At 41.1% G+C, this 71,262-nt stretch overlaps 4 protein-coding genes across 6 annotated transcripts in view; 1 reads left to right on the forward strand and 3 right to left on the reverse strand.

The window, feature by feature from the left end:
- The window catches only part of HSD17B3 (hydroxysteroid 17-beta dehydrogenase 3), a 25,881-nt gene extending 18,642 nt beyond the window's left edge, over positions 1–7,239 (reverse strand). Inside the window, exons 1-2 of the mRNA XM_064176526.1 lie at positions 7,065–7,239; positions 4,981–5,027 (exon numbers count right to left, since the gene is read on the reverse strand). Of these exons, the coding sequence (XP_064032596.1) occupies positions 4,981–5,027; positions 7,065–7,218 (201 nt within the window). The 5' untranslated portion in view covers positions 7,219–7,239. The remainder of the gene's footprint in view (positions 1–4,980; positions 5,028–7,064) is intronic.
- A 1,699-nt stretch (positions 7,240–8,938) lies between these two features.
- Positions 8,939–31,936, reverse strand: SLC35D2 (solute carrier family 35 member D2). 3 transcript variants are annotated; one of them, XM_064176440.1, is made up of 12 exons: positions 31,783–31,936; positions 29,782–29,815; positions 28,107–28,193; positions 25,611–25,678; positions 23,540–23,611; positions 21,655–21,723; positions 20,502–20,604; positions 18,801–18,893; positions 16,527–16,594; positions 15,748–15,826; positions 14,129–14,211; positions 8,939–9,074 (listed from the first exon to the last, which is right to left on the reverse strand). In XM_064176440.1, exons 1-12 carry the CDS (start codon positions 31,920–31,922, stop codon positions 8,972–8,974), a joined length of 999 nt encoding a protein of 332 aa, XP_064032510.1. In that variant the 5' UTR covers positions 31,923–31,936; the 3' UTR covers positions 8,939–8,971. The 3 variants fall into 3 exon arrangements, with proteins under 3 accessions (XP_064032510.1, XP_064032509.1, XP_064032511.1); XM_064176439.1 differs by lacking the exon at positions 8,939–9,074 and adding an exon at positions 11,459–13,544; XM_064176441.1 differs by lacking the exons at positions 8,939–9,074; positions 23,540–23,611 and adding an exon at positions 11,459–13,544.
- A 665-nt stretch (positions 31,937–32,601) lies between these two features.
- Positions 32,602–39,423, reverse strand: ZNF367 (zinc finger protein 367). The gene is made up of 5 exons (XM_064140490.1): positions 38,652–39,423; positions 37,939–38,089; positions 36,291–36,410; positions 35,760–35,898; positions 32,602–35,203 (listed from the first exon to the last, which is right to left on the reverse strand). Exons 1-5 carry the CDS (start codon positions 38,991–38,993, stop codon positions 34,966–34,968), a joined length of 990 nt encoding a protein of 329 aa, XP_063996560.1. The 5' UTR covers positions 38,994–39,423; the 3' UTR covers positions 32,602–34,965.
- A 9,937-nt stretch (positions 39,424–49,360) lies between these two features.
- The window catches only part of HABP4 (hyaluronan binding protein 4), a 40,259-nt gene continuing 18,357 nt past the window's right edge, over positions 49,361–71,262 (forward strand). The window contains exons 1-4 of the mRNA XM_064140417.1: positions 49,361–49,911; positions 65,393–65,540; positions 68,800–68,958; positions 70,838–70,921. Of these exons, the coding sequence (XP_063996487.1) occupies positions 49,584–49,911; positions 65,393–65,540; positions 68,800–68,958; positions 70,838–70,921 (719 nt within the window). The 5' untranslated portion in view covers positions 49,361–49,583. The remainder of the gene's footprint in view (positions 49,912–65,392; positions 65,541–68,799; positions 68,959–70,837; positions 70,922–71,262) is intronic.

Consider the following 71,262-nt stretch of genomic DNA (forward strand, 5'->3'; position numbering starts at 1 on the left):
ACATATTGAGCTGAAGGATCAAGAGTTTGAAAGGATTTGGACTTCACAGAAATAAAATCTGGTTCATGTCAAATGGATAAATTTTAACTGTTTTATTGTAGAATTGGGGTTTGGGTGGTGGTGGTTTTGTTTTGTTGTTGTTGTTTTCCATCACATGCAGACAGAAAATAAAATAGAAACCAGGGGGGAAAGGTTAAGTCTTCCATAAAAACTCAACATACAGCCATACAAATAGTCAGAGTTTACAGCTGTGTATACAGTCTGTTTGGTATCACCATATGAAGACCAAAATCAGAACAAACAGAGATCAGCTTTTTCCTCTTTTCCTGAAGCCTCCCGTTCCCATCAGCTAAAGAGTTTTAAGTAAAGCCTGAGAGAGTTACATGGGCCCAGCTTTCAAAACTAAGTTATCAATGAGTGGAGGCTGAAGAGAGTTGTATGCATAAAGAAAGGAAAGATGAAGATGAAACTAGAAAAATGCCCCTCAGAACAAGCAGAAGGAAGGCTAAACTACTCAGTATAAAAGATAAAGCCAATGTCATCTGAATGTCATTCTGAGGCCTGCTCTGAAGAGGAAATTAACTGGTGCAGGCCACACACTGAAGACTCATTCATTTCCAAAGTTGTCTCCTGCAATGCATTCTCCTTAAACCTGTTTGAAGGAAACAGTTTGTCCTGTTGGACACTTCTGACACAATGAAGAGAATTCTAAGGAATGAGGGCTTTTGTTCAAAATTTGCTACATTGAAAGAACAAGTGGCAGGCTCTCTATTAAATGCATCAGCAACAACCACTTTCATTTTCAGCACAAAGGCTGTGCTCACACTCCTGTGCTCTTGGAGACCACATAACATAATTGACTGGTGCTCCAGAGAGACCAGCACAGACTCACTTAGCAGTTTTGAAAACTTCTTTAAAGAGTTCCATTTAAGTTTTCAAGAAGAGAACAGTAGCAGATTTTCCTTTGCCCACAATGAACTTGGCTCAAGCCATTTCCAATCAGACACATGGTCTCTGTTTCCATGGTCACTTGCACATTACTCCCACTTGTGGATATTTGGATGGTGATGATTTTAATTTTTGTGCCTTCAGATCCAATACTAAATACTAACTCTACAAAAAATGAGCAAAGTTCTGGTTCACTGGGGTTCTCAGTATAATCTTGTTTCTGTCTCCATATTTCATTTGGTAGAAAAATCCCTTCTAAAAGTCAAATAAAAAGTTGTTCCTGTTTCTGAGATTGCACTGTGTTTCAGATAAAAGCACATGTTTGTGGAAGTCTTAGGTAATTTTTAACTGTCAGGGAAGAGCCTTTCCCTTGCTGATGTCTTACAGACAAACCAGAAGTATAAGACTGTAGCAGCCACTTCTCAGGGCAAAACAGGATACAGACCTGACTACTCTTTTTTGCTTCCTCATCCACATAGAAAATGTACAGCCTTTTCAGAAATTAGGTTATGTATGACATTGTTACTACCATGCAATTCCAGGGCACTCTCAAGCAAACAAAAGGAACCGTGCATAGGAAGGAAAAGTTAAATCAGATTTTAACACTACCACGTTTGAAACTAATGTAACTCTTTATGTATATTTCTTCATCAGAAAGCATTTTTCTGAACATACAAAGCCTTTGGACTTAGAGGATGGTATTTCCCCAGGCAAGTAAGAGTAAGCACTGTCTTCCAGCAATACACAACTTGAAGCTGGTTGGGTTAGGAAATACTGACTCCCAGTGGCAAAGGACTAAAATGCTCCTGAAACCCAGTCTGCCCAAATGCAAAATCACTGACTCCAGCCACAATGAATTATGATAATTGAGTATTTAGAAACGGGGCTGATAATGTAGGGAGATCAAGCAGAATCTGCAGGAAAACTTGTATTATACTGCTAGTAATACTGAGTACAATTTCATTAAATGAAACAAAGCTTTATAATTTGAGAAACTGTTGTATTAATAAATTAATGCAGTGCCCTTCTCAAAATGGTTTGCTAAGCACTAGCCTAACCTTTGAGAGAGTTATAAACTACTAACTGCAACAAAAATGATGACCATGCGAGCTGCCAACATCTTGGTTTCACCTTAACATCGGAGGAGAAGCACACAGGGGTTAAACTATAAATCTTGGAGTACAGCCTGGTCTCATCCATAAATGCATTATGTTTGAGATGCTAAGTCATCAACAGATACCAAAGTGCAGCTATAGTTATTAAACCAGAAAAACAGAATAAATAAGACTGCACCCATACCTGAAATGCTAACAGCTGAGATGTGACAGCCTAGCAGCACGCTCCACTCACAGTGGATTTGATTTTGTTCCTTGTCGTAAGTGTGGTGAGTGTAAAACTCATCAGCCCAAGAATTAACAGACCAAATCTAACAGAAACCTGGCTTTTGGAAAAAAAAGTATAGCTAACTAGATCCAAAATCCCAGTACTCTGACATCACAGCAGTCAGCTAACAGGTCAGGGTCTTTATGCTCAAGGTCAGTCCTGCAAAATCATCCTGATAGAAATACTGACAGAGCCTTCCTAGAGGATAAGCTCAAGTTTTTGCACACCTGCCTCTCTATGCAAAACTGGGAGAATGAATTGACAATAACTTGTTCTGGAAACTCTGTGTCCTAGCACCAACAAAGTAGAGTTCTGAGATAACACAGTTGCCAGGCCCTCCACAAGACAGGTCTTGAGCTTAACAGACTTTGCAGAGCCCTGTATCTAGCTGAAAAGCTTGGATACAAAGGTACTGAATCAATAAATACTGTAGTCTTTGTCTGGTCCTCAGTCTGCTGGATTTTACACAATGAACCACCTACTGGGATTTCCACATAAGATGCCAAACCAAGAAAGCCATGTTACACTCACCTTCCAAAACACAAGAATTGCTATCCTTAGTCTCCTGTACCATATGCTATCAAAAAGTGTGGAGCGTTTACTTTAGTAGTGAATTTTTATCAGCCTATGCCTGAAGTCAAGACTTCAGAAAGGAATGAATCATTTTGTGAGCTCAAACTCTAGAAGACCAAACACCATGGCCATCAAACAAGTGTTGCCTTCACATCAGCCCACAACAACAGTAAAATGTACGCCTGAAGAACATCAGAGAATTTTGTACTCTGACATCAGACGAGCCAGGCAGCAGTGCTGAGCCAGGAACTCCCAAGGCACACAGCCATTAAAACAGCAGGGTCAGGATTATTTATCCACAAGCCACGCACAAGTGTATGCTTTGACCTCAGCCATCAAGATGACATGCCAAACTATGAGCTCATGTGGTGTGGGCCTGGGATCTGCCCCACGGAGAAGTAGCTGAGCACAGCTTCTATCAAAGGGATCACCTGGGGAGGAAGGTACATCTCAGCATGGATAAAGATGGCTCAGTCATGCCACAAAAGCCAAAAATAATGAACAAATGCTCTGCAAAATCTAGCCAGTTCCAGGAAAATGGGTTGTTTAAAAATATAACACAGTAGCTTTATTTTTTCCCCATGGTATAAAGCAGCAATTTCCATGCTATAGCTGGCCTTTAAAATGGCATTTACTCTAGCATAACCCACACAGCACAAAGAAAGCAGAACAATGGCAGAGACTCTGATTTAGACATTCAGAGGTTCCTGCAGACTTCACGTGGATAAAATATCTTCAGGTGCTCATGTATAAAGTTAGTTCAGCAAGCTGCATGTACAGGTGACTACAACCAGAGGTGTGGCGTTAAATAAATGTTCAAGCTTTTCTGATTATTCTTCTCCCTGTCTCAGTGCTGTCCCTTTCCTCTCTGACCTGTATATTTGCTGGGCCCTTACCATTTTCTTACCGCTACAACAACTCAGTATGTAGACAGAAGTCAACATTTTCCCTTCTTTTCCATGGGACAGCTGGTAGTATTTGTTACAACTATGCCAAATCTTACACTATAATACCTGGTATGTGGTTTTGTGCTTTCTACTTTCAAAAGTAGTTATCATATTCCCTTTCCCAATAATGAAAAAAATATATAGCTTTATATACAGTATATAAAAATACATATTGTATATATAAAATATATATACAACATATTAAAAAATACATATAGCTTTAAAAATTAGCTTTTAAATCCTGTAAATTAATTAAAAATCCAACTCTTTTTCCTTTCCTGTGAGATACATTGTATAATTTATGGCAGAAATCATCACATTTAAACTCTTGCATATTACAGTCTGCTAATTTTCACCTGGTTACCTCATCTTTGAGGACAACAACTCATGTTTCCTTGCTGTTTATCTTCTGGAAAGGGAGCCAGCTTTGAAAGAAAACATCAAAGAGAAAATCTACTGTTCAGCCACTATCAGTAATAGCAAGGCTGGTACAAGACAGTACAAGGCCACCCTGCCTTCAGTGTTGATTAGCATGGATGAATAGAAAGGGGCTGATGTTGTAACTGCACAGCAGCAGCTACAGGGACACCACAGAGCTCCTCTCTCCTCCTGCAGCCTCCTAGAACTACAGATTCTTAGTTAAACCATTAGGTTTCCTTATAATTTCCATAAATTGTAGTTTACAGTAATTTACACAGGTTTCTCACTTGTTTGTTGCTTCAAACAGATATTTCAAACATATTTGCAAGTGTAAAGGCTAGACATCTACATTTTGTATGTTAATGCTAGACCACCCCACTGAAAGTAAAAAAAAAAAAGAAAGAAAAAAAGAAAAAGGCAGATTAGCTGCTTTACTCCAGGGTATAGGACAGTTCAGGAGACTTCCTACCCTCAAGAAAGTTAAATCTTTTGGATTACTCATTCTATTTCCATGGTCTGACAAGATCGATGAGGCATGAATGACTTTCCCCTGAAATGCAGTACTGGTTTCATTTCAGAACTTCATTAATGCTATTCTGCACACAGAGAGGAGGAGAATAAACAAATTTTACCAATTTACAGAGGCTGATGGAGGGGTTGCAATTGCCATTGTGTTAAAACAAACTTAAGGGTACATAATCTACCATACCTCAAAGGAGTATGCTTTTCCAAGTCCATCTCCTGCTCCTGTGACCACTAGAGAAAGTACAAAAAATAAAGACTAAATTTTGTGTCTCTGCTTTAGCTTGTTCTTCCTTGAATTCTTTGATCTTCATCATCGACATTTTTTGAACATTGCAACCTAAATTCTTCTACTGATGCACACAGAATCAAACTTTTTCAAAACTAATGACCTTACGACCTTGTAATGTTTTACTTAATTTAGCACTTTCTGTCCTCCAACAGTAAACAATCTGATACAGTACATAGATATTACTTTCATCTTCAATGGAGTCAGCAACAGACTACAAGTGCCTAAGCACTGGTAGAATTTTCTCCCATATACATATTTTCACAGGTTCTGCTTTGCAAGTGTATATTGGTGGCAGAATGGTAGGCCAAAGGACTAACTACTGACTGAGGCTGACAGACACTTTCTCATGTAAGAAACCTGTAAGGAAACACAACAAACTTAACCATTATCTACAAAATGTTCTTCCTTCAGAGCTGTCCTACTCAGGACTTTGGATTTAGTGTTAGTGGGAAAGCAAACAAGGTCTGGCATTTGTAAAGCACCCTGGACTTTAAATGTTCTGCAAACAAATACCTAAAAGGAACTATAGTAAGAAATTTTTTATCACCTTAGAAATAAAGAGGGAAAGTAGCACAGCAATTCCAATGTAAACCTGGAAAATGTTCAGAGCAAAATGGAAAATAAGTCAGTATGAAAAAAATAAGAACTTCTAAATTGCAAGATATGTGGGGGAAGGAAAGTGAGTTTGAACAGTTGTTTGTTGTGAACAGAAGAGCAGTTATTCTCTCATTTCACAGAGACCCCTCAGTGAAGCAGCAGTGGATTCTGAGTTTTCTAACAGACTTGCAAACGAAAAGCAAGAGCCTGTAGTGAAACAAGCTTCCGCCTGCCTACTTTAATTTTCATAATTCTCATCAAAATGGTAAACAGAAAAGCTTTATGAATTTGACTGGACCCTGAAGATTTTATGTTTGTAAAGAGGATAGAGCAAAAAATGACCACTAAGGAAATAAATCTCTTATCCTTCAGCAGAAACAACGATTTTGCACAGAAATTTCTACACTCTGCTCTTCACCTCATGAACGGAACAGGAGTCCTTGCCTCACTTAAATCAAAACTAGACCTACTTGTATCCAGGTAGGTCTTCTGCACAGGGGTGGATTTAATTTCTTACTAATCAGCTGTGAGATCTGCTTACTGAACTTAATCAGTCCAGTCACATCAAGTTTCTAATGCAAGGCAAAGGAATTAACCACAAGTATATGGTTCAGGTCACTTCTCAGTAAGATGTCATCACCAGTAACATCTGTAGCCCTGACACTCAGAAACTGTAGTATCTGTTCATTTTTCATTCATACTGATAATCTAATGAGTTGAAGAAAAATAGCAATGATCAACAGGAAGATTAGTAATGTTTATTAATCACTTATTTTATTTTATGACAATGAATAGTATCTTTTAAAAAGTACTGCCAAGTTACAGCCTACTAAGTTTCTAGGCTAGAACAAATTTGACACATTATTGGTACTATTAAGGACAGCTCACCAGTCTGGTGGGGAAAAAAAAACCCAACAAACAACAAACAAACAACCAAAAAAAGCCCACAATGGAGAAATGTCACTGGGAACAAAGAAAAGTTGCTTTGAAATGTGGAGATCATATGCCACATATGAAGTATTTGTTTCACATATTAGGAACCTGGGGATATGGGCAATGTTACTAAAACCAAAGCATTTGCAATAGATAGAAGCTTGACAAGTAGGAACTGAAGGAGAATTCACATCTACACACCAGGTGTGCAAGATGTTATCAGCTTGATTATTTTTCTATTCTCTCCAAGCATGCAAAACCTTCAGGCTTATAAATTCTGCAGTTACCACCAGACAACAAAACTAAATTAAGCAAACCACATCTAGTGAAAACTGTATTTTGTTTTGAAGGGACAGGGCAAGTAAAACAAAGGACAACTGCTCCTGATTAGTAATGAAACATTTCACTGCTCAGTTACAAGAAAAAGAAGGTGAAGAAGTTTCCTTTACCTGCCCATTCTCCCAGCGACCGAAAAAAAGTCTGAGGTAAAGCACTCCAGATATGTCGGAAGACATATTTCATAAATCTGATGCATTTTACCAGAGTACAGAAAGAGATAAGGCCCCCAGTAAGAGTGAGTAGCTGATGCTGGAACGCTTCCATAGTGAGCGCAGGCAGTGAGCTACTATGACTCCGTCGCTCACACTCAGGGAAATGCCTCTTTCCAGCACACTGGAAAGACTCTGAGCACTGGCAGAGAAGGGAGACGTCTGATCAGATCACGTGGTTTTCTTCCTCTGAGTAATGTTAAGAGTTTAGATTAGAAAAACATCTCTACATTACACCCAGATTTGTAAACTGCTGAAGAAAACTAAACAATGATTTCTGGTGCTTGCTTCAGAGGAAAGATTTCACTCTTTGGAAACTACCCAAGATCTAAAAGGGAGGGAAACGTATTTTCATTGTTATTGTTTAGGATTCACAAAGACTAAAGAGGGCTCTAATTCCTGAATAGGAATACTGCAAACCTTGGGGATAATATACATTGGCACTATTCCTTACAGCAAAGGGTTAAACTCTCGTCCAAACAGTTCCCACACAAGTTTACACTGAAACCAGAAAAATAGATTTATCTGCCAATTCTGAGACAAAATAATAAAAGGTTACTAAAGTCATCCCATTCTTTCTATCAGTATTTTGTAACTTCTCACAGACCTTTCTGAAAAGAGATAAATACCATCACACCCATTTTACAAGTGGTGCAATTATAAGATGAACAAATGACGAACAATTAATGAGGGAACAGAACTTTCAGCTTTTCTAAACAAGGTATGTTTGAACTAGCATTGAAGTTCAGGGTATGTACCAAAACCTTAAGGGGAAAAATGTTTACAAGAACGGTATCTCACTGCAAGGCAGAGACAAAATCAACTAAATTCAGACTCCATTTTTTTTGAAGTTAACATATGGAGATTTCAGGGAAGGCAGAGAAACAATCTTTAGTCTTTGCCTTTGCAGTAGCAATTTGAAACATTGTCTATTTTTCAAAGATCAGTTTAAACTGCAGAAAAGAAACACTGATGCTTACACATTCTGTTAGTATAAGGTAAAATAAAATTTGTCTATGTAGTTTTGAGTATATTCTTCAACATCTGAGTTGTCTCTAAAACTCTGACACCTAGAAATCTCCAAATGAAGAACAGCAATCTATGTTGTGTCATGCTACTGACACCTTCAGACAGAAAACCACAGTATTCAGATGCTCTACAGACTAAAGACAATGTCTGAATCACAAGAAATGCAACACTAATTTATCAGTAGCAAGAAGGTATAAAAATCACTACTGTCTTAGCTTAGCAACCACACAGTCTGCAAACACATAAGCTCTCTGAAAATTTTAGCTCTTGGTTTACCCCCTAAGTAAGGTCAGTCAAAAAAAAAAAAAAAAAAAAAAAACCACCTGTAAATATTACATTTCCAAAACTATTTACCACCACAAATTCTCAGGAAAAAAAAAATCTTTCATTATTCAATTAATAGTTTAAGTTTGAAGAAATTGCACTGTGTTTTGCATATACCACACTGAATACAAATGAAAAAAAAAAAAAAGACTGTATTTTTAATGAATTTGTTTTTGTTTGCTTGTTTGATGATGGAGTCAAAGTGCAAACTTCCACAGCAGCTAGTCTTTGTTTTTGCACTTCCACTTCTGTCCATGCTCTCTTGCTATTTTCTTTTCCTGAGGCTGGTAACAACCCTGAGACATACCTACAGTACTTCGTGGGCCAAATATTTGAAAATCAGTCCAAGATATTGAGAGAAAAAAAATAAACTCTTACTAATGTGAAGAATTGTTCATCCAGACCAGTTTCATTTACTTATTCCTGAAGTACTGTTTCTCTGACTTTTGCAGGAATCACAACAAGACCTTTGCACAGGTAGAAAGTGTCTTTGGGTGACCATAGCATTTTTCCTTCTCAATCTCATCCCATTGCAGCTCGTCCACTAGTAAGCAATCCCTATGGGATTAAGAACATGAATAATCAATGTACGGAGCAATATTCCTTTACAGTTGGTACCCTTTATGTTTCTTTGCATAGTCCCTTGTAAGTACACCTTGCCACCTATAAAAAACTTCACAATATTGGACTGACTTCTGAAAATCAAGTTTTGTGTCTAGCAGCACATAACCACAAGATACTTCTGTGAGGGAATGTAAATTTCAGAAGTCAGTTCAGTATTTCTTAAAACTACCTCACATACTAATTCCTTTAAATGTTTATCCTGAATGCTAATGTTTTCTCTAACCCGTTTTTACCATTTTGCCAAAAAAAAAGAAAACGAAGCTTCATTCAGCAAATAAATAATCAAGTTTTAGTACTGTCTTAATATTTCATTAAGCTAACATGACATCTGCAGAAAACTAAGGCCAGGACTAACTACAAATGTATTCTAAGAGAAAACAGTTTTAAATTACTAACTTATTAACTGAAAGACACAGTTGCTGAGGTTCTGAATGAAATGGCTATTTTTGTAATTGCCTACATTCTAATGCGAAAGTTGTTTCAATCAGCAGATTTTACCAGAATCAATATGTTCTCTGCAGCTACAGAATGCTACAGAGAGCATGTAAGTGACTGAAACTGAGCTCCTCTGTGGAAGGATGCAAGCGCTTGCAAGTTCTTCTAGGTAGCAGCTACTTTTTGTTATTGATAAATTTAAATTATTCTGAGTAATACTATTATAAAGACTGAGACCATCAGGTCTGTATTTTAGCTGAGAAGTGTTAAGTTCGAAGCACTTCAAAAACATGGCATAAGCAATTAATTAAATCACTTCCACTATATTACAGAAACAATTAGTAGATAACGAAGGAGGTCCCAGGTGATTGGAGACTGGGAAATGTGATGACAACCTACAAAAAGTGTCAGAAGAAGGACCTGAAGAACTACAGACCTGTCAGTGAGACCTTCACGCTGGGCAAGTTCATGGAGCAGATCATCTTGAGTGCCATTGTGCAGCATGTGGACAGCAAACAGGTCACCAGGCCCAGTTAGCAGGAGTTCATGAAAGGCAAGTCCTCCTTGATTAACCCAATTTCCCTCAATGCCAAGGTGCCCATGTTTAGTGGGTGAAAGGCCATGGATGTTGTTTACCTGGACTTTAGTAAAGCTTTTGACACTGCCTCATACAGCATTCTCCTGCCTTGGACGAGTGGACACTTTGTTGGATTAAAAATTGTCTGGACGGCTGGGCCCAAAGAAAGAGTAGCTGTGAATGGAATTAAATTTGCTTGGTGGTCAGTCACTAGTGGTGTTTCCCAGGGCTTGATTTTGAAGACAGTTCTCTTCAGTATCTTAATCAATGATTTGGACAAGGGAATTGAGTGCCTCCTCATTAAGTTGGCAGATGATACTAAGCTGGAAGCATTGACTTGCTTGAAGGTAGAAAGTTTCTACAGATGGACCTGGGCAACCACAGTCTGTGGACTGAGGCCAGTTGTATGAGGTTCAACAAGGCCAAGTGCTGGGTCCTGCATTTTGGTTACAACAGACCCGTGCAATGCTATGGCCTTAGGGCAGAGTGGCTGGAAAGATACCCATCAGAAAAGGATATGTGATGCTGATGGACAGACAGCTGAACATGGTCCAGCAATGTGCTCAGGTGGCCAAGGTGACCAACTGCATCCTGGCCAGTATCAGAAATAGCATGACAAGCAGGGCCAGGGAAGTGATCATGCCCCCTGTACTCAGTACTGGCGAGGGGACACACCTTGAGTACTGTGTACAGTGTTTGGGCTCTTGCTACAAAAAAGACATTGAGGTGCTGAAGCATGTCCAGAGAAGGGCAACAAAGCTGGTGAAGGGTCTGCAGAACAGCTCTTTTGAGAAGCACAGAGGGAACTGGAGTTGTTTATTCTGGAGAAAAGTCTGCTGCTCAAGACCTTACTGCTCTCTTACAGCTCCCTGAAAGGAAGTTGTAGTGAGATGGGTATTGGTCTCACCTCCCTAGTAACACATGGTAAGATACAAGGAAATGGTCTCAAGTTGAACCAAGGGAGGTTTAGATTGGACAGCAGAAGGAACTTCTTCACTTAAAATCATCAAACACAGGAATAGTCTCCCCAGGGGCACAGTTGAACCCCCAGACCTGAAGGCATTTAAAAAAAAAAAAAAAGCATAAATGGGGCACTAAAGGACATGTTTTAATACCAGGCTACAAAGAGTTATACTGCCTGAACTTAATGACTCTAAATGTCTTTTCCAACCAAAATCATTCTATGATTGCATTAAAACTACTTCAAGTACACTACAGCAGTTGATCCCACAAATAGCAAATACTCATGCTATGCACTTGTGCACAAAAGCATTTTATGTGCCCATTCACACAAAAACCGAAAACCTTATTAAATGGTAATCTTTGTCTTTTTATTTATATAAGGTACATTAAAATATTAATTAATGAAATGCATACAGCAGTTGTTCCCTTGTTGGAAATACATCTTACTTAGCAGATGCCACTGTGCATCTTTCAATATTGCAATCAAATGGTTCTCATAACCTATTTGTAATTAATTAAAATCTTCCAATACCTTCCAATTCCTATTTTAGAGCTGAGATTCAAAAAATTGCATTCTGAAGGTAGAGACAACCTGGAGAAAGAGAAATCCTATAAAAGAATACTATCAAAAAAACTGAAAGCTTTAAGTGTAAGGAAATGGCTAAAACCAGAAATTTCTCTAAAATACCTGCAGCAACTCTGTCCCTCCCCAGCTCTTTGCTATGCAGAAAATGAAAGTCACATCTCTTAGAGAAGTGTTAGAAATTGGATAGCTCAGACTTCTGATCCAACTTTGAGCCTTATGCTCCACTTCTAGGTATCTTCAGCCACTGCTCCTCTTACCACTCAAATCAACGCTAGCCCAGTCACTCCACAAAGCTTATGCTGTGAGCTGCTCACATTTCTTAGATCTCTTTCAGTCTGGTCATTCGAGTGTTAACACACAGAGTAATACTTTTCAGATTTAGTTGGATTTTAATTCAAGCAGGGATCAAAGAAGTCATAAGACCACCCAGGTTCTAGGTCAATGTCTTCCAAAATCTTTTTTTTTTGTTTGATTTTTTTAAAAATATTGGCTCATGCTTGGAGGGAGGTGAGAACTTCAACAAGATTAATTACTCAGCTGTCTTCCAGTGCAAGCTGTATCATCAGAGACACAGGTAAGCATTACCAACTGTATTTTCAGAGAAAGAAATAAAGACACAGAGAGGTGCCATAATTTTCCTAGACAAGACCCCATGCTAGCACATTCTGGAATTATTCTTTTTTTAAAACAATGGACCAGCCTTGCCCACTGTAGCAAATGCCTAGGACTGTTACAATAACTTCCTCTGAATTTTAAGCATAAACTATTACCCAGATAAGCTTAAACTATAACCCAGATAAACTTTCACTGCATATAAAAAACAGTCTATGTTCAGTCTTCCATCTCTCAATCTGTTTCCTTCTCATAGGTTGTACATACTAGCATTGCTTCTCTGCAGCATTAAAAGCTAAAGACAAAACATCAGAAGGACTGTGATATAAAAAGATGAATATACTTAAACAAAAATAGATTCACTTTTGTTAACTCTTACGAATGCCTTACATACAAAAAACCAAGTCTTTTCAAATAGTAAAAAATCCCCTTGATATTGCAGCAACATTATGAGTGTTCACTTACAACAAGAGTAATGATTGTAGCAGTACACCATGATGTTACTAATGCAGAGATGATAAAGAGACAATGTCTATACTATGTGCTGAACATATTAGGCTACGCCCTGAATTCTTTACTCATCACTTACACAGGAAACAATCTAAAGGCACAGTTATTCTTTGCTCCATATGTTCTACATCACTTTTTCAAGAGCAAATATGCACATAAAATCATTGTGAATCACTATCATCCTTGATCTCTTGATTTATATCAAAGTCTGCCTATAGCAAAATGCAATGATGAATCAAGCCTCAAGATCTTTACAGTGAGCTCTGCTTCAGCGAGTAGCAGTGGACACTGAAACAGAATTCAGCAATCTTGTCAAATACAAACAGCACCAAAGTACAGATAAATGAAGAAATGTACAACTTGATATTTTCTTGTGTCATTCCCTCCTATAAATTACCTCATGGAATAAAAAAGATACAGTTAGGCTTGTTTGCATGTGAAAACATGGTGTGCAAGAATATGCTCAATCAATGCATGTGTGCACATCTTTGGCAACTGAGGTAGGTTTTTTTTCTTTTGCTCCAAATGAGTTCCAGCATCTATTTATTTGAGTTCTCAGCCATATAAACAAGCCCACTACAACTGCATTTTCAGTCTCTTTCAAGGCAGGCATTTTGGCTAACTCTTTGATTCAGGAAGTGCATTGTCTTCATCCTCAGTTTGCATAGGCTTGCTGTTTCCTCTTAAGGTTAAAAAGGAGTATCTCAGTCCCCCTGCCATACTGGGAAAAAAAAGAGAATGGAGGTGTAAGGGATAACTGTTGTATATACAACTTTATAGGTATATCCCTTTCTTTTTGAGGGATTAAAGAAAGCCAGCTTGCATAATTTAGGAATGCCTCAGAGCTATGGAAGCCATCTGAGCAACTACACCCAGTTATCGGTCAATCCAGCTGATTCATACAAACAGATGCAACACTTCATCCAAGCACAAAAATGTAACAACTCACAAGTTATAACTCATATTGAATAGGCACAAGTCAGTCAGTGTTCCCACTTCCTACACCACTTGTTTTTCACTTGGAAGCCTTACAGCTCAGAACTGCTGCTCATAAAAAACAGGAACTAACTTAATCCCACACAGTAAAACTGCAGGCATGTTTCCATCATTAAGATCCTACCACAGTAAGATTTAGAATCTGAAAACAGACAGGAAAAGATAAAACTACAGGTAATGAACGTTACATATTGAGGCAGTACTTCCTCAGGCCAGTGGTTTCAAAACTGCATCACTTAAGTGAGCCTAATCAAGAAAAGCATAAAACTATCAGCTTTTACAAATAAATGTTATTCAAGATTCACTCACCAAATATTTAGCCCTATGAAGTTTAACATGGAGAATATGTAATCTCCACCAATCAACATTCCAATGTAGGCAATGGATATATTCTGAAAGGAAAGAAAATTCATATATTTATTGAAGTAATTTTTTATCTCCAAGAAGATAAATGATAAAAATGAATTTACTTTTCTAAGGAAGTAGTTATACTCTGTTGCTGGCCACTCTAAAATCAGCAGGTAAATTAGTTTCACATTAGCCTTATAGATAATGTAACATTGAAATAAAACAATAAAAATCAGTGTGTTTTCTAAATGCACTTAGAGTGGGTTTCTGGGGAAAAATTAAAAGAAAAAAGAAAAAAAATCAGCTATTTGGTATTAGGCAAAATGAAGTTATGACTACCTTCTGAAAAGACACTTCTTAATCTTCAGAAGGGTCCAGTTCTTAAAAGCATGCTTTAGTTCTCAGGCACGAAAAGTATGCTTTAAAGTCATAATAAATGCACTGTACTACTGCTTTATAGGGTTATCTCCTTACTTTGCCAACTGAATGTGTGTCGAAAGCACTTGGCTCCAGTTCAACGCAGACAGTTTAAAAAGTTGAAGATTCTGTCTCTCACCTCATCCCCACTAAGTTTTGGGGAAACTGTCCTCTATCGACAGAAGGAAAGAACTGTCTGATCATTTTACCAACATTTTGTTGATTTCAAATGTTTTAGCAGCTAGCCTGAACCATGACATAATTTCTACCAGTTTCCACTGTGTACTTCTGCATCATAAAGCACTTCCCAACCTGAAAGCCATTTAAATGTCTCAAAGACTATTATTGCTCAGAAAATAGCAGCAGTGGTGCTCTATCTTAATGGCTCAGCGTGGACATATAAAAGTTAAAGAACACTTTTAAGGCAGATTTTGCTGTGCTGGAGGTACTGCTTTTCTTAGTCACCAATGCAAAGGAGCACCTTGACGACTGTTATTCCTATGCCTATGATAGTTTGGATTATGACACTTTTTCAGTCCACAAGTGCACAAATTTACCTTTTGCTATAACTCTTTGAGCTTACAATTCCATACTTCTCCCCAAATTGTTCTGCAAAATAGTGCTTTGGAAGTCAGTGCTGTTCCCAGCTCAATCATGCTGGTCTCACCAACACAAAAGAAGGTGCACTGGTTTAAAATTAAGACTGGGTTAGAGAAAACAGACTATAAGAACATCAAGATCATTTTAAGACGTGTGCTTTGGTGTTCATAAAACTGACCAGAATTTACACAAACCAAAATTAAAGTCTATTCAGCTAGAATACAAGTCCTCACTCAGGCTGAGGCAGTTCACCATAAAGCAATACGCTCCCTACTACAGCTTAGTCATTAATCTGTACCTAAGAATGCCCTGTAAGTGAAATTAGTTCAGCCTTGTAGGAAAGGAAAAATTAAAATAAATCAATGCGCAACATTGCTTTTTAGAGTATAACTAAGCTTCAGTGGAATAAGACAAAACAGTGTGAGCTTGTTTGACATGATCAGTGTCTCAGTACTAGCCCTCATTTTGACTTTCCAGCTCAAAGCACAGTCAGGATCACTGCTGAGTCAGTGTTCTTCCTTATCTATTTGAGCATTCTCATCTCCTTCTGCTCTGTAACTCACCTTGATGGCACCAACAACTGTTGTTGTGAGTGCAGAATTGTAATGACTGCATAGGACAGTAGAATACATCAAGAGAAACCTAAATAAAGGAGAAAAAAATGTAAATTCCACCCAGGGAGCAGTTTATCAACATTTCAAAATGTTCATCATTTTCTGAATCAGTATATTTCTGGGAAATTCAATACTACTAGTTTCAAACTCTGAAAAAATATTCAGGGAATGTATATTTTACATGAAGGATGTGCATACATAGAGCACTCAAAATATATTTTAGAATGTGCTTCTTGAGCTCTAATGGAATCATCCCTACTCTCTGTGCTTCTTAAATGTCAGTATGTGAGATTAGTTTGACTACAGGATCCAACTAATTTTTCTATTCTTCCTTTGACTCTGCAGTTTGAATAGAAACGATTCATTATTTTTGAGTCTTTCGTACTTTTCCAGGTACTTTAAAGAACAAATGTACTGAAACAGTTCCTATACTAAGGTGTTTACATTCCATTGAATTCAAAAAAGTTAGATAATCAGAAGAGATGGACAGCAAATAGATAGTGAGTACAGAAAGTAAAAAAAAAAATGTCATGTTGCTGACCACTGTACTGTGATGCAAACACTAGACAGTACTAAACAGAAACTCTATTTACATTAGTAGAAATCACTACAAGACTGAATAACTAAAGCAAAGAAGCCTAGGAAAAAAATGAATTTTATTTTACATTTGAGATTTGCAGTTTGAAATAGTCATTAAAACACCTTACTTGACTTCCATATGTCCTTACCCCAGCAAGCAGGAAAGAACAAATTGAAAGACAAATAAAAAATTTGTCCAGTGCTGGAAACGTGTTGCCTATTAAGGAAAAAAAAAAAGGAGAGAGTGAACAATATGCTATATAATCAACTGTAAACACATGAAAAGGTAGTTAGTATGAAAATGTGCAAAATCACAAAATACTTTTGATACATATTATCATTATTATCTATATTATTACTGGAAACCATTTGATGCATTTAACTTCAGAGACAACAGGATGACGGTACTCATGGCACCTAGATGCCTAGACACACCCTTGTAACACATTTAGTACTGCAGACATAGAATGGCACAATGTAAGCAATTAATATGAATGCAATACACAGAATTTGTGGGTTTGTATTTATTGATACAGATAGAACACTGTGATCAATATTATACAATAAATTCTGTTGATATGAGACAGAGAGAAAAAACAAAGAAATACTCTCCTTGAAACTTATTTCATATCATAGGTTTGTTCATTGACAGCTTTAAGTCCAAGCCTGTACTTTTGATCTCAGAAGTAAATTAAATAAGCATTTAAAAGGCCTCTCAACAATGAAGATCAATGAAAGCGCTAAATCACCACTTTGACGTCTGCTTCTTAGTGACGTGTGGCAAGCAAATACACAGTGTCACACAACTCTAAGAAACACGTCAGAGATTTTTTTTCACCTCTAGTAGCTCCAGAAAATGCCTCCTTTTAATTTGCTTAAAGTCACCTGCATGAGTACAAAACTCAGCAATGGCAGGATGTTAGTCCATGCCAAGATGTGACACGCTGAGCCTCCACCACCTGCAGTAATAGAGGGATTCTTGGGCATCTCTGACTTGACAGGATTGTGTAAATGTGCAACAACCAACTGCACGGTACAGAGAGCTATTCTGGGGGTTGCTTTCTCTTCCACTGCATCCTGCTTTCCTGTTCTCCTAGTCAACCAGCAGGAAAAGTAAGTAGCTGAAACATTCACAAACTGCAGACCCTACAAGACACAGTAGCTACCACTCCAGAGCTAAAGGAGCAGATGCAATCTTTCCAGCACGTAGACATGGTGATGACACTTTGACTGGCAAAAGCTAAATGCAGGACAAGGGCCAAAAACACTGCTAGGTAAAAGCAAGCCAATTCTTGCAGCCTGAAGATCTGCTAAATATGAGTTTTATCTACAGCAACTTGTTAGCTTTTCAATGGTATTTTTCCATTTTCTCCTTTTTTTCCTATGATAATCTTTGCGCTTCACATCTGACTCTAGTCATCCATATAATTTAATGGAACTTCTAGTATGTAAAAGACCAAGCCAATGTGTATGCACACCAAGCACTATGCATTTCTTGGATATTCATTTCTTCTTTTCAGGTAACTGAGCATTTGATTATTTGTGTCAAATCAATATGCAGGCACAAGACACTCCCGTGGAGTAAACCTAGCAACAAAGTCCAGTTCTCCCAATATGCCTCCAGGCTTGTATGCTGAGAAGGCAGTTGAAACATTACAGCCCTGTGAACTTGATCCTCACTGCATCTGCCATGAAGAACATCATCATCTGCATTTTCTAAATAAGCACAAGGTCAAACTGGCCTAACATCACAAGAAGAGATTTTACACTCAGAGTAGATTTAAATCCACCATTTTCAGGCAGTGACAATTTTCCCGTTTAAAGCAGACTTCTAAGAACGCAATGAGAAGTTCATGTGAGTCTAGGGTACAATGTCATAGAACAAATGACTCTGGAATTACTCAAGATATGCTCAAATGCTGTAATGATTTCCAGTGGCAAATCTCATACATTTCCAGAGAAGAATGCCAGTGTCTAGCCTCATTATACTGAAGAATACAGCAACTCAGTAAATTTGTGAGGGAGCCAGAAAAACACAAACCTCTTGGTGTGATACTTTACAGACCAGGACAGGAGGACTGGAAATTGTCTTGGTATTTACAGTCTCATTTTAGAGCACATGGCAAATCACACAGCGCAGCTGGACTCCTAACAGATTGCTTTAGCTGAACATCCACAGTTCTGCACTAGATCTTAATCAAAGATTCATAAAAGGGCTATTATACACACCCAGGTTCTCCTTAAAGCAAACAATCACAAGTTCTTGCTTGTGAAGAACAAGTCCCAGTCATACATTTCAAATACTAGTCACTAAGAGGAAGATAGGATTACTTCTAAAAGTAAACAAAAAACCCACCCATGCCTCAACTGAAAAAAGTGAACAAAACAGTCATCAATCTAGGATATATGATATGGCTTCTCACCTGCTGAAAGTCTCCAGTAGAAAAGCTAATAATAACTGTTGGTACCACCATGAAACAAGCATTATAGAAAAGGACACCGTATTTTCCCAATTCCTGTGCAAAGTGAAAACACAGTGTTTGGAATTACAGGAATTTGGAGAGCAAATTACTATTACTCTAGCAATCCTTCTGACATTATTGCCAATGAGCAGACAACAGAACACACTGCAAAATACAAGCTTGCAATCACTGGATCCAGTGTTAAGTAGTGAGCTGACTTCCCACTTTAGTAACTTTGCCTGGATGCTCAACAGAATATTACTTATCTGAACAGTTTCTACACAATACCAGCTAGCCAGTAACTTCCTCAGGCACTGTTAGACTCCACATGAGTCTCTGCCTGGCCAAAGAATTTCCTATTCCTATTTGTGGCCTTTCAGCATCTGAAGGGGGCCTACAAAAAAGCTGGGGAGGGACTTTTTAGAGCATCAGGGAGTGTCAGAACTAAGGGGAATGGAGCAAATCTGGAGATGGGTAGGTTCAGACTGCACGTGAGGAGGAAGTTCTTCACCATGAGAGTGGTGAGAGCCTGGAATGGGTTGCCCAGGGAGGTGGTTGAGGCCCCATCCCTGGAAGTGTTTAAGGCCAGGATGGATGAGGCTCTGGCCAGCCTGATCTAGTGTAGGGTGTCCCTGCCCATGGCAGGGGGGGTGGAACTAGATGATCCTTGTAGTCCCTTCCAACCCTGACTGATTCTATGATTCTACTCTATCTACCACAAATAAACTACAAAAGCATAGGGCAGGGTGTCTCTCTGGGACCAGCATAACAAGAAAATTAATGAAGTCTTACTCCTACATAGCACATCTGTAATCATTGGTAACTGATGTAATTTCAGTCACCTGAAGGATGACATATATCCTGTTATTTGCCTAGCTTGATGGGAAAGCAAAAGGTTATGAGAGTGAAAGAGAAACTTCCCCTTCCTCAGTTATGCTTCTTAGCAAATCTCTCAAACTGTGAGGCCGTTAAGTGCTTCTTTTGAAGAAAAATATGCTATGACTTCTGATATTATTTAAAGATGTCTATTTCCACTTTACAGAGTGAATCACGGAAGTCAGTGATAAAACTTGTATCCAGCATCTCCAAGACTAATCTTCTGTATGTTTTCACAGCATTTCATTTGAAGAGCAGCCTGCTCAATGTTTACGTAATGTACAAAGTACCAAGGTATCACGTGATTCTCTGGTATACCTGGATTTAGCGTAGACTTAGGTCTACACAAAAAAATATTACACTTCTTATAGGTATTGACTTAAAGTGGACAGGTCTCTGCTCCTACCCACATGTTTATTTTACATATACTTTACTCAAAGTGTGTTCCCAGTGAAAAAGTAATCTACCTTAGATGTACGTATCGAGTTTACAGGTAAATAATTTACTTTTGTTTTTCTTTTTTTAGCCAAAAAGCAATGTTTTAAAGCCACTACAAACTCTACCTAAAAGACTAGAGAGAAAATAATGCACATTGTTCATGTAAGCCTTGTCTGAAATACTAAGAAAAACGCTTTTCCCAGGCTGTTGAAGATGAATATAACAGCTGAAATATGAAAGCAAGTGGAACTATTTACTAGTTTGTAACTGCATGTTTATAAAGTCATATAATAAGTAACTCACCATACTGTTGTAACATTCGATTCAAATTAATCACCCTACAGTTACCTTTGGATCAATTTTCTGCTTTGTGTAAACTCCATTAGCCGCTGTGAAAATATCATTTAGTAGTACAAAGACGTAGCCTTCCAGATTAAAAGACAGATCAGACCTGGGAAAAAATTATTATATAGCAAATAAGCAAACAGGAAAGTATTACATAGTAAATAAGCAAACAGTGTATGGTGCATTGCTGTATCCTGTCTAGCTATAAAAATATCATAAATGAGGAACTGCAAATCCTGAGAGCTCCTGCATGTCAGGAGTTTTGCTTTCAGCCTTCTTTGTAAGTCAAAGTGCTTTATATTTCTCCAATCGCAGGACCATGATAAATGAGTAATTAGATAGTTCCCAGTACTCAGTGCAGAAGTGGCAGGAAATGTTCAGTTTTCATTCTGTGAAAAATTCCATCCGTCTCAATCTTAACAACCTCTTCAACTATTACTGAGAATATTTATCTGTTTTTTTTCACACAAAAAGCAGATAGTGAATGAAGTCTGACTATTTGCTTTCTATAGTCAGACTAGACATATTGTCATCCTTCCTGTTTTGACTGGTTACCTCAGTTAATTTAATAGGACATGGGTCTATCTGACTCACAGCCTATGGAAATCATTTACCTTTGTGTATAATAAAGCCAAGAAATAAAAATTAATGTTACATTTCCAGTTAAGTAAAGAAATATTCAAACAGAAGGAAACACTACAGACTAGTGTGTGAGCACTTTGTGAATTAATCTCACATGTGAGCTTCTTCAAAGTGACTAAAAAAATAGACATTGTCTAACTCAAAAGAATATTTGACAAAAATGAGTCTTTCTATCTGGAACAAGAATATATTTTTCTATTATTATTAAAATGTATGGATGTACAAAATAAATGCAGCATTCCTCACACACTTTAAACTTGCTTCATTTACAATTCTGCAAATACAGAAAACCTGGGTGGGGTGAGGGGAGAACAAATACTTCCAGCTATAGTTAATTTTTTATCTTTATATTCCTGCTCTTCCCAATGATGTCAGTAGAGAGTTTTTCCCAAATCTGTTTAATCCAGAGTAACTGATTGTGACTTAGGTTTACTTGACAATTGACAAGGAAAAACAATCCTGCTGTTGTCCCTCCTCTCATAACATAACTTTGTCTAACAAATGAAAATCTTACCCAGCTGCTATGAAAGCTCCAAGAATGATGGCAAATACGCTGACTACAATACTCAGTGGGTACCGTTTCCTGTAGATGAAAAATTAGACAGTTTACGTTTTCCTTATTTGAAGATGAGATTAAATGGTTGTCTGCCTGAAAAGTTTCAAAACAATCAGTAATCGTAGAACATTTAACAAGAGGGCACAGTCTTGATAACCTTACAGAAGCAGTGTGACTGACGATGTGCCACGCTGTCAGACCTTGGCCCTGAGAACAGAGATTGAAAAAGCATTGTGAGTGTTCTGCTACTAGATAACCATAAAAGCAAAGACTAAAGGTTTAAAGTAACAGTGCTGGAACAATCTGTGATTTACTGTGTACTGGTATTCATAATGGACATATTTCAGTGTCTTCCAGTAATCCAATAAAGGAAAGTTATTACATATCTCTCATATAGTTTTTTCCTATCACCTCTCTTGGGGAAGATTCTGTAGATCACACTCCCTGGGCTATTTTTCAGATACTTACTTTGAAGTCAAACTGAAAACTTGTACTTGAAAGGAAAAGCACGGAAGCTTAGGACAATCTTACTACATCAGCACTGACACAGAGTATAGAAAAGTATACTGCAAAACTACTATGCTGCTTATATCTGTATTGCTTTATTTTAAAATGTTGTAATTTTGCACCATACTGCTGTGTGTCTTATATATATTCCCCTTATCACTCTTCCAGGCTAGCCCCAGACTCCAATCTGGCACATGAGAAGACATCTATCACAACAATAACTACAATGCTCCTGCAGAAATCATATGTGTCAGAGGTGCACAGCTGTGGACCACAATGCCAACCACAAATGCAGTCTCTACATACATTAAGCTTTGATCACAATGAGTTAGCCATATCAACCCAAAAACTAAATGCTTTTCAAATATTGGGGTAAGCCATAAGACACTCTCGGAGTCCTTTCAGTCCTGAGGAAACACACTGCAACAGTGTGTATTTACACAGCATTCTGCATATAATCTTCCCTTAGGTTAAAATGTTTCTTGCATTCACACACCACATTGCTGTAGTCCATCTCAGAACTGATTACAACTTCCCTGACTCACAGTTTCCTTACTTACTTGTGGGAGTCCTCAGGCCAACAGGAGAAGCCAGGAAGTCCTGGTTTCCCTGAGATAATTTTACAACTAGAAAAGAATCCTGGATCATCTTCAAATACAAATCACACTGATCAACTGCTGCTTCAGCCAAAAGGTGCTAACTTAGGGGCTCTCTTATGTTGCCCAAGTTCAGCTTCAGCAAGATGTTTTTGCTCTTGTGACTTCACCTTAACCAAGAATAAGCCATCTGGACAGAACTGGTGACAAAGTTTGACTTTCATATTCCTTTCAAGTCACTACACCTAATGCTTCTTAATTTGTCATTAAAAATAACAGAACTATCTATAATTAAGGAGTTTTCTGATCTAGTGACACACTGGTTGGTAGATACCATTTTTGCTCCGTAAAGCCAGTATGTTTCTAGACTTAACTCAGAAAACTACTCTACATAAGCAGACCACCACAGAATCATCACTCTTTGGAGACTTCTTGAAGCAGCTTGCAGCTTAGGGACATCCAATGCAAGACAAAAAGCCTAATTGCTAAAAGTGTCTGAGTTATGCTCTGTTTACCCAATTCCTGTGTAAATGAGGGCAAGCTAAATTAGTTTTCAGGCATTCATTAAATGCTTTTATCTGTATCTTTCAAAAATGCTCCATAAATCCACTTTCTTTACTTTTCTCTATTTGTCCATGAAAAGCACTCATGCAATACTCTGATGAGATGTTACAAGTAATCTAAAATGATGTAAAATAAAGGTACCTTAAATGAAAAATAAAATAAAATAAAATGATCACCCAAGTATGATGATTTCCAGCAGTAAAGTAAGTGGAATGGTAAACTTCCTGAGCACTGTAAACATCGGCAAACTGTCAAAATAAAAATTAAATAAATAAACCCCAAGCACAGTGTTAAATTAACAGCATTTTTATAATTCTTATCTAATTTGATTAATCAGAAGATCAAACTATTAGTCCAGCACTAAGCAACCAAAACAAATTCCCAGTGACTCACCATATAAAAAAAAATGTCAGCCTGACACTAGAGGCAGATTAGACAACCAAATAATTTTAAAAAAACAAGATCTGCCAGTTCCTAAAACAATGTATCTGGCTACCTTCTAAAAGGTCCCTCTGCATCAGTGAATATAAAAACCACTTGTACTTACTACAGCCCCTATGATATAACTCTTTCTTCAGAATTCATGGGCAGGGTAAATATAAAGAACATGCAATATACCTGTCTCTAAAAATGTGTAACAGAAATAAAACACAAAGCAAACACACTTAGTAAACAAGCTGTACTTCCAAGGAAGTAAAACAGGTTAAAAAAAACAAACCAAAAAAAAGGAAAGTGAGAGAAACAGGACAGGTGAGACTAGCTACAAGTACTAAACAAAAAGCTACACAAAGTAATAGAGTTGGAAACTGAGATTAATTTGAGAAAATACTTGTGCACGACACTTCAGGAATCTAACAATGCAGCCATATAGACCAATCAATCCTGTTTAAGGTAACTTAGCAACTGCATTAGTAAATTATATAAATCCTAACACAGAATTTAACCACTTTACAACAGACATTTTGAAGTTAAGCAGAGAATCATATACATCTCACAGACAATCCAAACAAGGTGGAAAATTCCATAATGTAAACAAATGTCATACAGTGTAACAAAACACTATGTAACAAAATTTATTGGTATAAACACTGAGGCCATTCTTAGTTGTCTGTTATAAAATTTAGTTATGAATAGTAAATCTAAAAGATAGGTTAGACATATGAGGAGAGCATAGTGAATTTATGTTTAAAATAACTTACCAAACTTTTTATTCTAAAATTAGAGAAATGGGAGAGAAGAACCCATGTACAAAACTTCTAGAGGGATTAAACTTCCATGTCCACAGTGGCTGAAGAGCTACTAGGGCAGTACTGGCAAAGTCATGACATCTGCCTGAACAGTCACTTCAGAATAACTGAACATGTGCAACAAGAAGTTTTAGAACCAGGCATCTCAATGTTGCTAGTTCTACTAATTCTATACATAAATTCTATAAATAAAATTAGTTCTACAAATAAAATGTAAACAAATTAAAAGTAATACATTTTGTCTCATGGCACCTGTCTTAAAGTTATGAGATGCTGAAAACCTGCAAAATTCTCTGCTTTGGTTGAGTTTACTACCAGGTACACAAGTGCTTCTAACAAGAAGAAACCACAGCACTGGTGCAGTATCCTCCAGTCTTGGCACTGCCATTATGCTTCTGCAATCTTCTTCCAAGGAAAATCTAGTCATCCAAACAGTTACAGCAGGTCGTTACACCTTACACCATTTTAGCACTACCATGGAAGCAACTCTCATGAATCTATGCTCATAGGCATACACAAGGCAACAAGGACTTCAGCAATGTCCTCACAATCTGCTTTTGGAGCTTAACAGGGGTAGGCCACTGCCACTACCACACCACTACACAGTGGTTTTCCATCCCTTGGTGATCTCTAAATAACCTGAACTGACATCATGGTACAAAACTTTCCTTTATTCTTCTTCATTCAAAACCAGCTTTCAAACTCTTTGGTTAGGACATCCAGGAAAAGCTGATGAGCAGAGAAGTGAAAGCAATTCCATTGTTTCAGAGAAGTATTGTGATTTTCTAGCAGTACAGGCCTGGCTAAGCTCCTCTTGAAATAAGCATACACTTGTAAACAAATCAAATGTTTAGATAAGAATTTCATAGCAGTATCAGGGGGTTAGACAGACAGACATTATATGCATTGAAGACCCTATGCAATGTGTTGCTTTAGTGTTTAGCTTTCACTCCCACAAAAGGGTAAAATCCAGTCTATTTAAAACTTTCATTTACTGTACCTGAGTTTGCCGGTACTTGATAATCCACTTATGTGGTTTCCAACATAGATCAGAGGCAGAGGAAACAACTGTGATAAAATTAAAAGCACAACTCAGATTATTATGCTCTAAAGCACCTGACAGAATTTGTAAATGCAGTATCAGAAGTATTTTCAGCAAGAAAGAGGTGGAGTTTCTCAGAAAAAAAAAGTAACTATGATGCAAATTGATACAGCTCTTGTTCACATGAACATTCACAGTTTCACTGACTCAATTATAAAAGTAACACTCTACCTCTGCTGAGAGACAGATTCTGTTTTATTTTAATACCCATTCCAACGTTGGGATGTTACTTATAAAGTAATAATAATAGTAGCTAAACAAGCAAAAGAGTAGCTAGAATAAAAGAATTTATAAACTCTAAGTATGCTGTGCTTCTCTAGGTACTCCACTCCACATTAGTATGTCTGGAAGATAAACCGTTTCAGATCTGAATTATGCTGTGTGAGGCACCAGAACAGAAAGACAAGTATTCAAGGGTAAATTAAACTTCAGAGCTTTAAGAAAATATAAGAAGCCAGGGATTTCTACGGAATACTCAGGGCAGCTCAAAGCTGTTGATTCTCCCACTACAGAAAAGTTGCAGAAGATTAAAGGATATCACAGTCATCAGTGAGGACAAAGGTGGCATGCCCATGTAGTCACATTCACTATCAATCAAACCGAGCTGAAATGGCAGAAAGACAAAACAGATCTTCTGCCCTAACGTGTAATAAACAGTTGTAGTTGTACATGCTTCAGGAGACATTGTGTTTGTTAGAGGCTATACCTCCTCAATGCATTTTGTGCTTGAAAAGTAGAGTATATTTTACCTGTGTTGAAAATTCTGCATTTCTTTTACAGCAAGGAGAAATGCAGTAGAGGTTAATTCCCGGTAACTAAAGTTAACTTTTAAGTGAAAGTAAAAGTAAGTAGGACTATAAAGTAAACAGGAGTGTAAGTAGCAATAAATATTCAGCCTTGTAAAGATCTGCAGATTTTTTATAATGCATTTTCTCTTCTGGAGATTTTATTTAGGAAAAAAAAATTTCGTTTATAGGATTAAAACAAAGCTAGTATTACATTATTTTTCCCCTGAAATTCATTTATGGTATAGACAAAAATAAAACACCCGGCACAACATCAGAGACTGGTCAAAGAATTAGTTTTAAAAGGTCAAGAACTCCGAAGCTTTGTCACTGAAATAAGCACTTAGCTACTTTAAAACTTTAGCTGAAAGCATTGAAGACATATATCAATTCGGGAGTGAAAAGCAGTGATAATCGTCGTGTCAATGACAGGGAAAAACTGTCAAAAGGACGAATAGTCCTCAAAGGGTGCTTTAAAAAGTAAATAAATCAACAATGAGCTATCCAGCTGATTCACTGTGGTTAGTCAAATCGAGCACTACAAACAATACACAAGTCCTGGATGCTGGAGTGCTGATGACTCCCAGCACATCCAGGAAAGTCTTCCAAAACATAGGTATCATTAGGGTAAAGAAAACTGGTGCTGATTTTAAAGCGAAAGCAACCGCAGAAAGGTAGTAGATGGGGTGGGGGAGGACAAAAGGAAGAAACTTGAGCTCTCAATAGATTGTTTATACACAAAATTCAAAACTGTCCTCTGGGAAATCACCCTCTTTCATATTTTGTAGCAGAATTGTCCATATTATATACCAATGCTATAGGCATTCCTACAAGATTTTTACATGCAGAAATGCCAATGATTTCAACATGAATTAGGAATAAACAGCATTCACCGATAGCTGTGAGACATTCGTAGTAAACGCTATATGTATAGAGAATATGATACTGGTGAGAATACTGGTCTGAATATCCGTGATGTCTGAGCCCTGCAGCAGAGCTAGGAGCTAACTCTGTGCATCTCTGAGCAAATACTAATACTCTGTAATTAAGCATAATTACACAGGCTATGCATCAGTGCAAAGATCCAGCAACACTGCACATGGATGCAAAGATCTACAAGCATCATTGCTGTAGTCATGTCAGATCCCAGATCCCAATCTGAGATGATAAAACATCCTCTTGTATTTGCTCTTTCCTGCCTCTTTAGACTGTAACACAACTAAGTTCTGTACAATGCAGACAGCCTTTCTCCCTTCATGCTGTGATCAAAATTCTTTCTTAAACATACAGCTCACATTGATCCCACAGGGAGATGTATACATCCAGAAAAATACTTCAGGAATCTAAAAAAGATCATCCAGCTGTATGCATCTTTTCTCATGTACCACATAACAAGGTGGCACTAGATTTCTCAGTAGACAAAGAGCCAGAATACTGCAGTGAAACTATCAAATCCAATACCACATGAATCAGACATACAAATAAACACGTTTGACAAATGAATATAATTTTTTTCATGTTCTTCCCTTGTATCTTGTCTCAATGAAAAAGAAAGATGCTGTAAGAGGTAACAGTTTCTTATCAATACCAAAGCCTATATAATTCTTACCTTCACAGGTATACTCTTGTCAAAATCAGGAAAGTGAACAATCTTACTTAGTTTTGACACGTACAAGATAAGTATAGTGGCTGCCATCTAAACAAAAAAAGAAAAAACAAGAAGTCATGCATAAGCAGAATTGTAATGTATGAATAAAAGAACTCCAAAGATAAAAACTTTATATGCATTTAACAAATAGCTTTAGTAGTAATGGTAATCAAAATTAAAAAAGGAAACAAAGTAAAATAATAATGGTTAGATTCAATGATCTAAAAAGTCTTTCCCAACTGAAGGGATTTTGTGATTACATATTTCAACAATACAGTATATAATTAATAAACTAGATTTATTCATCAGTTTTGCCAGTTTTTTATTTAAAAGTACAATAGAGACACATGCTTTACTAGTTAGACAAAATCAGTGGCACTCTGTGAAGCAATGTATGCTGAGAACAAGCTGAGGAAATAAAACAGGATGTGATCCCAGACCTGGAGTGCCATTTAATCTGTAAAATCATTCCTACAGCATTTTCAGTAATGTGAGACAGAGGTTGTGCACTTATCAGTCCACTGACAACATGAGGAATAAACAATAATGATACTGACAGAATGAAGGAGAATATCCGAGCAATCTACACCATAACAGTTTATGCTGGTCCCCAGGGCGGGGAATAAATGTTAAAATTGTCCTGATACAAAAATACAGTAATCAATTATCTAGAGAATAAGGTGGAGTCACGTTCTGCAGACTAAAGCATTATACCATATTATATGCGCCTTACAAAGTGTACAGGGAAATCTTGGAAAGATCAGTCAATACAAAATGAAAATGCCTTTGTGACTTAGGTTCTGCAAAGAAACAAAGCCGTATCACTGCCCTTAAAGTGAACTATTGCCGTATCTTCTTTTCTCTGGCTTGCACCAAAACATGGATATGTGAAACTCTCCTCCTCTCACACAGCAAAAACTTTACAAGATATGTGACTCTCTTCAGCACCAACCAGCAGAGATGGCAGACTTGCAGCAGACTGTTTTTCACCTCTTTCTCACTACTCCTTAGCTACAAAGGTCATTTGCTTCAAGACTCCAGCATTCTCAGCCATTCCTCTGCAGAACTACACATTCTTCTTTACGAACAAGATACACGAGCATCTGAACTTCGTTTTCACTATTCTACATTTACTATCTATTAACAACAAAAATAATGAAAAATGTATTTCTACTGCAGTACTGCAATTTTCCCATAAGCAAATAAGGTAACAACCAAAATAATGTGGTAGTCCTCTTAGAAAACTGCTGGGATAGAGGGGATAAGGAAACATTTGGCTCGATTACAAATAGGAGCCATATTTCTGCACATAATCCACAACTGTTCAAGGACTCTCAGTGAATCTACGTGCTTACTGAACAAGTACTGAGTTTTGAAGGTCAGACCTCTTAATTACTGAACTCTACAAAGGGAAACAAATTTCATTTCCAGCCTTTCACATGACTCTTCTCGGTTTTAACTAGAGATGCAAATTCCTTGATTGTAAAAAACCACTCTTCCTTACAGTGTATCTAATCCAGAAAATGAGTAGTGCAGTATAACAGAGATTTCCTCTGCTAAAATACATCTCTATGTTAACACTAGTTTAACTTTGTAAACAATTAGTAGTCTTAGTACACTTTACTTGTGAACATACCTGCCCAATTCCAAGAAAGATTGGTGATGGAAAGCTGAAAAACATTTTAAAATATTTAATAGTAGAAAGATTTTAAATAATCAACACCAAAAAAACAAAAAAGCAGACAGGAGGGAATTTTAAAAAAGGGTGGAGGGGAAGAAGACACTGACATGGAGCACCAAAGTCAAATAGAGAGTATGTGGATGACTGGCCACTTAGCTTTAGCTGCAAGTAGGGATACTTCAATGTTAAATAAGCAGAAACTTTTAACTAGACATCTGCACAGCTTTTGTGCCTCCATTTCCACCTGCCTAAATCTAGATCAAGTTAAAACCAATAAAGGTATGGCAGTAACTGATGATCCTCTGTATGCGTAGTAAAATACAAGCAAGGAAATTATTTACAATAGAGGGCTGCTTTATACCATAATCAGCGGTGTCTGCAGCTTCTCTTCCCTAAAACCTTTGAGGTCACGGAACAACCTGAACATTTCAACTCCTGTAGCTAAGCACGACCACTCAACACTTTGCTGCCTGTACTGTCAGAGATGGTCTCACAGAAGCTTGTACCCAGGGAATCTAAATAGAATGCCTCTCATTCTCCATGCACATGTGCACCAACAGATACCTATGGAGGGTCCACAGTCTTGAAAAGCTTTGCAATTTTCCATTATCAAGGCTCCTTGACGTTGTGGCTGTGTATCATGGAAGCCACCAGGAACAGCTATACTATTTCTTGATGTGCTGAAAAATCCGTATCTCAAATGAGCACCGGGCATTAGGAAGAGCCAAAAATATTCTGGAATGTAGTAGGAATATAGTAGGAAAGCAGTAAGAACACTGGAGCCATAACAGAGATAAAGGGTGAGGAGCAGCCTGGAGCAAAAGGGATTCCGGGAAACAAAGGTATTGGGGGAAAGGGAAAAAAATATAAAAAGAAACACGACTTCCATTCATAAAAACACAGAAACTTCAATCACCTGCACTACATAGATTTCTCCAGATATTAATGATCAGCAGAGCCCTAAAAATTCCCAGCAATGCTATAACCTTTTTACACAAAAATTAAGCTTACTGATTGGCACACTGTCCTTGATTATCTTTTACAGATGTGCTAGATGTCTGCCTGGGATCCATAGGCAGCTGTAGATTGTATGATGCAAAGAATACCAAAACTGCCACTCGCCTTCTAGCATTTCTGGGAGATGTTATACATACAACTGTTATGTGTTCAGATACAACTGAATGTTAGAAAATAACAAGTTTTTTTTTCCCCTTTTGTTGCCTTCCCCCTCCCCCCCTTTTCTGTTTCTTGTTCATAATGAGCTAAACCAGCAAAACCTGAGCAAACCTTTTGAGTAAATAATGTTAATGATTACAAGGCTGTATTTACTGGACAGCAACGCCGTATAGGACCGCCCATCAAGTCACAAACAGCTTTTCAGTGTTTCTATGATTAAGACACTTTCTGAGGTTCAGCTTTTGGTTACCTCAATAAAGAAAGGTGCTCCCAGAAAAGTAACATGATTGATTGGCAAGATTGCTTGGCAGGAACAGCTACAGGAAACACTCTCCCTGAAGGGTCTGCACTGGTATGACAAGCAAAACACCAGCCTCTATGCTGGGAATAATGAAATGCCTTCGAGGAAAAGATTGGCATGCTTCAATAACACGCTTGCCAAGGGCTCTGCCAATAGGCGGTGTAGCAAAAGTACATACTGGGGACAAATGGAGACCGAAATTGGAGAAACTGACGCAGTTCTCAGCACATTCCCCAACCTCTCCGGTGCTAAAGCTCACCTAATTGCCCCTGTACCCAAACTGAATGAACATGACTGTTACAGTAACAATAATGAAAACGCTGTCTCGACGGGCTGTGCCGTCCTACTCCGCCTTGGGAGCAAGGTACAACCTGCCTTCGCGGGTGTAGCAGCTGCCCGCGGGATGACCCGGCCGAGCCAGGCCAGGCGCCTGTTCTGCCGCGGCTTGAGGCGCGGCCCAGCGCGCCGCCGGCCCTCACCTGAAGGCGCTGAGCAGGGCCTTGTTTATCAGCACGATGAGGAAGGAGCACGTTCCATAGAAGACGGCTGAGAGCACCTTGGGCAGCGTCGAGGGCACGGCCGCACCCGCCGCCTCCCCAGCGGGCTGCCCGGCGCTCATGGCGGCGGCAGGACACGGCAGCGCCCCGCCACCCGCTGCACTAGTGCGGCGGGACGGGCCGCCGCCCCACCTCCGCGGCCCGGCTCGGCCCAGCCCCGAGCGGCGAGGGCTGGCGGCGGCTGCAGGACGCCCCCTAGCGTGGCAAGACAGCGGAGCCCAGGCCCAAAGGCCCTGCCCGCGTGTGGTGCCGGCAGCCGCGCTGCCTCTGGCAGCGCCCATCCACGGTCGCTACAGCTTGCCGGGGTCGGCCGAAAGTGAAGGTACTCGGGGCAAAAGTGCCGCGCAACGTACCGCCTGCGCCGGGTGCCGCCGCGCTAGCAGGACTGCTCCTAAGGTTCACGGTACCCTCTGGCCCAAGCTCGCTTTGGTTCTCAACTAGTCTCACGGGATGGGAGTGCAGTATCTCTGAGCACTTAACTTGAGCGAAGGGAGAGGTCCAGACCACCCAAAAGCAAGCGGCTATGCGCAGCTTGACTTCCATAGGCCTTGGCTGCTATGCAGCAGGCTGTTGAGCAAACGGTAGAAAGCTCAAAACAATTTCCTTTCGGTGGTTAGTGTGTCATATTTCAACAGACAGGGAAAATAAATACTTTCCCTGCTCTGCCACAAACCAGGCTGACAGGATTACAAGAACAAGGAAGAACTCAAGTATTTAATTACTGAACAGCACACACTAAACTGGAACATTTGACCAACTCTTTATTAAATGCTTCTATTAACATGACAGCACATCCACTCTTCTGCTGTTAAATCATGCCAAAGTACGACAATCTTTCAAAGCACTCAACACTTCAAAAATTTCTTGTGTGTAATCACTTCTCAATAATACAAAAAGCAACCTTCTACACCTCTCATTCCTTTTACTGTCATTTTACACCAAACTGATCACAACAGAATACTGCTTCAGCTGTCTCAATTTTGTCTACAGCCAAGTAAAATTCAGTGTACGCATGTATTTGGAGACATACTCTGCAAGTTACCCAAAGCACTACAGGTGACAAGGAAAAAAATAAATTAAAAAAATATATATTCTAATGAAGTAAGTTACAACTCCAGTCTGCAACTGGATGGTAATTACACAAATCTTGTGCCCTGTGAAATAGTTCTCAAGAGTAATTTCTCAGTTATGACTCAGAAGTACAAGCGATTTATGCTCAGGGCTCATTCTGGGATCAAACTACATTTGCATGCAGGCAAGTGAACAGTTGAAAACAGGTAACTTATCTGAATTTATGCACAAGAATTATCAGGTTTACATAGACTAATGAGCCTAGAACTACAGTGTTTCATATTTTTAAGCCTAAGCCTTAAAAATAAATGAGTCTGATGTCAGCTAAGTTTAGGAGCTGAAAGCAAAATTTAAACCGTATCACTGGTGCAAAATTACTTAAATTCAATGAAAGTGATTAATTTTTAATTATTCAACTACACTTAACTAAAGTGTATCAACATGACTTAAACTGGGTTAATGAGATTTTCAAGCACAGAAGGTTATCAATTATCAGAGAACCTAATAAAACAGCTGCAGTTTCTGGTGTAGTATTACATTACTTTTCTGGAACAGCTGTACATATCTGATCAGTCTATTATCAACTGATCTAAAATTATTTCTTCCTCTTGTTTAAGTGAGAGGGAAAGTGCCTTCCCTTCTCATCTGAATGTCCTGACCTTCAACAAGAGGAATAATTTAAAGCAAGCAGGTCAGTAAATACAAAATTATTAATATCCCCTAAAGCAGTAGCTTAACCAAAAAACAAACCACACACAATGAGACCAATCTGAAAACACAGCTTTGTTAGCATAATAGGAATTCCTGTCTGCATTCAAAGGAAAATATGGAAAAAGACTGCTGTGAGACAATGCAATTTGTAAGTATACAACATTCACAAAGTAACAGGATGTCCCACTAAACATTTTCTATCAGCATCTGAGTGCTAGGCAGCATCTGTAACTTCATGTATTTGGGAAACATTAAATCACACTCTTATCGCTTTTAACTATCTTTGGAAGCCTATATTCTAGTTGTACAGTGAAAACTTCTGCAGTGTTTAACTGAAAACCATGCTACAGTTAGTGAACATGAAATTGGCATGTTATCCTGAAATAAAGCAATAAGGTGGCTTTATGCACAGAAAGTGTGGAGGCTTCTATTTGCTAAAAACCATTTAAGAGCAAAACTTTAAAACTTAGTGTTTGCTAACAAGAGATCTAGTTCACTACAAATCCATACCACTCTGTAAAATATCCCCTTTATTAACGAAATCAAGTGCCAAATCACCACAGGGTCAAAAAAATATCTGGAAAAATATTACCAATTTGCTTACCTTTGTTTAGACTTTGCAAGACTAATCATTTGCAAATAAAACCAACAATGTGCAAAAAGTTCCTAACATCACATGTTAGGAATAACAAGTGCTACCAAAAGGTTCTGCTGAAATCAAATCAGAAAATGTGAAACAGCCCTCATATCTTCAGCAGTCACAGTGAAGATCCTGAACGATCTTACTGTTTCCTGCATGAAGCAGTTTCTTCCCCTCTGCAAGTTGAGGCAACTAAGCTTTGCCTTCCGCCGCATTGATACTAGGTAAAGATATAATGACATCAGAAATCTATGGATTCATTCCTGCTTTAGACCTTCCCCTTCATATAAATTTGCTTACATTGTCAGACAAATAACTTTTTTCAGCCTTCTTTGACCACGACTACTGTTCTGCTAATCATGAACACTTTGTTTAGAAAGTGCTTCCCATGAAAACTGCTTCCAAAAAATGAGTTAACCTTGCAAAATCTAGCATCCCACAGCATGTAAATTTGTTGACCCTGCATTATGCAATCCCATATTTACAAAATACTTAGAAACTTTACATCTGTCTTTTACCTTACAAAAAGTGCAATTCTCTCACCCCATGTTATGAGGCAACAACATTCTTCATAAATTCTACAGAATAGCAGCCTATGATAAGCAAATAAGGTGCTTAGCTTATGCTCAAGATCTAACTGGTTAAGTACCACCAGGAAGTATATTTTTGTATAGGGTTTCTCTCTACTTTCGAAGCGGTGCCACAGCTAGGTTTGCAAGCTCAATGAGAGCCAGTGCACCATGCATGCGTTCACGCTGTTCCTGGAGGCGACGGCGAGCAGCTGAATGAGCACTGTTTTTCTCTTCATCATCCTCTTCATCAGACTGAAGATATTCCACTGGGTCCTGCTGCTCCTGATCTGTTTTCTGGATTGTTTTAGTTTTCAAAGCAGGAGCACGCTGTTCTCTATTCTCCCAGTATCTACAAAACCAAATGCAGATAATGTTCTTAAGACATAACTTCCATATCAAGGTCTCACAGCTGGCAAAAGCCTCCCAAGTACTAGCTTACAAGCGTCTAAGCACTGCCTTTGGCTTTATCTTTCAGCCCTGTGGTAGTATTCAAGCAGTCAGAAACCTCTTTTTACTTAGTGTTTTAAGTGTAGTACTCTCTGACTCTCCTCTACTTTATTCCCAGCAAGCAAGCTTTTCTCCTGGTAAACAGTTGTTGCCCTTCATAGAGATGCAAATTCGGCAAGACAATAACACTAAGTAATAGGATATTAGCAGGTGTTGATCAAGCAGATAAGCATTTAACAAAAAACAAAGGATAACAAAACAATAAGAACGTCTCGTGAAGAACTTTGAATTGAGTTTGAACTTCTTTAAGGGAAGGCAAGGCCGTGCTGATTTGTACTGGAGGAACAGTTGGTTTTGATTTGTTTTGGGTGGGGAGAAGGGTTGCCCTGCAGAATAAAATGCTTTCTCAGACCATTCTTTCAAGCATGTAGATAAAGACTACAGCTTCAGGAACTTACTTCGCTAACCACTCAGCCACAGCTTTATTGTCAGCAGTCTCCTTCTTACTCAGTCTGTCTGTGAGCTCTTCCCTCTTCAGTCGGGCATATGGATGTTTGGGGCAATGACGGTTTGCATGCGTGAACCTGCTTAAGCAGCCTTAAAAAAATCACAATGTGACAATGAAGAACATGTTATGGAAATCAGAAAGCCAAGTAAGTACAAAATTTGTAGGATGAAGATGCTGCTAAATCCAATCTTTCTCACTCAGAACTCTACATTTGATTGCAAACAGCACATTAGTGTAACGTTCGCAACATTCTTCATCATAATTATCAACTGATAGAATTACTGATCACCTACTTACATAATATAGTACATGCAACCTTTAGAAACATATTTGTATAATTATTCTCCTCCCTCCCCTAGAACATCCTCCAAAATTGGAATCCAAATCTTCTATGGATCTTTGTGATGTGAACATGCATACATCTCTTATACTAGACTGACCCTACGTTCTGAAAGCTGTAAATTGTTCTCCAATGGCTCACCATTTTCTGGGCAGACAAAAGGTTTCTCCCCTGTGTGGAGGCGCTGGTGAGTTTTGAGTTGCCCACTCTGAACAAAGGCTTTCCCACAATCTGGATAATCACACAAATAAGGCCTTTCACCTTAAAAATAACAACAAAACAGATTTATTAAAACTGAACCTAAAAGAAGAGTCTTTATAACCAGTTCTACTCCCTGGCTTGAGACTTACACAGGCTTGCTCTCCTTTTACCGCCCCAGATGCCTGCATCTACTTTAAAAGCCCTGGTGCATCAAATAGCAGACATCCACTTCTACTTGGAACAGTACTTGCTCAATGTTTCTGGATAATACAATTATTTCTGGGGGATGGATTATATTTTTCCTAATATTTTCTGATTTAAGCCTCTTGCACAGCACTACATAAGCTTTATCCAAGAAGGCTATGCATCTACAGATCAGGAAATATATGAAGTGATTAATGGACAAATAATGCAATTCAGATAGATGTAACCGGATATATTAAGTATATTTTATCCTTAATATAGCCTGAAGTAGGGTATACAACATTACAGTAACACATGAAGTTGTAGAAATATCTGATCAGGGAAGCCTACTTGAGAAAAGTGGTAATGGAAGTCACAAGAGGAACTTACTCCAACTTACGCCAAGAAAGTTTTCTCAAGTCCAGTCATCAAGAAATACTTCCCCGTGCAAACTACTATAATAACTAAGACAGCACATCTTTCCTTCTCCAAGACTGCATGCAACTATAAAAAGGCATGCCATGCCACCAGTATTCAGTGAGGATGGCAGAACAAGAATGATTAGAACAACACCAAGGTAAGGTCTTCTCAATTAAGTACTTAATACAATCAAGTGAATAAAAATATCTTTTGTATAAAGAACATAAGAAAACAGCTGTTTAATATTAGTATCTAATTTAGTCTTAGTGACTCGAGTGAGTGAAAGAGATCATGTGAGCTAACATTATTCTGTGACTTTTGAACACAAAACAAGAAAAAAAAGGGCATCTTTTGTTCAGTCCAAGCTCAGCTGACTCGATCCTAAATTGTAAGTTAACCGCAAGCTGCCTTCTACCTACAACTCAGTAAATTAGCATGACTATCTTAGCCCAGAAAATGAGAGGAGAGAACTGGATAGTGATTTTAAGCATTTGAACTCTTTTCTCAACATTTATTCTCCACTTCTAGAATGTTAGGCTGCCTAGGTTATCAGCCAGCCTTTTTAATTTAGTCTCCTCTATCAGCTAAATTCCAATTGTTGTGTGAAAAATACACCAGCAGGAAGGAAACAAACCGCAGAGAAGAAGCCATCAGAGTAAAAGGTGCTATCACACACAGAACACTACATTCAAGAAAAGTTCCCCCTCTTACCAAGGATGTCTGTGATACCAGATTAAGTATTTGCACACTTCACCTGTACTGTTACAGCCAATGTTGCTGCTACACTTTCCCACGACAAACACAGTTACAAAATTACTTGTATTGCACTAACAAGCATTGGCAGAAAAGTACGATTACCTTAACAATTGCAGTAAAATATTAAGAGGTTGAGTTTGTAGGGTGGGTTTTTTGTGGTTTGGGCTTTTTTTAATTCCTTCTCTTCTGCTTCCTAGCTCATGCCAGCTATTCCCACCTGTTTACTCACCAGTGTGAGTTCGTTTGTGGGCCTGCAGTGATTTCTCTCGTGGAAAGACTCTGTTGCAGATATTGCAACGTATCCTGCTGGAGGAGTGCTCTCCTTCATTAATCAGATCACGAACGGTGTCTGCCCTCGGACGGCCTCGCCTTATCCCATCCTTCATGGAAACAATTAATGGAACTGAAACTCCACATGTTACGACACCTGAAGTTTCGCCAAGCCCCGCAACTTTCTATAAAGTGACTTTTAAGTTACGAGTGCGACAAAGGACTGGTTTTGTGACGGCGTTAGCGGTCTAGGCTTTAACCCGGGTATGTCAAGCCCTTTCTTAGCTCGCTCCCAACAGCTAGTCTACGGTCGGTGCCGTGGCACGTCAGGCACTACCAGCGCCCTAGGTATGCTCAGTGACTTGAGGAGAACTGACAAAACATTCCCCTCTCACCACATTTTAAGTGGAGGGGCAGAAACCCCACTGCCGTCACTCTGCCTACAAGGGGCTCTCGGCTCTGCTGCTACCCTCCGCCGCAGCGCTTTGCCTCCACCCTCCCATCACCTCTTCCTTCCCCGCCAGACTGCACCGGGACCCGCGCGCTGCTGCCGGAAGTGACCTCACTTTAAATCTCCGGGCGAGGGCGAGACGCGCGGCTCGGAGTCACCCTTTAACTCCCCTCGCGCCCAGCTGCAGCACATCCCAACCGACCACCCCCCCACACACTAACCTTCAGGTGCCGATGTCTGCCGCCGCCCTGGGTCCCTGTCTTTTCTTCGTCCTCAGGAGGAGCTCTGCCCGCTCCCCCACGGGGCGGCGGGAGGGATGAAGGGGCGACGGTGCCGCCGGGGCTGAGCGTCACGTTGTGGGCGTTTTCGCCCCACCGCCAAGGGTAGACCATGAAGTCGCTGAAGCCGGGGCTGGTGGGGACGGGCAGGGCGGGTGCCGGCTCCTCGCAGACCCCTCGCGTGGAGGGTTTAATGGGAGTGGTTTTGATAACGGAAACCAAGACGCGCTTTGGAGAGTCCTGGCAAAAAATCATGGGGGGGCCCGGCGGCAGCCGCTCCGCCATCGCCGACCCCTCTCGGGCAGCGGCTTGAAAAAGGGGATGGGTGAGCGGGGTGGCTCAGCGGCGGCCCAGCCCCGCTGTCTGAGCCCACGTCGCAGGATGAGGGGGTATGGAGCGACACGGAAGTCCCGAGGCCGCCGCCACCTGTCGCCGCCCGGGCCCACCTCAGCCGCTCATCGATGGGACGGCAGCTCCTAACCTCTGCGGCTACTCCTAAGCGGACCGGCAAAGGCGACTCCTGCCCCCGGCAATAGGAATGGCAGCCTCTGCGAACCTTTTCGAAGCGGCGCCGGTCCCACTAGCAGTCCCAGTCTTCCCGGCAGTCCCCGTGGCGGCGATGTTCGAGGAGGAGTCGCTGCGACCACTCCGCGCCAGCAGCTCAGGCCAAACCCCAGGTTTTCCCGCGTTACGTTTCGCGCCTGAGCGTAACCAATCGCTCAAGCCGGCTCTTGCGTCACGGAGCGGCTGTTGTCCACACCCAATCGCTAGGCGAGGAAGCCAGCGGCCCCTCCTCCGGGGGCGGGGTCAGGGCGGAGGCCTCTCCGTTTCTGCCGGCCCATTGGGCGGGCGCCCGGCTCGCCGGCGCAATTCGAAACTCCGCGAGCTCGCGGGCCGCGGGGCCCGCCCCGCCCCGCTGCCGCTCCCTGTGTCGGAAGAGACGCTGATTGGCCCGCGGGGGGCGGGGGGCGGGGTTGGCGCTCTGGAGTAGGCTCGGCGCCCGCTGAAGATGGACGCGCTGCCTGGGCGGAACTGCCGGCCGTGCGATCATCGCGTGGGCTGAGCAGGCAGGGACTCCTAACGGACATTAGCCCACCTCTCCCTGCAGTGAATAGGGGCACCTTCAACTAGATCAGGTTGCTCAAAGCCCTAGACAACCCGACTTGGAATGTGTTTAGAGATCCACCGCCTCTCTGTGCAACCTGTACCAGGATCTCACCATCATCAACATAAAAATACTATTCTTTGTGTCTAAGTCTAAATCTCACTCTTTTAATTCAAACCTACATCAGTTATACTGTGACAACAGACTGCTAAAAAGTCTGTCTCCAGGTTTCTTACAGGCCCCCTTAAGTACTGAAAAGTCACAGTAAGCTGGCCTTCTCGAGGCTTAACAGTCCAAATCTCTCAGCAGAGGGGTTCTAGCCTTTGAACTTCACCATAATGCCAGTTTTCTGAGAAGCAGATCTGTCTTGTCATTTCTTACAGAGCTGCAATTTACTATAATTCAGCTGCAAGGTAAGTACAGCAATCAGTATATTTTTTTTTTATTCACTGCTAGGTGGCTTTTCAGTGGATAAGAATTCACTGAATGGTTGCATCCAGAAGGTAGTGTTTAATGGCTTGAAGTCCAGATGGAATGCAGTGACAAGTGCTGTCCCTCAGAGGTCTATACTGGGAGTTTTATTGGTTAAAGTTTTTATCAATTATATAGATAGAGGGATTGAGTGCACCATCAGCAAGCTTGCAGATGACACCAAGCTGAGTGGTGCTGTTGATATGCCAGAGGGATAGGATGTCATCCAAAGGGACCTGGGCAAGCTGGAGGGAGTGGGGCTAGGTGAACGTCATGAGATTCAATAAGAGCAAGTGCAACGTTCCGCACCTGGGAACAGTTCTCACTATCAATAAACTGGGGGATGAGGTGATAGAAAGCAGTCCTGCAGAAAAGGTCTTGAGGGTGGTGATGAATGAGAAGTTGGACATGAGCAGTCCAACTGAGAAGGCCAGTTCCATCCTGGGCTGTATCAAAAGAAGCACAGCCAGCAGACTGAGAGAGGTGATTCTACCACTTTGCTCTTATAAGACTTCATCTGGAGTACTGTGTCCAGTTCTGGAGTCCTCAACACAGGATGGACACAGATGTGATGGAGAAGGTCTGTGGAGGGCCATAAAGATGATCAGAGATTTGGAACACCACTGCTACAAAGATGGGCTGAGGGAGCTGGAGTTGTTCAGCCTGGAAAAAAGAAGGCTCTAGGAAGACCTAAAAACAACTTTCCAGTACCTGAAGGAGGCCTGCAAAAAGAATGGAGAGAGACTGTTTCCAAAGGCCTGCAATGATAGGATGAGGGGCAATGGCTTCAAAGTAGGGAAAAGTAGATTTAAACTCAATGTTAGGAACAAGTTCTTTATCATGAGGGTACCGAAACGCTGGAACACGTTGCCCAGGGAGGTGTTTGAGGGCCCATTCCTGAAGATATTCAAAGTGAGTCTCAGCAGGGCTTCTAGGTAACATGATCTAGTTGAGATGCCCCTGCTGACTGCAGAGGTGATTTGACTAGTTGACCTTTGGACATCCATCTCAGACCATTCTATGATTTTATAATCTCTCTCTAGGAAAGGAGTCCTCAGACTCTGCTGGAGACTGAGCTCCATATGCAGCCTTTTCCTTTGGGGGAAAATATTTCTCTTATTTTTCATTTTCCAGAAAGATGAGGGAATTTTGTAACCTTGAAGTTCCTCATCATCTTACCTCATCAAGTACAACAAAGCTATTGTGGGAAGTCACAGATGGTACTCTAGAGGGAAAGGTGCAAAATTCAAGAACTTTTCATAATTACAGCAATAAACCCAGAACACATTATTAAAATTGGCACCTATCACTATCCTAGTGCTTTGCTTAAGAGCCTGGATCCTACCTTTCACCTGTTCTTTTCTTTTTCTGCTTGCAGAAGCAGCCCATCCACACTAAAGCTTAGCCTGACACTGGTCTAATATTAATCTTGCAGTTAATTATACAAAGGTCTTCACTCAGGCACTATAACCTTCAAAAGCTGTTTTGAAACTGTGTGGTTTGTTGTTTTAGCCTTGCTTCAGTAGCTTTCGCCTAAACAGGGCAATCTTATCTTCACAAGGCTACATACACCAGACATCTTCATGGCACTAAATTAACCTGCATTCTTGTCCCACAACAAGCTGGGCAGTTGTTTCACAGGTGCTAGAAATAAATATGGAAGAGGGAATGCCCAGGTCTTTCATGTGGTAAAGGAAAAGGAACAGAGGAAGCAGTTGAAGTAATGGAGGAATCAGATGAGAATGAAGTGCACCAGACGAATCCATTACAGTCTCCCCACCTCATATCCTGGATTCAGCCAAGCTGGTGTCATAGCTGTATCTAAAGGGTATGCCTTGAAAACACTGTTTTTGCAAGGCCAGTGAGGAGGCAGTGGTCACAAGTCTTGTGAAGGTAGGGTGTTGCCTCTTCTGCAGCGCTGCCCTGCTCTGGCTCAGGGCAAAGGCCACATGCACATACCAAAAAGGTCATGATATGGTCACAGCACCAGTGAGACTAAGTCGATCCCTGAGAAACTCTGCACCTCCCGGACCCATTTTGAGAACATTCCAAGGGAGACAGTCTGCATAGTCAACAAATTCTGCTCAAGGAGAGGACACCAAAGAACTGAAATCTGAAATGTGCAAAGGTAGCCAGGCCAAGCTGGTGCTCTACCACCTTAGAACCCCAGATTGGAGACCACGCAGCACAATGCTGGAGGTGGTGGTGTCAGCAGGACTTCAATGTCTCAGTTTTGCCCGTAAAGAAACCTAAATTTTCAGAAGAGGTTGGTGCAGGATCTGCAAAAAATGAATGCCAGGACAGTGAATGCATACCCTGTGGTTCCGAATTCATACTCACTCCTTGCCTCAATTCCCTATAATAACACTTACTTTACAGTACTGGTCTTGACAGTTGCTTCCTTCAGTGTACCTGTGGATGAACAAAGCCAGAGCATATTTGCTTTAGAATAGAAAACCCAATTACAGATGGAAGATGCAACTTTGCTGGATTTTTCTTCCCCCATGGATTTAAAAATAGCCACACACTGCTTGTGAATGCATTAGCAGAGGAACTAGAACAATGATATAATGAGTAAAATACAATGACATGGTTACAATATATAGATTACCTTTTTATTTATTAAAAAAAAAAAAAACAAAAACCTAAAGGATTCTTAAGAATGTTTAGAAATTAAGTTAATAGAATCTCCTGCCATAGGAGTCCTGAATTTGAGACATGAGAGACAAGTGGCAGTGGAATTGCTAACACAAGCATGGGGAAGCTGAAAGAGGCCAGTGGGGCATTCTTCCATGTCAAACCCCATTGCCTTGTTCCCAGTTTCTAAGTTACAGTGAATTGCAATATGATTGTCTAACTGCTATTGAACAGATCTGTTCCAGCGAACCGAGCCTACAGGATGGACCCCTGATGGATGTGGAAGCGGAACTCTTCACCACTGTCGACAGTTGTGTTAGAAGGAGGACAGACAGCTGGATATACAAGGACAACAGATACCCTAACTTTCTGCTTAGCAATAGTTTGACTCAAAAGGCCAAACCTTTAGCCTTTTTAAGCTTCATATCTGAGTCAAAAGAAAAGAGTAGAAGCAGCCTTTCAACCAAAAGGAGTTGTAAGAATGCATTTCAAAAGGGGCTTTATTCTGGGGTCTCAGATGCAACTGTTACCACCAAAATACACTGAAAAGGAAAACCAGGTAGTGGAACAATTAGATTGGTCCAAAAAATGATGCAGATTGGTGGATAACATCACTAAAGCAATTATTGATTCCTAGAAGATTATTATCTCTAAGAGAAATATGAGTTTAGACCTAAAATGTAAAGCATAGCAGATGTGGAAGTTAGGAAAAGTACTATGTGTTCTGCTAATGACCAGAAAATAAGATTAATATTATGGGAGGATCTGTGAAACAAGGAACGACTCCTGGAGAATACAAGCAAATAGAATTACCTAGGTGTAACCGATATAAATACTTATTGGTGTTAGTAGATACTTTCTCTGGATGGCCACAGGCTTTCCTTTGTCTTATCAACAAAGCTAAGCAAGTAATCAGGGCCTTGTTAAAAGAAAAAATAATACCTAGGTTTGGTATCCCAGAGGTATCTTTTTCTGACAGTGGAGCTCATTTTGTAACAGAAGTAGTGCAGAGAATTTATTTGGTTTTACAAATCATATGGAAATGGCACACCCCCTGGAGGCTTCAGTCTAGAGGAAAGGTCAAAAGGATGAATCTCAAAAAACAGATCTCTAAGCTTTTTCAGGAAATCTTTACCCTTAGTTTTTTACAGATTTCAGTAATTCCCAGGATGAAGAAGAGAGTAAGTCCTTCGAAATCATATATGGGAAAGCATACCATGCAAATCTTAGAAATATAAAAGAAGAAATATGAATGTACATGAAGGGACAAGCTACAGTTGAAGAATATTTAATCTCCTTTATAAACTTTATCCTCAATACACTGGTACCTAAACAGAATCAGAATCACAGAATACATCCAGTCAGAAGAGACCTCAAAGATCATCCATCTGAACCCTTGACCTAGCACTGAAGAGTCAACACTAAACTATGTCCACAAGCACCAGGTCCACATACTGCTTACACACTTCCAGGGACAGTGACTCCACCATTTCTCTGGGCAGAACATTCCAATGTTTGATAACTCTCTCGTGAAGAAATATTTCCCAATGCCTAGCCTGACCCTCTGTGGTGCAGCTTGAAACCATTTCCACTAGTCCTGTTGACTGACACCAAGAAGAGGCTGCTCTGTCCTCCTTCCAACCTCCCTTCAGATAGTTGTACAGAGTGATGAGGTCTGCCCTCAGCATCCTCTTCTCCAGACTGAACAACCTCAGCTCCCTCAGACACTCCTCACAACTCATATGCTTATGAGGCCCTTCGCTAGCCTCGTTGTCCTTTTCTGGACATACTCCGGCACTTCAGTCCTTTTTGTCGTGAGTGGCACAGAACTGGACACAATACTGAAGGTGTGGCCTCACCAGTGCTCAGTCCAGGGGGATGAGCACCTCCCTGTTCTTGCTGGCCACACCGTTTCTAACACAAGCCAGGAGACCATTGGCTTTCTTGGCCACACGGGCACACAGCTGACTCGTATTTCATGGACTGTCAACCAATACCCACAGGTTTCTCTCTTGTGTCAGAGCTTTCCAACCATACACATCCCCACGTCTGTAGCTTACCATGGGGTTGTTGGGATCCAGGTGCAGGACTCAGGTGCACGACTTGGCACTCAGCCTTGTTAATCACCACACCATTAGCCTTGTCTCATTGGCCTACTATGTCCATACCCCATTGTAATGCTTCCCTACCCTCCAGCAGACACAGCCCCCCAGCTTGGTGTAATCTGAAAACTTACTGAGCATGCACTCAATCCCCTTATTCAGATTATTGACAAAGATATTAAAGAGGACAGGCCTCAGTAGTGAACCCTGGGGACACAAGTAATGGCTGGACACCAGCCAGGTTTTGCTCCATTCACCACCACTCTTTGGGCCCTGCCATCCAGCCTGCTTTTTATCCAGTGCCGAGTGCACTTATCCAGGCCTTGTGCCATGAGTTTCTGAAGGAGAATGCTGTGGGAGACAGTGTCACAGGCTTTACTAAAGTCCAGGTAGACAATGTCCATGACACTTCCCTCATCCACTAGGCTGGTCACCTTATTGTAGAAGGAGATCAGGTTAATCAGACAGGATCTGCCTTTCATAAACCCATGCCCTGATCTCCTGGCTGTCTTGCATGTGAAGTGTGATGACACTCAAGATGACCTACTCCATAACCTTTCCTGGCACCAAGGTCAGACTAACAGGCCTGTAGTTCCCCAGATCATTCTTCCAGCCTATCATGTAGATGGGTGTCACATTTGCTAGCCTTCATTCAACTGGGACCTCCCTGGTTAGCCAGGGCTCTTGGCTAATAATGGTGAGTGCCTTGGTGAACACACTGCCATCTCCTTAAGCACACTTGGTGGATCCTATCTGGTCCCCATAGACTTGTGCACATGTAAGTGGCACAATAGGTCATCAACCACTTGTTCCTAGATTGTGGGGGCTGTTTTCTTCTCACTGTCTCTGTCTTCCAGTTGCAGATGCTGAACCATTATGGAGCAACTGGTGCTGCTGACAAATCCTGAGGCAAAGCAGACGTTCAGCATATCAGCCTTTTCCTTGTCTGTGGTCACATGGTTCCCTCCCACATTCTGTAGTAGGTAGAGATTCTCCCTACCTCTTCCTTTACTGTTAAAATACTTCAAAAAGCTCTTTTCATCAGATTTAATGATATTGGCCAGATTGAGTTTTAGTTGAACTTTAGCCTGTCTAGTTTTCTCCCTGTAGATCCTTGCAAGAGCCTTGTACTCTTCCTGAGTTGCCTGCCCCTTCTTCCTTAGCCAGTTGGCTTTCCTTTTCTTCCGACCTTCTACACAAAGCTTTTTAATTAGCTAGGCCAGTCTTCGGCTGTGCTGGCTCTTCTTCCTATGTAGCATAACTTCAGGAGACTTAGATTCAAGTTTACAGATTGTTTTAAATAAAAATTATTATATCATTAAAAAAAAAAAAAAAAAAAAAGCTTTCCTGCATTTGATAGCAAAAGGACCACTTGAGTACTTTGAGTACTGTGTACAAAAGGACATTGAGGCCCTGGAGTGGGGCACAGAAGGTCAATGAAGCTGGTGAGGGGTCTGGAGAACAAGTGTTCTGAAGAGCAGCTAAAGGAACTGTGGCAGTTTAGTCAGGAGAAAAGGAAGCTAAGGGGAGATGTGTGCTTTCTGCAACTACCTGAAAGGAGGTTATAATGAGGTGGGGGATCAGTTCTTCTCCCTGGTAATAAGTGGTAGAAGAGGAAGTTTAAATTGGACATTAGAATAAATGTTTTCACTGAAAGGGTTTATCAAACATTGAAACTGGCTTCCCAGAGACATGTTGGAATCCTTGTTCCTGAAAGTGTTTAAAAGATGCATAAATGTGGTGCTAAGTGACACAGTTTACCACCAGACTTGTTAGACAATGTTTAGACTTGATAATATTAAAGGTCCTTTCCAAGCAAAACAATTTGTGATTCTATGATAAAGGCCTGCAAAAAGATTAAGTTGTTTTTTTTTTTTTTTTCCTGTTGATGTACTATGGTAATGTCTCTGTGTTAATGTGTTTCTCCAGACTAGAACAGGACAGAGTAGCTTTCCGATTCTTTCTTTTCTTTTCACTGAAAATTCATAGATTTTAATCTTTCTACAAAACAAAGCAACTATTCAGAGGCAAGCACAGTTGACCTAATTAAGCATTTCTTGTGTAGTATTTTGTTACCCTATCATCCTCATGGAAACATCTTCAGAAATTCTTGGTTTGTTTTTAATTATGGGTAGCTACTTTTTACAATTTGTGTACTGCACGGAAATAATGATAATATATTATCTTTGCAGAGTTAGAATTCCCTGCTTCAATTTGAGGCACATCAAATCCTAGGAGATCTGATTTGCTTGTCCAGGCTTTGTAAAGCTGTCTGTGAGCAGCTATAGTCCTAACTAAGCTGCCATCATTATTTCCATTTATGCAAAGCTGTGATGTCTTGAACGAGAATGAAGTTAGAAAGAGCATGGTCTAATGAAATTAGTTCTGTTCTGTAGTAAAGCATACTCTGTGTGTGTTTATGTGAAAGACAGAAAAAATGCAGTGATTATGTTCAAGGCTTGGATCAATGTGATGCACCACATTTTATTTTACAATAGTGTGCTCAGACCTATCTGCACTCTGAGACAGTGGGAGGAGGTAGTTGTCATCCTGCCAGTGTGTTTTAAAGCATCAAAGAGAGTCTGATTTAGTTTCAAGGTCCTGCACTAAGGAGAAGATTAATAAAAAAACAAGATGGGTTGTATGGTGAAGTTATTGTAGAAGAAGAAGTGTCAGTTTTCCATAAATGATCATGAGAAAAACAAAGCCTTATTAAAGAATCCATAACTGCAGTTGTGTTTTTTTTTTTGGTGGGGGATTGTGTCTGAAAGGCTGAGATTTTTCCAGCATGTGTTTGCCCGGTTATGGTAGCTGATAGAGTGGGCAAGGTTGTTTTGTCTGCACAGTGGCTGCTCACTGTAAATTACCCTTGATGAGTCTCCAGGAGTGATTGTACTGTTGGTGGTATTCATGAACCTCAGAGACAGTGTTATCCCAAAACCAAGGTTGTTTACCCAGTATGGAAAAGTCAATGCACTCTGTGTGCAGAAAAGCATGCTAAGTGGTAATTCCACAAATCTAGGCCCCCTATTAGCTCAAACAACAGTAATTATCTGCAGTACCAATAACAAATTATATAGATGATTGGTTATATGATTTTATATGACATAAATCTTCACACAAATGCTTCAACAATTACTTAATTCATTATACTAAGGTGGTCCTGCATTTACATATAAATTCTCATCCTAAAGATGTGTCATTTTATTATTATGCATGGGACAACTAAATGGTTTGATCTCTGTCCATAGCTCTTTGATTTATGTCCAGAGGCTGTAATGTGGCATTATCCACAAAACTTGTCAGGCTCTTACTGTCTTTATGTACTGCTGCTAATTACTGCTCCTTGTTTCTGGTTATTTTAACCTTTGAGGCCATCCTGTCTTTTAGTCTTTAAGGCCTGTCATTCCTGTTATCCTAGCTTCAGACTAGTTCATGATAAGCTTATTCACCCTGAAAGTTTTTAACTCTTTTCTTCCAACATCAATAGTAAAGGGATTTAAGAAACTTGCTCTCCTCGTTGCTGCCTTTGCTGGCTATGACTGACGTGGCTCCTACGGTCACAAGGGTGCCTGCATGGACAGTCTCAAGTTGCGGATGCTTAGTGATGTCTGGTGAGCTCCATTTATTGGTTTTGCTGAACATAACAGCTCTCTAAGATGAACTGTGAAACCTGTCATGTCCACTGTAGTGCTGCATTTGTAAGCTGTTGAAAGCGTTACCGTATGTGCTTGTGGAGGTCCCCTGATGTAAACAAATATCACAGCAGTGTCAAGCAACAGGGGCAAATTCAGAAACATGGGCAACACCAAGCTAGTTTATCGAAGTATGCTGGCCACCTACAGCGGAGGCCTTTGGCGGTCACAGTCCAGCGTGCTCCATCTTTTGCTAAAATCACTGGTTAGTGGACGTAGATTATGTGAAAACACCCGTGAGGACACAGTTACGTGATGTCATCAGATGAGAAGATCTGACTAGCTAGCCTGCCCGGCCACGCACACGAACATGCACACGCTCGTGCCGCTGCGGCCGCAGTAGCGGCGCCGGCCCTGCCTCAGGGCCGCCACCCGCTGGCGGCCGCGGTGATGGAACGGCAGGTGTGGGCGAGTGGCGACTAATCTCAGCTCCGCGTCCCGAGCCGCACACCGCATTGGTCAGCGAGCTGGCACTGGCCGTGCCGGCGCTGTGCATTAATTGGCCGTAGCCCCACAACAGGGGCTGGGCAGAGGCTAAAAGCATGATTGGTTGCTCACTCTCGCCGTTCTTTAGCATTGGTCGCACGTATTGGTGGGGTGGGCTTGGCGGCGTTTATAGGTGGTGGCTGCGGGGCCGCTTGAGGCTCCGAAGCTTGATTGGCTGCCGTGACTCGGCGAGGGGTGGGGCGACAACAAAGGTGCAGTGCTCTGGCTAGTGCGGAGTTGGGGCTCAGGCTGTTGTGGTGCGTTTTCTGTCGTGGTGCTTCTGAGTTGTGCGCTTTGTTCCAGCCCTGCGCAGCAGCAGCAGCTCCGGGAGCCGGCACCACAGCGCAGCTCCGCGGGCGCGAGGCAGCCGTTCGCGGGAATGATGAAGGGGAGGGTGGGCAGCTCAGTGGCTGCCGTCATGCAGGAGAACTTCGGATGCTCCGTTGCCAACCGCTTCTGTCATCTCCTGGACGACGAATCGGACCCCTTCGACGTCCTTCGCGAGGCTGAACGGCAGCAGCAGCAGCAACGCAAGAAACGCAACGAGGCAGCTGCGACTGCTGCTGCTGCCGCCGGGAGAGCCGGTCCCAGTGGCAGGGCAAGCAGCGGCAAGAGAGAGCCCCAGAAGGAGCGTAAGCAGCCTGGGAGTTCCGCCGCGCCTGCTACTCCGTCGCAGACCGGTACGCTGGCAGCGCTTCCTCAGCGAGGTGAGACCGGGGGCGGCGCGGGTCGAGTTGGCGGGCCTGTTGGGCGAGCTGGTGGTGTTCCTGAAGAGGGGAGAAGGCCTCAGTGGCGTGGTTCTGGTGCAGACAGCGTGGTCTCTGCAACTCTGCGTGGCTCCGCGATTGCCTGACCTCTTGGCAGCCGTGGTGTTGCCGTGAGCTCGCTTGTTAGTAGCAATCAAAGCAGGCCTGAGAAATCCCAGTTTAGTGTGAGTTTGTCTTTGTGAATGTGTGCCTGAGAATCCCTTGGAAAAACAAGCGGCAGTTGAAGCATTATTCTGGGTGGCCGTATTTGGGCACACTTCATACGCGGTGTTACAGAGCTCTCCCAGCCTACGCAGGAGTGTTCAGAAAGGAACCAGGCCTTTGGAATTGTAAATGAAAACTTTGGAAATAGTCCTAAGAAGATAATAAGAAAGCCTTAATGTTTCTGCCGTAGCATCTCTAGTTTTAGGGCTGGTTTTAGTATCTCTGTTGTTGCATTTCACTGCTTGTCGTCTTGGTTGTTTGATGTTTGCTGCTTCAGCACTTGTTTTATAGCACTTAAGCTTCTTCAGGTTTTGTACCGTGTCCAGGGATCTGTGCTTACTTTGCCATAATTTATGTAATTATTTGATGCCAACATCTTTGTATTAAAACATGGTCTTTGGGTGAGCTCCGTAGTGTTCAAGAATGGTCTAGTTGTTTGTCAGCTGCTAGATTTTGGTAAGTGTTTGGGAGAATAGAGACTCGGTTGGCTTTTGTGTCGTATGACTTCTCTTTGCAGCCTGAGACTTTGCTGGGCTGTAGCTTCTTGAATTCAGATGTGTTATTCTGAATGCGATGTTTTTCCAGAGCTGATAATGAGCTTCAGGTTGCTGCTCCTAGTTGTCTGTATGTATCTTAAATATACAGGTTCTGAGTGTAATTTTGTGGTAACACACAGTGACCCTGTGGAGTGTCTTTGGCAATTTTCAGATACCTTGATACTAAGAAACCCAGTTTCCTCATCAGGCATGTAAGTCTTGTTTTAGTTTCCTGCTAACTTAAGCCAGTAGTCTTTTCTCCATTTTCTGTTCCCTTTGTGAAAGTGAATTAATATCTGTCTTGGGTTATCTACTCTGAAAAATGTCACCCTTCATGCTTTAAAGAAAGTGGCTGAATTGTGTGCATTGTTTGTCTTTGGCTTGTCCGTGAGGGATTATGAGTGCTCAGTGTGCTAAACCAAGGCACAGAGTTGATAGTCTTGTCTGCATGTTCCTCCTTCGGATGTGTTCTGGCAAGCCTGTTCTGAAGTACAGGGATCACCCTCTAACTTAGGACGAATGCAGGGATGGTGTAAGCTGACAGAGCAAGTGGCAGCTTGGGGAAAAACTAGTTTTTTTTGGAAGAGCAGGGGCAGCTTGTTATTTAGTCCATACAATTTTGATTTGTTATACAAGATTGAACCAGCAAGCTTTCAGAATAGAAGATTAAGAGAACTATGAGTTTAATGGTTTAGAATAAGCAAGCCCTCAGGAAGAGGTCCTCTTCTCAGCTGAATTAAGCATAAAACTTCTCATGATGGACATATTGCCCCCAGCGACAAACTACCCAAATCCCACCACCAAACAAACAAAAAAAAATCCAGCAAAACCTACATGCCAACCTAAAAAGGATTGTTGTTTTCAGTGTTGATATGGTTTGGGTCTTTTTTAGAGGGAGTTAAGCTTGAAATCTAATTTTATCTTACTGAACAGGCCTTAGACACCATAAGCAACCAACCCAGCTAAATCAGATCCTGGTGTTACAGGTGAAATGACAAAATTCAGTCTGTGCTGTACTAGTGTTCACAGAATCATCCTGGATCAGCCCAGGTTGGAAGGGACCTGGGAGGATTGTCCGTTTCAGCCTTTCCTGGAAAAGGTAGCATAGAAGATACTGTCAAGCACTCTATCCATTTTCATCTTGAAACCTTCACTGAGGGAGAACTCCACCTAAGGAAGTTACGCCAGTGAGTGATTATTGTCAGTTTTTTTTCTGATACTGATGTTGAAACCTCTCTTTGCTCAGCTTGTACTTGTCTTCTGTCTTCTGCATGCAGCTCGTTTGTGAAGAGAGCTTCTGTCCCCTTTCATCTGCCTTTCAAGTTTTAGAATGCTGTGATGTTGCCCCCACTGATCCTGCAATACAGTTTTACCATAGTCTGAGAGACTTTTTTGGTGTTATGTTTTGATGTTAGAGTGGAAGGTTTACTCACAAAGTTCTGTAAGTCCACATTTTTTTTCTTCACTGCCTTCTCCAGAGGAGTTTTTACTTAAGTTCTGTAAAAGTTTAATTTGAAACAAACCTTCTGAGTGCACTTTGACAGATAATTCAGTGCTTTGACCTTTAGAAACCAAGCTATTTATTATGAACTGATACATCTGTAAGGAGACTATTTTAATTTTTAAGAAGATGGTCTCCTATCTCATAGCCTACCAAATCCTGCACTCCTGACTTCAATGATGTAATTTTTCTGTTTTACTGATACTGTTATGATTTTTAGAGTGTATGCTGAGGATTTGTGTGAGGTTATTTGTATGTATTAGAGCTCTTGTAATTGCACCACTTAATGTTAGCTCAGTTCACTCTTAGCACAGTGGCGAAACTACATATGCCAGCTCTTTATTCAAAAGACCCAGTTGCAGAGCTTGCATTCTTTGCTGGTCCAGGCAAATTAGATTTGTTGAGCATGCAGTAATAACCTCTGTTCTGTTGAGATCTCTAAACCTTTGTTGCTAATACTTCTAAAAGGTTTTCTTCTTTCATGTACATTTGATGGCTCATGTAACATTTAGATGCAATTCCTGAGTATGACGTTTAGTTTTTTTAGCTTAATATGGCAGAGAGTGTTTCTGGGGAATTTTGTACTGACTGTCATGTTATTTTTTAATAATTTCTTCCAGTGTCATTCTTTCAGCTACACAGTCATCAGGACTGTCCAGAGAAAAAGCTGCACCAGGCTGTTCTATAATTGAGTACTGGCACAAGTGAAAATTAAATACCAGTCTATCTCCATGTGCCTTTCTTTTGTGGACTGCAATGCAGTAGCTGAAGCTTTTTGTTTGCTTGGTTAGTGTTTTGTTCTCTGTTTTGGAATACTGTGGTATAATTTTGCAGATTGTGTAATTAGGCATGCTGTAGTTCACAAAACTATTTGTTTTAAATTAAAATCACATGGACAAACATATGCAAAGGGGTGGAAGTAAGGTTGTTCAGTCTTAAATCAGCTGTACTTTGAAATACTGTACTGTTTTCAGTTGAGCAGCTTTATAGTAAAAGATCCATTTGTCCATGTATAGGTGTTAATGTGTTACTGAGATGGTAATGAAGCAGTGTCTTTGCATGCAACTGTTTCTTCACTTCTACTTTTTCTCACTCCAGACCAACCAGAGTAGTATTTCTGTTAGTTTTGTACTTACTTAACGTCTCATTAAATTGTTTCCTGAGACTCAGATGTCTTCATTCAAAAATGATCTGTTGAAAGCAGAGGAAGAAGGGACTCTTGGAATAAGTGGAAATAGATTTGAGTTTAGGAGCAGTGATTGTGCTGCTGTTAGCTTTGTTTTAACATCTATAAGGCAGCTGAAACTTGTCTGAAATGAGAAATGTTAAGCACAGCTTAAATTCTTGATTTTTGTGTGTATGTAGGTGCATCGGAAGTCTATGCTGAAAGATCCATGAGAGGGATAAGTAACTGAAATTTGCTGGTACAAAGGTTTATTTAGCTCAACAGAAGAAGAGGTGTAGAGGAGTGACACAAATTATGTTGTAAATGAGCTAAAAATGACAGAAGAACTTAGAGCTGCTGCTGTACTCTTAACAGTCCAAATGACTCCATTTCCAATTGCCATCTAAGAGAAAAGCAGTATTGGTAATTACTGAGGTAGCAGTAGCAATGAAAATAGAGAATTTTTATGCTTTTCAAAGTATCACACCTTCCCATGTCTTGAAGTGTCTACTCTTTTGGTCACCTCAAAGACATTAAAACTGGAAAAACACACTAAAAGGCACTTTGGGTAGATTTTTGTGGGATAAGGAGAGAATGATTTTTCTACAGAGACCACTTGATCTGTGTCTCTTAGTGTAGGGTGAACTTGATATATCAAAGCATGTATCTATTCAGACAACAGCCTGGGTAAGGACACAGTAGCCCATCTATGGATCCATACTGTGTAGATCAGTCCTTAGAGTCTTTGATTCAGAAAAGTGTTAAAGATGGGTTTCCAAGTGGAAAGTATTTTTTCCTTGCCTTTTTATTTCTTTACATATATACTGTAAGATGTACATGTCTTTCATTTGGCTGCTATGGTTGCTGCATCCTAACTTAATGAAAACTGCATTCAGTTTGCCCTTGTCTTGTGTGTGCTAGTATGGCAAAACGTCTTCATCACAGGCTACATTTGCAGAAATGAACTATTAATGGAATTGTCTCATTGGGTTGGAATATTGCCTATTTTAGTGGTATGACTTGCTTTCACCTTGTGAGAACTTGAAACACTGGTGTTGTCAGATGGATTTTTAGGTCAAAACAAAAGGCTTCAGTGCTCTTTGAAGCAGTAGCCTCCCTCAGCCTGTGAACTAAATGTCAGCTGCCACCCTCACTTGCTGTGCCCCTTACATAAGGGAATGGGAGAAACAGGAAGATTGCTGGTTTAGCTTGTAGTCTCTGATAGCAGTTGCAGGTTGGGCTGCTTGTGGTGTTTATCTGCTGCCTGTAAAACCTGTGTTTTCCTGAAAACTAAAATCTTTAGAAGGTTGGAACATGTCTTAGGGCCAGTAAAGAGCCCACAAAACCTAGGAAACTACCAGATGTTTGAGTACAGATAGGGATGGAGAAACTTGCTTGGAGCTAGATGAGAGTATTTCAAAGGCAGATAGATTTTGTTGTGTTGTTTGAAATACATCTATTAAAACAGGTATTCAGCATTTGGGAAACTGGACAGTGCAGGTCTTAAAAATGAATTTTCTGCATTTTCAATTGTGAGTTCTGTGATAGAAGCTTATTAAACATTTTTTAAAGCTCTTTCTATCTAAATGCTGCAGTGTAAGCAAAACAAGTACTGATAATAAAGTATTATTATGAGGAAAATAAAAACTACCTGACTACATCTGTATGATTTTGAGTTTTAACAGCTTATAGAACTGGCCTTTTCTTCTTTAGTGCATCTAGTACTTTGTAACTTTTGTGTTTATGTCTTTCTAATAATAGCTCTGCTTCTGAGTGGAGAGGAAAAAAAATTAAAAAGCTGTCTTTGAAGCAGTTTAAACATCAAGAGTTCTTTTCGGATTCCTCTGTTTAAAAAGTAAAGTGACAGGCAACTCAGCCGACAGACTAGGCTGTTCCAGTAACTTCCTAGAGAAGCAGGTATGACGTGGGAAATAGTGGGCAGTGTTTTCACAGAATGTTAGAGGTTGGAAGGGATCTCTAGATAGAGACCAATGCCTCTGCCAAAGTAGGATTACCTAGGGCAGGCCACACAGGAACACATTCAGGTGGGTTTTGAAAGTCTCCAGACAAGGAGACTACGCAGCCTCAGGCAGCCTGTTCCAGTGCTCTGTTATGCTTTTTGTAAGGAAACTTCTCATATTGAGGTGGAATCTCAGGTGTTCCAGCTTGTACCCGTTGTTCCTTGTTCTGTCATTGGGCACCACTGCCAAGATACTCATCACCTTCATCCTGATACCCACCCCTCAGGTATTTATAGACATAAGATTCCTTCTCGGCCTTCTTTTCAAGACTAAACAGCCCCATCTCTTACAGTCTTTCTTCACAAGAGAGATGTTCAAGTCCCCGTATTATCTTTGTACCTCTACAGTGAATTCTCTCCAGTAGATTCCTATCTCTTGAACTGAGGAGCTGTGATGGTTTGGATGTTAACCACTCCCCCCTTCCCCCCTCCACCCCCCATTAAGAAAATCACCCAGACTAGACTCAGACAGATGGAAATTAAGGAATGAAGCTGTATTTACAGCTTAGCACAATGTACAAGCATATATAAAGTTATACAAATTAAAAGTAACACAAACACAATACCCCTCCTAGAAAGAGTGCCCAAGAGGGCTCCCAACCCAAACCTCCTTCCCTCTCCCTTCAGAAATAACCAGATCAACCCATGTATATCTCCTGTGATAAATCTGGAGATCTGAGGTGAGATGTCAAAACCAAAAACAAACAAAAAAATGACAAGGAAGTTAGAGGAAAAAGGGATTAGGCGAGTTAGAGTTAAAGACAGTCAGCCAGAGACCAGGCTGCCAGAAAGAAGGCACAGCCTGAAGAGAAGGTTGAGTTCTCTGTGTGTGTGAAGTCCCCATCTTATCTATATTTTGACTAGTTGCATTTCTCAGCAGAAGAATGGTGCTAAAGGTTACTGTTGTTTTTTTTCTTTCTTTTCACAGCTCAGGTTGTAATTTCTCTCAGTAAAAATTAGCCTCAAACCTTCACAGGAGCCCAAAACTTGACACAGCATTCCAGGTGTGATCTCACTCATAGGTGACATAAAGGGGGAGGAGAACCTTGTTAGACCTGCTGGACACTGGTTTCTTGATGCACCCCAGGATACCATTGCCCTCTTGGCCACAAGAACACATTGCTCTCCCATGGATAACTTGCTGTCTACTAGAACTCCAAGGTCTTTCCCCATGAGGCTACTTTCCAGTAGGAAGCCACCTATTTTGTATTGGTGCCTGTATTCAGTTGTATACAGTTTACAGCTGTAACTGTAGACTCGGGAAAACCACCTTAGAGAGGGATTTGGCTTGGCAACTAGGAAAGAGAAATGTTGTGTTTTCAACATGATGTTTGTAAGACTGTATGTAGATGATGCGCAAAACTCCAGAATTTGTTTGTAATTTTGAAGTTAACCTGCATACTAGTCTGAATAGTCAAACAGACTGACTTGATTTGGAATAATTTGACAAGGCAGGAATTACAAAAATATTTTCCTGAAAAGCCCCGCCTCAAAACTATATCTAATACTAGTTAAATTTTATTTCCAGGTTCTGATTTGGTTGGGAATTTTTGTGAGGGTGCTTATGGGCAGTTTTAGTCATTTAGGAGAGTCAGAAAATGGAAAGGGCTAAGCCTCAAGATAGCTTTACCTCGCATAGAAATCAGAGGCAGAGCAGAGCCCTAGGAAAAAGCAGAGAGCACCGGCTTTACTCACAAGAGCAGAGTAAGAATTTGCAGGCAGTCCCTGGATCTCCTTTGCGGCCGCGTCTGGAAACTGCAAGTTATAATCCAACTGGGGAACCGTGCAGTATAAATTCAATGCAAATGGAACCTGCTAAAGTCTGTCTTCCACGAGGCAGATTTCATGGAGCAGCACTGCCTTAGCAGTGAAGGGAAAGCTGCACTGCTGGCGTGTTCCTGCTGACAGTGACAGTTTACAGCAGAAACAGTGTTGTTCCAGCTCAGGAGTAGGGAGCAGGAAGCCAGGATACACAGGTCCAAGGACAAGCTGTGTCCCGAGTGCTGCAGAAAAATCTCTCCAAATAGAACTGCATGGACCAAATGGATCAAATGGACCTGCATGCGCTTTCTGGTCACTTGAAGTCTTTCCTAGACAATGTGTCCAGTGCCGATGTATACTAGGCATGAAGAATCCAGCCAGTGACAGTCCCAGATTGCTGTGCGGGCTTTCCCTTGAGTGACCACATGTGTGCGAGCGGCAGGAAAAGGGCGTCTTTTGTCTTTTCCTGTTCAAACCTGCAGGAGGAGGGGAAAGCCGTTTTGCACCTTGCCTTCCACCATTCAGACCTCTGCTGACAGAGTAGGGGGAAGCGACTTTGGAGCACCCCGCGGCACAGACAAAATGGGATGTACTTGGGAAGGTGGCTAATAAGCATTCAGAGCATACCCCAAATATTCGAGTGAAAGCTCTAACGGCAGCGCTGCACAAGATTGCTCATGGCTTGTTTTTGTGGATTTTTTCTGCGTTTTGATTTGTTTTGTTGTTGGGTGTTTGTTGTTTTTCTCAAAGCGTAGGTGGCAGTTCAGCTCCCTAAGAATGTCTGTGTTGGAATAGGCGTATATTAGAAGATTAAAATCAGATTGCTTATGCTATCATTAATGTCAAGCTCCATCTTAATTTACCCTTATATGCAAAGTTGAAAGTTGCTGGTGTTTGGACTGACTCATGAGCAAGTCACAAGCTTATGCCTCGAGGATGACTTGGCTTATAGAGGTGTAGTTTATGCATGCTGTTTTAATCTACTGCTGCATGTCTGTCAAACCAGTCAATGTTTTTGTACAGGTAGTAAGTGCCACAGGTTCTATCACTTACATTGTTCTAGGATTTAAAACCCCTCTGCAGTAATTGCAGCCACCTGTTAGAAACAGAGTGTTGTAAGATGCATTTCCTGTTGCCCCATCCCCAGTCCAGGGTTCCATTTGATGCATGTATGCATGAATTCCAGAAGTGCAGAGCGTAAGAGCACCTTAGAAGTCCTCTGTAGCATTGCAGAATCCCCAGCATCACAGTGTCTGTAACAGAACCTCAGAGCATCTGTAATAGAAGTAGCTAACAGAATCCCTAGCTGAATGCCCCCACTCTCTGAAGTTGCTGATTTTTATATGGTTTTGGTTAAGTGGGTCATTGTGAAAGATAATAGAATTCAGCCTATATACAAGCTAAATTATGACCCTGTAAAGGTGGTAAAAGTACTGTAGTGGGTTTGGGCTGAGCTGGGGTTAATTCCCCTCAAAGCATCTTTCTAGTGCTGTACTTTGTGTGCTGTAGCTGAGTGTTGATAACACATCAGTGTTTTGGCTGCTGCTGAGCTGAGCACCCAGGGTGGTTTTTTTCCAACATCTCTCCACTGCAAGAGTACGCTGAGAGGACACAGCCAAGCCAGCTGACCCAGACTGGCCAAAGGGATATCCCATGCCATATGATGTCAGCTCAGATGTAAGAACAAAGTGAAAGAAGGAAGTCTGGGGAGATTCATCCATGGCATCTGTCCTCCAGAGGAACTACCAAGCATAGAGAGCCCTGTTTCTCTGAGACCGAACATCATCTGCTGATGGGAAGTAGAGGCCTACATCTCTCTCTGCTCTGCTTTCCATTCAGTCTATTGCTTTGCTTCTTGTTGTTATTAAATTTCTCCTATCTTAAAACTGACTTTTGTATTTTCCCTTCTTCACTGTCCATTTAAGAAGGGGAGTGATAGAGTGGCTTTGGTGGGCATTTGGCCTCCAGCCAGGGCCAAACCACCACAAATAGCTCCCTATAAAGAAACATGTCCCATGTCTCTGAAGGTGCAGCTTCTGAGGGATGTTTTCTAATGGCACTCTCACAATGTTTTGTTTTGATAAACATGTTTGCAGCTTGTAGTTCTTTGCACTGAAAACATAGAGCTGACTGCTTTCTCTAGCATAGTCGGTCAGTGCTAGTGACATGTAATACACTGATGTGCACATGGGGAAGAACAGTCCAATGATCAGTGTAGGTTGGGAACAGACCTGCTGAAGAGCAATAAAGGGAAGAAGGGCTTAGGAGTCCTGGTGGATAGAAGGATGGCCATGAGCCAGCTGTGTGCTCTTGTGGCAAGAAAGGCCAGTGCCATTCTGGGGTGTATTAGAAGGGGTGTGGTTAGTAGGTCGAGGGAGGTTCTCCTTCCCCTCTGCCCTAGTGAGGCCTCATCTGAATATTGTGTCCAGTTCCAGGCCCCCAGCTCAAGGAGGACAGGGAGCTGCTTGAGAGAGTGCTGCAGAGCCACAAAAATGATTAAGGAAGTTGAACATCTTCCTTATGAGAAAACACTGAGGGAGCTGGGGCTCTTTAGCTTGGAGAGGAGGAGACTAAGGGGTGATCTCATTAATTTTTGTAAGTACGTGAGGGGTGAGAGTCAGGAGGATGGAACCAGGCTGTTATCAGTGATGCCTGGTGACAGGACAAGGGGCAATGGGTAGAAGTTGAGGCATTGCAGGTTCCATGTGAACCTGAGGAAGAGCACTGAAACCAGCTGCCCAGGGAGATTGTGGAGTCTCCCTCTCTGAAGGCACTCAAGAACCATCTGGATGTGTTCCAGTGTGATCTGCTCTCGTGATCCAGCTCTGGCAAGGGGGCTGGACCAGATCGTTCAAGGTCCCTTCCAGCCCCTGACATTCTATGATTCTATATCTGTCAATAAGACTTGTTTTGAAGTACTTTTAAGAGGTACTGAGTAACAGAATGAGATACTATTTTTAAAATTACTTCTACATCTTCCTTTTTTTTTTTTTTGGCAATGTTTTACTAGCTTTAAAAGCTCTTTGACTCAAGATGAAATTAAAGTTATTACTAAGTATGTTGGAGAGGTGGTCTCTGGCTGCTGTAGTCATTCCAAGTTATGCTGTTTAGACTGATGTAGAATGATAGAATCATAGAATTGTTCTGGTTGGAAAAGACATCTTAAGGTAGTACAGTTGTCAAGACCGTTATGGCCATTAACACAAATCCAAAGGTGCCATATCTGCACCTTTTTTAACACACACAGAGATGGTGACTCTACCACCTCTGTGGGCAACCTGTTCCAATGCCTGAGCACTCTAGCAGTAACTAAATGTTTACTAATATCCTTCTAAACCTTCTGTGGTACAGTTTGAGGCCATTTTCTCTTAGCCTAGCACTACTAGGGAGAGGACACTGACTCCACTTCACTACAGCCTCTCTTCAGGTAGTTGTAGAAAGCAGTGAGGCCTCCCCTCAGCCTCCTCATCTCCAGACTAAACAATTCCAGTTCCTTCAGTTGCTCATTATAAGACCTGTTCTCCAGACCCTTCACCAGATTTGTCCTTTGATACACTTTGGCAACTTAAATGTCCTTCTTGTAGTGAGGGATCCGAAACTGAACAGAGTATTTTATGATGTGGCCTCACCAGTGCTGAGTACAGGGCACAATCTCTTCTGGTCACACTATTCCTGGTATAGGCCAGAATGCTGATGGTCCTCTTGACCATCTGAGCACGTTGCTGGCTCATGTTCAGCTGGCTGTCATCTGATGCCTCTGTGTTCTTTTCTGCTGCCTTTCCAGCTACTCTTCCCCAAGCCTGTAGCATTGCGGAGTTTGTGACCCGAGTGCAAGACCTGGTATTTAACCTTGTTAAACCTCGTACAGTTGGTATTGAGCCACTGATCAAACCTGTCCAGATCCCTCTGTAGAGTTCTCTTACCCTCAAGCAGAACAACACTCCTGCTCAGTTTGTTGTCATCTGCAAGCTTAATAAGAGTGTACTCAATCCTTCCTGTCATGGGTATCACTAAAGGTATTAAAGAGAACTAGCCCAAAACCAAGCCTTGGGAAACACAATTTGTGACTGGCCACCAACTGGATTTAACTCTCGTTTACCACTGACTGCTCTTTGGCTGAAGCTATCTAAGCCACATGCTATGTGTGTTTCTCAAAGAGAATGCTTTGGGAGACAGTGTCAAAGGCTTTACTAAAGTCTAGGTAAATGGCATCCACACCTTTTCCCTCATTCTGTAAGCAGGTCATGTCATGGAAGGAGATGGGGTTTGTCAAACAAGACCTGACTTTTATGAACCTGTGCTGGCTGACTGGGCCTGATCACCTGATTGCCCTGTGCATGATGCATAAAGGCACTCAAGATGATCTGCTCCACAATGTTTGGTGGCACTGAGGTCACACTGATGGCTCATTAGGTCCCGGAGTCCTTATCCTGGTATTTATTTTAGATAGTTGTCGTATTTTCCAATCTCCAGTTAGCTGGGACCTCCTCACTCATCCAGGACCCAGTGGAAATGATGATGATGCGAAGTGGCTTGGTGTTTCTAGCAGCACCCTCTGTGTATGGATGTATGCTGTCTAGCTCCATAAACTTGTGTACAACTGAGTGGTGCAGCAGGTCACTAACCATCTCTAGTATTATGGTGGTTTCATTCTGCTCCCTTCCCTGTGTTGCAGCTCAGGGTTCTGGATATTCCTTCAGCAACTGATCTTGTACTGAAGTCTGAAGTAAAGAAGGTACTAAGTTCCTCAGCTGTTTGCTCATCCTTAACCATTGTTTCCCTTCACTGCATCCTGTAAGGGATCAAGATTTGCCTTAAGTCTTCCTCTTGTGGCTAACGTATTTGTAGAAGTGTTTCATTTTCTCTAACAGATGAAGCCAGCTTAATTTCCAGTTGGGGTTTGGTCTCTCTAATTTTCTCCCTCCATAGCTTCATGATAACCGTGTAGTTCTCCCAAGTTGCTCACCCCCTTCTTTCAATGGCCATAAACTCTCTTTAGAATCTCGCTAAGCTAGAACCAAATCTTTCTGTACCCGCAGGCTGATCTTCGCTGCCAACTCCTCTTTCAACACACGAGAATGGCCTGCTGTAGGATGTATCAAACAGGGTGTGACATGGCCTGACCCGGCAGTGTGGCTTAAAAGGTGATTTCTGGGGAGGTGAGAACTCCCTTTCCTAATTTGGAAATCACGGCAACAGTTACACTGAAAGGCCGATGTGCACACTGTGCTCTGCGCAGCTGGAGGCAGTGCATCTCCTTCATGGAGGGTGATGGGGGAACAGCATCTTCCAAAGGTCCTCGTGTTTGCAGGGAGCTCAGTGGCTCTGCGTCAGTGACTCCCACTGCATTGCTTGCTCTGCATGGCCTGGGCAACTACCTCTGTCCACACTGCTCCACCAGCACCACACAACCCTCGCTAGTCCATTCATAACACTGCTCAGCTGGTGCTGCTGCAGTGAGCCCTCTTTGTCAAAGTGTGCGCCTGCTGCTGAGAACTTCATACTGTTCCAGTGATAATTGTATGAGCTGGATCCAGGGAATGGTGATATCTCTTCCCTTGTTCCTTCCCCTTCTTTTCCTTACCATTTTCTCTCTGCTCTGGCCCAATTTAGTAAAATACGTTCATTGACTGTTTGGCATCAGTTTACATTTATTTACTCCAAGGGCTTTGTTTGAATCCTAGTGTGGCCTCCCTTGCCAACCAGCATTGGTACAGGATAACCAGGCCGTGACACCTGTTTCTTTGTCTTTAAGACTTCCCTCTTGAGCTGTGTTCTACCTTCATGGCCTTTCAGGACTGCCTCCCGATGGACTCTGTCAACCAGTCTCCCAAACAGGCCACAGTCTGTCCAGTTGACAACCAGAGTAGCAGTTCCGCTAACCTTCAATAACTGATGTGCTAGTTTGAAGCTAGCTGGAATATTTCGGTGAGAAAAATCAGATTATAGGCCATGAAAAGGAAACAATGGTGATGGCTACTTCACTCATAAGCTTCCTGTAATGTATAAAATGAAGAACACAAGTAGAGATAACACAGTTGCTCTCTGGCTCTGGCAGCCTGCACTTCCCTCCCTAACCTGCTGTCTGTGTAAAATTTCTTTGCTGCCTAACCCTCTTGGCCAATTCTCCAAACTAACCTTGAACATAAGGTAAAGTCTGGGATAAGGTAGAGAGAGGGAAAGGAGATGGAAAGGTGGTTGGGAGCTCCTTCTGGGGACTCTGGTTTCTGGCAGGGGTATTGTGTTTCTGTATTACTTTAACTTGTATATTTCTGTGTATAGCTGTATTTATTGTAAATATCTGTAACACCCAAACCATCACAACTGAGAACTCTGCCAGTCTGTGATCACTGTACCCAAGATGGCCCCCAGTCATTGTAATGTTTCTTACAGCCATTGAGAGCCTTAAATAAATATAAATGGAAACTTGTATTTCAGTAGTATGTTTGGATCAAAAGAAGTAAAAATTAATTCAGAAATGAGTAGTCTTTTTCCCTAGCATTTCCAATTTTGAATTCACACTTGTGTAGTTGAGATGCATGTAAAGCAGACATGTTTACCAACAGCATGTGCAATTCTGTATTCTTTATTGTTTCACTCTGTAAAAAGAGTAAAATAGCCTGACTTAAAAGGCTTCTTCAGAAGCTGATTTCAAAAGTTGTTCTTAATCCACAGATGATATTGTAACTTTGGGCGTGCAATTATGCTTGCTGCTCTACAGATCAAGCAACTACAAACCCTGAGAAGAGAGAATTACTGTGTTGTATTGTCAAAGGTTTGTAGTTCAAAAAAGGGGTTGCTTCTGCAGCTCACACAAAACTGTCTTCTGTGTACAGATACCATTGTCACTACTGCATAACAAAAAGTTGTATCTACCACTCTATTCACAAAGTGGATAATTCTTTGATGTTTTCTTTTTAAAGATGGTGTTACTGAGTTCATGCTTGCCTAAGCTTTAATCAAAGATCTATGGGTATTTCTATGGAGCTACAAATCAATTGGTGTCTTAATATTATACCATAGAATAGTTTGGGTTTTTTTTTCACTTTACATGCTAGCAGCAGTAGCCAGGACTGTCACCCAGTAACCTGAGTTCAGTATCTTGCTCAGTGTTGCACAGTTGCTTCTTGTGGAAAGAATAACTTGTTTTTCTTGGTCTGAGAGTGGTGTTTCTATAGTTTCTTGCTTAATTGACTTACACTACTGGGGGTCTAGCAGACAAAAGGTTTACTTGCTTCTAGTGGGAGGCATCCCTGCCTGTTGTGGGACATTGGAACTAGGTGATCTTTGAGGTTCCTTTCCAACATAAACCATTCTGTGATTCTAAAGAACTTTGAAATAGAGCCTGAAGTTTGGGAAAACAAGGAAGGAAGCAGGTAGTGAACTTTAATCATAAGTAGGTGTATATGGGTTGAGTGGATAACCTCAATTTATTCTCTTTATACACAATTGTGCTTCATTCACCTTGTCTGACCTAATCCCTGACCCTGACAATTTCTGAACACATGCCCACCAAGCTTACATATGTTTTATCTTGGGATGTGTTGGCATTCTGTAATTATCTCTGTTGGAGTGCCTGTACTTACTTACTGGTTATGCTTCTATCAAACTCAGTGACATGAAGTGTTGGTGAATAGTCCTCTCATCCATAGAACAAAGGTAGGAAGGGGTGTCTCTCTTCTGAGTGTTTGGTATCATGAGCTTGAAGTAGAAGTGCAGCCTCAAGCTTCTAAATTCAACTCATCTGAATGTTCTCATGGTCAAAAATACTTATCTCTAATGCTCATCTTTTGCCCACTTTCATTGCTTCTGCAGCCATCTTGCAATTTATGTCTTTTGTGAAGATCCGGTGCCTTGTTCTGTAGTGCACTACCAAGATCTTTAGAAGAATGAAGGAAACAGGTTTTATTCTCCATTTCTGTGAATTAGTGTTAGCAAAATGAGATTTTTCTCTAGCCTGTCTTTTCTGGAAATACCTGAGCTGTGTGAGTACCTTTTAGTATTTTTCTCCAAGGCAGCTCTTCAGTACAGAAAGAAAGGTAAGTAGATGTCTTTAAACCAGACAGTATCTGGCAACATTAACTATAGGTGCTTTTATTTTGACCTGGGGTTGGAAAGGGTAAAGCAAAAGAGTGCAATATGTAATCAGCTCGTTTCAGTTAGCAGTCTGGTGACTGAAATTCAGTTTTTATTACACTGCTAGTAATCTATACCTATGTGTGTGTTTTCTGTAGGCCAGAAGCGAGTACCTAAGTGGGGAGACCAGCAAGGATTCAATAACAGAGGAGCACGTGTAAAACAGGAAATACCTGAATGGAAACCTTCTTTCAGGGAATACTATGCCTATGAAACTGAAAAACAAGTGGTATTCACAACGGAAAGGTATGTATCCTACAGGAGAAGTAAGGGTGCCTCATGGAGGGTCTGCACGTGTGTGAAAACATAAATACTTAACCTTCTTAAAACAGATCTAGTAGCCAGACATGACTTGAAAGCACGATTGCATTACTAATGTGTAGATTAATTGCATGTTTATGCTCATCAGAGAATCATAGAATCATAGAATCAACCAGGTTGGAAGAGACCTCCAAGATCATCGAGTCCAACCTATCACCCAGCCCTAGCCAGTCAACTAGACCATGGCACTGAGTGCCTCATCCAGTCTTTTCTTGAAGACCCCCAGGGACGGTGCCTCCACCACCTCCCTGGGCAGCCCATTCCAATGGGAAATCACTCTCTCTGTGAAGAACTTCTTCCTAACATCCAGCCTATACCTACCCTGGCACAACTTGAGACTGTGTCCCCTTGTTTTATTGCTGGTTACCTGGGAGAAGAGGCCAACCCCCACCTGGCTACAATGCCCCTTCAGGTAGTTGTAGGCAGTAATAAGATCACCCCTGAGCCTCCTCTTCTCCAGGCTAAACAGGCCCAGTTCCCTCAACCTCTCCTCATAGGATTTGTGTTCCAGGCCCCTCACCAGCTTCGTTGCCCTTCTCTGGACATGCTCCAGCACCTCAACATCTTTCTTGAATTGAGGGGCCCAGAACTGGACACAGTACTCAAGGTGTGGCCTGACCAGTGCTGAGTACAGGGGAAGAATAACCTCCCTTGTCCTACTGGCCACTCTGTTCCTGATGCAGACCAGGATGCCATTGGCTCTCTTGGCCACCTGGGCACACTGCTGGCTCATCTTCAGCTTACTATCTATCAGTACCCCCAGGTCCCTTTCCTCCTGGCTGCTCTCCAGCCACTCAGTCCCCAGCCTGTAGCACTGCTTGGGGTTATTGTGGCCGAAGTGCAGAACCCTGCACTTGGCCTTGTTGAATCTCATCCCATTGGCCTCTGCCCACCCATCCAGCCTGTCCAGGTCCCTCTGCAGGGCTCTCCTACCTTCCAACAGATCCACACCTGCTCCTAGCTTGGTGTCATCTGCAAACTTACTGATGCTGGACTCAATGCCCTCGTCCAGATCATCAATAAAGATATTGAACAGGACTGGGCCCAGCACTGATCCTTGGGGAACACCACTTGTGACTGGCTGCCAACTGGATGTGGCACCATTCACCACCACTCTCTGATCTCTGCCATCCAGCCAGTTCTTGATCCAGCACAGAGTGAATCTGTCGAAACCATGATCTGCCAGCTTGGCTAGGAGCTTCTTCTGGCAGACAGTGTCAAAGGCTTTGCTGAAGTCCAAGTAGACTACATCCACAGCCTTCCCCACATTCACCAGGCGGATAACCTGATCATAAAAGGAGATCAGGTTGGTGAGGCAGGACCTGCCCTTCCTAAACCCATGCTGGCTGGGCCTGATCCCTTGGCTATCCTGTAGGTGCTTTGTGATGGCACCCAAGATGACCTGTTCCATGACCTTGCCTGGCACTGAGGTCAGGCTCACAGGTCTGTAGTTTTCTGGCTCCTCCTTACGACCCTTCTTGTGGATGGGAATCACATTGGCCAGCTTCCAGTCTTCAGGGACCTCTCCAGTGAGCCAGGACTGCTGATAAATGATGGAGAGTGGCTTGGCCAGCTCAGCTGCCAGCTCTCTCAGCACCCTAGGGTGGATCCCATCCGGTCCCATGGACTTGTGAGGATCCAAGTGACTTAGCAGATCCCTTACTTCTTCCTCATGGATTAGAGGGGGACTGTACTGGTCCCTGACTCCATCCACCACTTCAGGAGTCCAGCTGTCCTGGAGACAACCTGTCCCACTATTGAAGATTGAGGCAAAGAAGGTGTTAAGCACCTCTGCCTTTTCCTCATCCTTTGTCACTATGTTCCCATCTCTATCTAGTAAGGACTGGAGGTTGTCCTTGGCCCTTCTCTTGCCATTCATATATTTAAAGAAACACTTTTTATTTTCCTTGGCGGCCGTGGCCAGCCTGAGCTCCAAGTGGGCTTTTGCCTCTCTAATTTTTCCTCTACAAGACCTAGCAACCTCCTTGAACTTCTCCTGGGACACCTCCCCTCTTTTCCAAAGGTGATACACTCTCTTTTTAATCTTTAATTCCTTCAGCAGCTCCCTGCCCATCCAGCCTGGCTGCCTCCCTTGTCGGCTCATCTTCCGGCTCAGTGGCACTGCCTGCTCCTGTGCCTTCAGGAGTTCTTTGTTGAAGCAGGTCCAACCTTCCTGGACCCCTTTGTTTCTAAGGGCTATTTCCCAAGGAACTTTCTGAATTAGTTCCTTAAATAGGCTGAAGTCTGCCCTTCGGAAGTCCAGTGTGGAGGTTCTGTTGATGCCCCTCCTGGTTTCTCCATGGATTGAAAACTCTATAATTTCATGGTCACTGGACCCCAGGCAGCCTCCAACCACCACATCCCCTACCAGCCCCTCTCTATTTGTGAGCAGCAGGTCAAGCAGGGCTGCCCCCCTGGTAGGCTCACGTAACAGCTGGGATAGGAAGTTGTCTTCCACACATTGCAGAAACCTTCTAGACTGCTTCTTCTCTGCAGTGTTTAAGTCCCAGCAGATGTCTGGTAGGTTAAAGTCGCTATAGTTTCAGCTTCCTCACAGAGCAGTTTGCAGTGATTTTGGTTACACATTAGGAATCTAGGAAGGCGAAACTGAAAAGTGTGGAGATCTGAAAATGTAACTCCTTGTTTGCAACATGAACGTTAATTTCTGATCTTGCATTCTAGGTTCTAAGTTGAATGAATTTTGCTGTTTAAACTGAGAATAAACATTTGTCATACTACTTAGTGCTTGGACAGTGAATTTGTATCAACTTCACTTTCTTTAGGTACTAGAAGATTCCATCTAAACCTTTACACTTAAGAGCATGCCTGTTCTTACTTTATGTCACAACAGTTGATATTTAACAAGTTCATTGGCATATGTAGCAGATGCAGATATGTCTGGGATAGAGAATGGAGCTGTGATTGCCTCATACAAATTGCTGAATATTTGACAGTTCTATAATATTTTACTTCTGTTTTATCAACAGCTGAACTTTCTATTAACTGTAATAATTCACTGACTTAAATTTGTGTCTATTTTTAATGACATTGGTACTATGTGCTGTGTAAAGGTACAAGCTAAAAATTCTACAGGAACTCTCACAGCTGCACAAATTCAATTATACTTGTTTCCCCTCCTTGTTAACAGTGGGAACAAAAATCTGACTAGAAATGTTCTTTTTAGATCGACTGAAACATTAGACCATGAAAGGCCAATAAGAGGTCGTGGCAGAGGAAGAGGTGGAATGCAGGGTAGAGGAAGAGGTGGAAGAAATAGAAGTTTCAATGGCTTTAACCAAAGAAGAAAACGGGAATTCGAAAGACAAAGTGGGGATGATAAAACGTAAGTTTTATGAGTGCTTTTGGTGCCTAAACAAACAGCAGTCAACACTGCAGTAGTATTTCTTAAGTACTCTGTTGCTTTCTATATCTGAGTTGACTGGCAAAAAGTCAATACTGGTTTAGTTTGAGATCCTAATGAGAAGGATCAGAAACCCCTGTTTCTCTCTAGAGAAATGAAAGCAGATGACAAAAAGAATGGAGGTGGAACTTGCAACTGGGGAAGAGTTAAAGATCATAGGAGGTACAGCCTGTACTTCCCATCACAGATTGTAATTTTCTGTGACCTACATCATGGATCAACACAAGTTCATATTTCATCTCCATTTCGAGCTTTATGTGCTTTACTTTCTGTTAGTTTCTGTAATGAATGTATACGGCTTCCTGAACTCATTTCTTTCATGCTCGTGAGATTAAACTATTTTGTTGACGCTGCCAAAATAATTTCAGTGGGTCAGAGTTATCTTTGAACTGAAATACAGACTTCTCTCAATAATCAAACTTGAGACTGTAGTATTTCATAGCATTACTACAAAATGCTGATTAAAAGATTGAAAATATATTTTAGTTTTTGTAGATTGTTCCTAAACTGTAAAGGTGAAAGACAGTTCATTGTGACTGTGGAGGTAATGTTTATCTGACTAATACCAAAATGTATTTGGAAGAGCATAGGAGGATCAGTTGCAGAATAAATATATAAAACTGAGATTTTACAGTGTAATTCTGTATTACTCTTACTGGTTAGTGTTCAGATTTGTAAAAAGCTCACTGGAAATGTAATCTTTTGTCTAATCTTCGCACCTCATGATATACTGCTCTTTCTAGTAGCTTTTGTTATGTACATGTAGAACTTTTTTAACTGAAGTCTTACTAAGGACAGAGAAAAAGCAGTGCTTTGAACTAACAAAACATACATTTGCAGAATATTTAAAGTAAAAAAGTTTAAGTATAAAACTAAGACTGCAGATTTAGAGAATCTGGCTAAAACGCTGAAATAAAAACATATTACCAATGCTGCCTTGATGGGTAGTGATTTGGGGGCTGGATAATACACTTTCTTCAGAAACGTTGTACTAACTTCTCTCTTTTCTATAGTATTCATTCTAGAAGTAGAAGACTGATTAGGTACTCTGGCGTTTCAGAACAAAGTTGCAACTAGGTTAACATAGTTCTGAGCTTGTAGCACAACACTATCTGTTGTAGGGTGTCAGGGGAAGTCGTGTGAGCTTTTTATAAAAAGTACAAGAAATTTAAGATTCTTTATTCTCCCTAGTTACGTACTTAGTTTTTAGTTCAGCAGCATCAGAACTTAAGATACAAACACAAGATACCAATGCTTTCTTGTGTTGTGGAATGTGAGGTAAAAGTGACATTAAATTGGAGTTGTCTCAATAATTCTAAAAGCATGTGTGTGCCTTAACTGCACTCAGTGATGCATTGAAGCAAGAAGGTATTAAATAAATGTGCCTACCAGTGGAATGGAAGTAAGACTGTTACTGCTCTCATTTGACAGTGCACTAATCACTGCTACAGAAAATATGAACTTATAATACAAATCTTACCTTTTCTAATAGTTGAAAAGAAGCAAAGGCAATGCTAAAAGTCATGAATGTACTTGTGTTAGCACTCATGATTGAATTATTTCATCTTTGTGCATGCTTTTTCACGTTCATGATTAAAAGTACATAGGAGTCAGATTTGACCAGTACTTTGAATTTTCCTTCTCACACAACTGTTCACTTGGTAGATGTACTTATGGTCCTAGAGTTTTCCCTCTCTTTATTTCCCTCCTAGGGAATTCTGGAAAAATGTATGAGATTTTTCTTTTTTTTTTTTTTCAATGTGACCCATGAAGATTTTGTATGTTTTGTTTACTGTTTTAGTGGGATGGAACAGACTGCTCCTGTGGAAGAGCCTGCAGAAACAGCTGAGCAGCCAGGGGCATCTGAAGGAGAGCCTGTGAACAAGTATAGTCTGACTAAGATATTTTCTTTCTAAATGCAAAGAAAACAATTAACTGTTACTGATATTCTTGTGAAGCACACTTGAGATGTGAAACGTTCTGCTTGTGCACATCTTAAAAATAGAAAAGCTTTGTCTATAATTGAGTCAAGAAAATGCATTCTTAATCCTGACTAAAAGTTAGTTTGCACGGTGATGCTTACGTTCCTAAGATCTAGTGACAGTTGAAGAAGGAGCTACTTATTGTCTGTTAACCTATTTTAATTTGGCTAGTTTGTGAAAACTGCCCTGCTTTTTAAAATTCCCTGGAAAAGAGATTCAAGGTGCCTATGCAATTGTACAAATA

Source organism: Pogoniulus pusillus, chromosome Z (assembly GCF_015220805.1).
Source record: "Pogoniulus pusillus isolate bPogPus1 chromosome Z, bPogPus1.pri, whole genome shotgun sequence".
NCBI classification, from domain to species: Eukaryota; Metazoa; Chordata; class Aves; order Piciformes; family Lybiidae; genus Pogoniulus; species Pogoniulus pusillus.

Excerpts from the sequence above, each read along its gene's own strand:
- SLC35D2 (XM_064176440.1), bottom strand. The coding sequence starts at position 31,922 with ATGAGCGCCGGGCAGCCCGCTGGGGAGGCGGCGGGTGCGGCCGTGCCC. Across the intron at positions 25,679-28,106 it reads ACAAGAGTATACCTGTGAAG|TTGTTTCCTCTGCCTCTGAT; the intron begins GTAAGAATTATA and ends ATTTTATCACAG. Across the intron at positions 21,724-23,539 it reads CTGGAAATCATCATACTTGG|GAAACGGTACCCACTGAGTA; the intron begins GTGATCATTTTA and ends TTTCATCTACAG.
- ZNF367 (XM_064140490.1), bottom strand. The coding sequence starts at position 38,993 with ATGGCGGAGCGGCTGCCGCCGGGCCCCCCCATGATTTTTTGCCAGGAC. Across the intron at positions 38,090-38,651 it reads GCAGACATCGGCACCTGAAG|GATGGGATAAGGCGAGGCCG; the intron begins GTTAGTGTGTGG and ends GTTTCCATGAAG. Across the intron at positions 35,204-35,759 it reads GTGGCTGAGTGGTTAGCGAA|ATACTGGGAGAATAGAGAAC; the intron begins GTAAGTTCCTGA and ends TTGGTTTTGTAG.